The sequence below is a fragment of the Salvelinus fontinalis genome, chromosome 13 (genome assembly GCF_029448725.1).
Source record: "Salvelinus fontinalis isolate EN_2023a chromosome 13, ASM2944872v1, whole genome shotgun sequence".
Classification (NCBI taxonomy): domain Eukaryota; kingdom Metazoa; phylum Chordata; class Actinopteri; order Salmoniformes; family Salmonidae; genus Salvelinus; species Salvelinus fontinalis.
Window position 1 is genome coordinate 50,876,916 of NC_074677.1, and position 59,755 is coordinate 50,936,670.

At 41.7% G+C, this 59,755-nt stretch overlaps 3 protein-coding genes and 1 pseudogene across 3 annotated transcripts; 1 reads left to right on the forward strand and 3 right to left on the reverse strand.

The window, feature by feature from the left end:
- Window positions 1–4,047: 4,047 nt before the first annotated feature.
- On the forward strand, window positions 4,048–4,902 carry LOC129867865 (protein RD3-like; the record flags this gene model as incomplete). The annotated part of the gene is made up of 2 exons (XM_055941344.1): window positions 4,048–4,130; window positions 4,250–4,902. Coding segments are annotated over 2 exons (276 nt in total), but the record flags the coding sequence as incomplete, so codon positions are not given.
- Window positions 4,903–6,238: 1,336 nt separating this feature from the next.
- On the reverse strand, window positions 6,239–15,767 carry LOC129868912 (syntaxin-5-like; annotated as a pseudogene).
- A 10,437-nt stretch (window positions 15,768–26,204) lies between these two features.
- Window positions 26,205–31,965, reverse strand: LOC129868915 (adenylosuccinate synthetase isozyme 2-like). The gene is made up of 13 exons (XM_055943256.1): window positions 31,646–31,965; window positions 30,924–31,026; window positions 30,758–30,826; window positions 30,603–30,653; window positions 30,439–30,505; window positions 29,079–29,186; window positions 28,892–28,973; window positions 28,491–28,617; window positions 28,236–28,390; window positions 27,952–28,076; window positions 27,694–27,791; window positions 27,416–27,565; window positions 26,205–27,313 (listed from the first exon to the last, which is right to left on the reverse strand). The coding sequence occupies exons 1-13, from the start codon at window positions 31,934–31,936 to the stop codon at window positions 27,261–27,263; spliced, it is 1,479 nt and encodes a 492-aa protein (XP_055799231.1). The 5' UTR covers window positions 31,937–31,965; the 3' UTR covers window positions 26,205–27,260.
- A 68-nt stretch (window positions 31,966–32,033) lies between these two features.
- Window positions 32,034–54,836, reverse strand: LOC129868913 (EH domain-containing protein 1-like). The gene is made up of 5 exons (XM_055943255.1): window positions 54,124–54,836; window positions 40,733–40,830; window positions 34,510–34,922; window positions 34,207–34,371; window positions 32,034–33,824 (listed from the first exon to the last, which is right to left on the reverse strand). Exons 1-5 carry the CDS (start codon window positions 54,510–54,512, stop codon window positions 33,303–33,305), a joined length of 1,587 nt encoding a protein of 528 aa, XP_055799230.1. The 5' UTR covers window positions 54,513–54,836; the 3' UTR covers window positions 32,034–33,302.
- Window positions 54,837–59,755: the final 4,919 nt, after the last annotated feature.

A 59,755-nucleotide genomic window follows, 5' to 3' on the forward strand; every position in this document is an offset into this window, starting at 1 on the left:
TCTCTCTCTCTCTCTCTCTCTCTCTCAATGTCAGTGACCTGATGATTGAATAAACTAAATAAATGTTAGTAATGATATGTATAAGCATTGAATTTGTATAAATCTTTTGAGGGGAGGAGAATTCTGTACTGTGTTCTCATAGGATTCAAATCCTACATTCTCTAATAGACTCTTAGCTAGGTCTCACTAACCAAAAATACCACTTTGTTGAACCCTGGATGAAGCATGAGACACCTTCAGAGACTGTGGACTGTGTCCCCCAGAGTGGCCCTGGTTGTCGGAGGAGTCTCTAAGATTAAAAAGTCAAATTTGCAATTAACTGATGTACCTCCATGTTGTTAACTCTGGGCCCATTGCCATCATTGTCAGTGAGTATGAAATATATTAGTCGCTTACTCAGTTAAACAAGGCTTTGACAGCAAAACACAAACTTTCTCCCTCTATCTCTCACTGGCCAGATCATCTTCCCAGGGCGGTCTCTCCCTTTGTCACTGCATATACTGTAGTCATCAATGTACGCTATGTTAAAATGCAACCCAGTTTTAAGCAGAATAAGCACAAATATAATGCTTGCATGCAAATGGTAAGACTTTTTATCAAGAAAATGCTTGGAAGTTATATTAATCTTGAGAAGCACTTTATTCTATACTGTACTGCTGGTATGGTACACTGGCAGACAATGAGAATTTGATTAGTTACAGTACAAATACCCACCAAAGTAACTTTAATGCACATTTAGCTTTGTCAATTCAATCTGTGAGAGCTTGCAGATCCCCTTTGCTCACCAAAAAAACTGAACTGAGTCCAACTGCTATGAAACAGGAGTCTTATTACTCAGAGGGCTGGGAGCCTGTAAATCAGGGCCAAGCACAGACAGAGGCATAGAGGAGATATACTGCATATACTGACAATCTTGAAGTAAACATAAAAGAGAAACTGATTATTCAGAGAAAGAACAGGAATATACAATAATCCATATACCACTGACAAGAATCAGAATATCTGGTCTGAGTGGAGACTGGACATTTGAATATAAAAGTACAGAAGAGGGAAGGAGGGAAATAAAAGTGCAGTGGTATGCCTTGAGCCAATCAGGGACCAGTTGGCCACCCAATCAAAACACCCTACCCTGTATTAAACTCTAGATATTTGATGGGGTAAAATAGTGATGTATTTCTGACAGAATATCAAGGGTCAAAGATTTCTGTTGGATTTGAAACATCCCCTGATTAATTTCAAGAGATCAGCATGAAAATCAGAACTGAATTGGAAGAGAAAACCATTTTATTTAAAAAAAACTGAAGTATCGTGTCAATACTGTCAAACACGGTTGTTGTAAAGGCATCAAGACCATCGCAACTTATCTTATAATTTATACAAGGACAATATCAGAACATGTAAGAGTCCTTCCTTCTGTTCCCTCAGAGATGACAGCATGTACTCAAATTCCCAATTACTCTTCTCCTAATTGATATCTTATTATTCTCTGTCTCTGCAAGATGTTTACCTAAACAAAGAGAAGCGAGACAAAGCAGAGAGAGTTGAAGAGAGAGAGGGGCAGATTTACAAGGGATGGGCAATAGATGGAGTGAAAAACTTGACCAGCAATTACATGTGAAAAGGAGAGAGTGGGTGGTGGTGATGGGAGAAAAGGAGGAAAGGGAGGGAGTATAAGAGAAGTAAAGAAGAGGTGGATGATGACTTGACTTCCATCATGAGCACTGTTTTCAATTAGGGCCTTTTTGCATCTAAGCCCCCTTTATCCCATTTCTGATGATGCATGGACTTCTGGGTCTGGAAATGGATTTGTTTGCAAACGTCTGCAATTTTGTCCCATTTGGTCGAAGATGAGCTTGCCACACTGAAAATCAGAGGTGAAATATAACCACAGATAGAACAATGAGACAGATATTTCACCCGGGTATTTAAATGTGAAACATCCCCTTGGTGTTTCCGCTCACTACCAAATATGGTACTGAGAGGAATTCCAGTGGCCGGCAGTGATAAGGGAATGAGAAGGAGGGAGAGAGAAGATGGAATGAGATGTATTTTGGCCAACTTTCTGATAATTTACTCATCGATTAAACATTTCATCTCAATATAAATTTCTGTTCCCAAAACTACAATCTGTTACGAATAGAGTGGACAAAGTTTTGTAAGACTTTACTCTTTGCCAAAGTTTAAAAAAATTGCCTTGTTTAGAAGGCATGCAAAGGCGAATTGAGTTTTTGCACATGCACACATCACAGAGCAGGTGTTCCCCCAACAGAAATATGCTAATTATTTCTAGAACGCACCAATAGGATCTCGCTAGCTCCTGCTTGGCTCTGCCCACTATGGATCATGTGTTCCTATTTTAAACTACAGGCTGTGGTCTCTCTTGGTTTAGTTATAAAAATCATTCATATTATTTAAAGGCAGCTTAGTAAAAAAGGAACAGAGTAACTGTACGTTGGTTGGTAGCCTCTTTGTTAATGAAGTAGCCTGTGATAATGTGGTTACAATTATAAACTCAGACTTCATTTCACCATTTCTATCAAATGAAGCTTGCCAAATGGCAAACATTTATTCAGTATCAACTACATTTCAGAATGTTTTTTCTCAAACTACTCCAGTCTGTCAAGTGTTCAGTGGATGGCCTAATGAAATTGTGGCTGAACTGAGTTCTGTTGTTATCAGTGCACATTTACCATTTAATCAGGTTAAAGTTTTTTTTACCAGGTTTCGCGGGGTCCAGCATGCCAGTCAACCTGCTGTCTGGCAATCAAAGGAATGTCTGGTGTGATTGGTGGAGACGCGGGGGGCTAGGCAGGGGGGCTGGGCACAGTAGCTTCTGTAATATGACAATGCTGTTTATTGTTCTGCCTCTTTACGTCCTGAAAAAGTGAGCGTCGGAATACAGTAGCCTGTGTGAGAATAAACAGTTTAATTTCGAGAACTCAATCCTCTGTTCTGGACATCCTTTCATGTATTACTTACTTAGGTAATTACAATAATAAGCATTTTTATTCACAGTAATTATTTCTGTAAAACCGTAATTGGATTAAAGTAGTCACAGAAAGAGGTGCCTCCCCATATGAGAGATGTAGTACTCAGGAGGATATATTGCTTGGTAGTGACAGCAGTCAGAGCCTATGTAGTAACCATCTGGCTTTAACCATATGCACCTACTGTTTTGGCTACTTTAACATTCATTCTTTCTACTCTAAAATCCCCCTAATAAATAGACTGGAGATGGCGACTGTGATTCTGCTCAGATGACGGCAGTTATTTCCAATCTAAATCAAGGCATGTTAACCTGTCACTGGCTGGGGAAATGCTGGTCCAATCAATAAGGGTCTCACACAGACTTGTATTAATAGCAGATTAGAATTTAGACATCCGCCTTTCTACTCACTTGGCACAGAAGCTATTACAGGGCAAAATAATGTACATTGTTTCGCATTGGATCTTTCATTGTAATGATTAGATTCCTAATTATTCATGATGTATTATGTTCATTGGATATTTTTAAGATAAGAACTCTCCCTTTAATTGACACTGTAGTGGTTTTCCAACAGCAAGGCTCAGATAAACATGGCAGTTGCAATTGTTTATAAAAGTTTTTCTTTATAAATGTTGAAATAAACTGTTTATACCCCCATATGATACACTTCCAAACTGAAAACGTGTGTGTAAAATTAATTGGTTAATAGAGAGCGGTCCCAAATATCACCTTCATTTGTATCCCCTGTAGCTTCAGAATCACAGCAAAGTTGGTTCCTGTTTCAAATGTCTTTGTCCATGTTTGCGTGGGCTAAAACCCCCACTAATGATTGGTTGACGTACAGTGCCTCCCACAATGCAGGTGATGGCTGCATGGTGCAGTTGGTGAGAAGTAACTGCAGCATGACCTTTGATCACATGATTTTTGTAAAAGTTCATGCAGTCGACATGCAGTCTCAAGTCGGACAAATGTTCTACCCATAACGCAACACACTGAAAGGCGATGGTCACCAATGATGGTCACCGACTTGACAATACTGATCCGCTCGAACGCGCCCATACACTCTCACCCCTGGGGAACTAATGGAGCTCCAGGACGTTTGTGCCAAAATCCCTTCCTACAAGTGTGGCCCTGTCATACTGAGGTAGCAGGAGGTTCTAAACAGTCCTGACAGACAATGTCAGTTCAAGTCATCAAAGCCATGAACTATAAAACTCACCATTCTCTCTCTTTTTCTCCATACATAATCTTTGTCATGTCTAGGACAAGGAAGCTGGTGACAGAGTTGGAGCCGAAGGTGGGCGAGTTGTCTCGTATCTTCCGCTCAGTGCTGTGTGACTGCCTGGACAAGGTAGAGGGAGACAAGGACATGAGAGTTAGGGGCCGCCGGCTGGAGTCTGAAACGCAGCAGGTCCTCTCCTCCATCACCTTCCAGACCTGCATCAACCCCAAGTGACGCAGGACAGCAGGCCAGGGGAACACAGGACAGGAAGGGTGGTCCAGAGATGAGAGAGAAGAGGCAGCCATAGAGGTCAACAGGAGGTCTAGGAGCATGCCTGAGAAACCTGGACTCAGGGGTAGACATAACATAGTAAAGGTAAATCTGGTTCCCTCCAATTAGTTTGATATGTTATGTTTCGTATTGGTATGTATTGATTTGTGGATGTCCATCATCCATTTTGTATGATATGTTACAAATTACAATTTGTTACAAATGACAAAATGTTGCACATTTTCAGATCGTATGATATCTTCCGAATTCCAATTTGTTGTGGTTAACATTAGCTGGGTGGCTAAAGTTAGCTAGGCTAGGGGTTACGGTTTAAGGTTAGGAGTATGGTAAAAGGGTTAATGTTATGGGAATGGTTAGCTAACATGCTATGTACTGTAGTTGCAAAGTAGCAAAAAAAAAAAGGTAAGTTGCAAAATTGGTAATGAACTAAAATGCTAAAGTTGTCCGTGATGGGATTCGAACACGAACTTTTCAGTTGCTATATGTTCGCGTTATATGCCCTACCAAGCACATTACTTTAGTTTTTTTCCCTTAAGTAACCTTCTATCTTTTGTAACCATACCAAACGTAACATATCATACTAATTTGAGTGTCCCGAGGTTTACATTTACTATGTTACGTCTAGTTTATGAGACCAGGCTGGCCTGAGACATGTCCTGTGGAGATGGGCGAAAGCTAGGGAGGGACAGATGGAGAAATAACAGGAGAGAGAAGACAAGAAGTCAAACTGGGAGCAAACCTCATTATCAGAGCTACAAGACAAATTTCACTCAACTTATAATAATGCCAATATACAACAGTTACATATTCTGTTTCCTAATGGAAGATTTCATTATTCTGAAATAGATGCCTATGCAAATAAATCAGAAATGTAAATAAACTATTCAGCTTCCAAAGGATGCAAACAAACTGTTTCTGACTCATTTAGAATTAACCCTAAACCTGATAACGCTAAACCTACAGGTAACTGCCAAAATATAGGAAACACTAACATAAAGTGTCTTAATAGGGTGTTGGGCCATAATGAGCCAGAACAGCTTCAACGCACTTTGGTACTCCCTGACGAAGGCCATGCAGCCGAAACGCGTCAGATTTTAAAACGTTGTTTGTATTGAACGTGCCATACAAATAAAGGCATTTTAGTTAATTATATGAAGAGTGCCTTGGTTCTCCTTTCTTTTTGATGACCAATTCACCCCTTTTACCAAAGAGCACCTTCTGTCTACCAAAATGTACTACTGTGTACCTTAGTAGCGCTTCCCTTGCACCTCTTGCACCTTGGCATGGATTCAAATGTCTGGAACTTTATTGGAGGGATGTGACACCATTTTTCCATGAGAAATTCCATAATTTTGTGTTTTGTTGATGGTGTTGGAAAACGCTGTCTCTTGCACTGCTGCAGAATCTCCATAAGTGTTCAATTGGGTTGAGATCTGGTGACTGAGACGGCCATGGAATATGGCTTACATAGTTTTCATGCGCATCAAACCATTCAGTGACCACTTGTGCCCTGTGGATGGAGGTATTGTCATCCTATTGGTCATAGCCATAGTAGCCAGAATAATGGCCTGCCCAGCATTTTTATACATGACCCTAAGCATGATGGGATGTTAACTGCTTAATTAACTCAGGAACCAAACCTGTCTGGAAGCACCTTCTTTCAAAATACTTCTTATCCATCATTTAATCAAGTGTTTCCATTATTTTTGGCAGTTACCATTGACAATGAAAAAAACAACTTTAAAATAGTTACTTTTTATTTTCACTTTTACATTACTCATTATTTGCAACAAAAGCATCAGACAAAATACAGAAATGAGAGGTATCAATAACATTTGCTATGACCTACAATACTTCCTCCAAGATGTCCAAAGATAGAGCAAATGGGTAAAACAGTAACTGAAAAGTGGTACAATGAGTGCAGGCTAAATACATTGGGTTGGAAAAATCCAGAAAATTTCCATTCCAACATTTCTTGGCTCCAGAATTTGAGCTAAGCAGATGAGTTTGTATATTAGAATATTTTGTCATTGCCTTGAACAAAAAGGACTCTAGAGCAGTGGAGGCTGTTGGGAGGCTATAGGAGGACGGGCTCATTGTAATGTCTGGAATGGAATGTGATTTCCATATGTTTGATACTGCTCCATTTTTTCCTATTCCATTACAATGAGCCCGTTCTCCTATAGCTCCTCCCACCAGCATCCTCTGCTCTGGAAACATAACAAATCAGATTTTTTTCAAGCGTTTCAACAATTCATTTCATTTTACAGATACCTCAGGGGCACAGATACAACCAAGATTTAAAAACGTTCATGTGAAAGTTTGTTTACTGAACATCTATAAATAATGTATATATTTTTTCTCTTTAAGAGATGTGCGGGAGGGGTAGAAAATGGAGAACAAGGTCTGTAAAATATCCCTCATCAGGTGTTATGTGCAGACCATGATTTAACATCATTTAAATAACCGGTAGAGCTGCAACGGTCATGGAATTTTGGATGACGTTATTGGTCAGCCAAATGACCGAGGTCACCGTTCTATTTTATTTTTTAAAAAGACACATTTTCTCCTCACCTAACTGCATGTTCTGCACATACAGAATCTGACTACAGAAAATAAAAGCATCGTCAGAAATACTGGCAATGCTTCAATTACACAGTACATTCATTTATCTCAGGTCAACCACGTCAAGATGACTGTCATGATGGATGTCCTTTTATGTGCATGATAGCATTGTGCAACACAACGCATGTACAGTTTAAGTTATGTGTTGCCAAAACATTTCCCATCAGCTTTTCTAACCATCAAAGAAAAGGGCATTCACATGGCCTTGCCAATCAGCCCTAAACTCCTAGAGTAGGTATTACTGTCCGGACCGCTGGCAGTCTCTATGGGGTGCCACAGGGTTCAATTCTTGGGCCGACTGTTTTCTCTGTATATATCAATGATGTCGCTCTTGCTGCTGGTGATTCTCTGATCCACCTCTATGCAGACGACACCATCCTGTATACATCTGGCCCTTCTTTGGACACTTTGCTAATAAACCTCCAAACGAGCTTCAATGCCATACAACACTCCTTCCGAGGCCTCCAACTGCAAGTAAAACTAAGTGCATGCTCTTCAACCGATTGCTGCCCGCACCCTTCCGCCCGACTAGCATCCCTACTCTGGACGATTCTGACTTAGAATATGTGGACAACTACAAATACCTAGGTGTCTGGTTAGACTGTAATCTCTCCTTCCAGACTCACATTAAGCATCTCCAATCCAAAATTAAATCTAGAATCGGCTTCCTATTTCTCAACAAAGCCTCCTTCACTCATGCTGCCAAACATATCCTCGTAAAACTGACTATCCTACCAATCCTTAACTTTGGCAATGTCATTTACAAAATAGCCTCCAACACTCTACTCAGCAAACTGGATGTAGTCTATAACATTTGTTTTGTCACCAAAGTCCCTTATACTACCCACCACTGCGACCTGTATGCTCTTGTTTGCTGGCCCTCACTACATATTTGTCGCCAAACCTACTGGCTCCAGGTCATCTATAAGTCTATCTTAGGTAAAGCCCCGCCTTACCTCAGCTCACTGGTCACCATAGCAACACCCACCCGTAGCACACGCTCCAGCAAGTATATTTCACTGGTCACCACCAAAGCCAACACTTCCTTTGGCCACCTTTCCTTCCAGTTCTCTACTGCCAATGACTGGAACGAATTGCAAAAATCACTGAAGCTGGAGTCTTAGATCTCACACTCTAACTTTAAGCATCAGCTGTCAGAGCAGCTTACCGATCACTGCACCTGTACACAGCCAATCTGTAAATAGCACACCCAACTACCTCATCCCCATATTGTTATTTATTCTCTTGCTCTTTTGCACCCCAGTATCTCTACTTGGACATCATCATCTGCACATCTATCACTCCAGAGTTAATGCTAAATTGTAATTATTTTGCCTCTATGGCCTATTTATTGCCTTACCTCCCTACTCTTCTACATTTGCACACACTGTACATAGACTTTTCTATTGTAATATTGACTGTAAGTTTGTTTATGTGTAACTCTGTGTTGTTGTTTTTGTCGCACTGCTTTGCTTTATCTTGGCCAGGTTGCAGTTGTAAATGAGAACTTGTTCTCAACGGGCATACCTGGTTAAATAAGTGGTGAAATAAAAATAAAATACATTTTGGATTTTGATTTGAAAACAAAAAGAGTTTTGATCCAACTGCAATAGTCTTCTTTCCTCCCATCATCATCATCATCTTCATCTATTTACTCCATACAATGGAGGATAATAATAATATTTTCATCTCCTTTCTACCTACCATACAGCTATTATTAATATAACTGCATCCTGACACACATATAATTGTTTGTTAGTAGTGGTCTTTTCTTTAAACCACAAGAAGAGGAAGTCTGAAAAACAAAGAGGGAACACACCACCCATCCAGCTACTCCTCTGTTCCCCACACATCCTCTCTATTTCATCTCTTTCCTCCCCACTCTACTCTCCTCCAGCACAATTCCTCCCTTTCTCATCCTCCTTTCTATCATTCTTAGCCAAGTGCCTCCTGGTCATCAGGCAAAGAAGACCACAAAGATGATGAAGAATACTATGGAGGATGAGGAAGATTTTGATCACGAGCCAGCGGTTGGATGAGACAGACTGAAAGTACATGAGGATCTCTGAATGTGCCATATCTACGTTGAGCTGGCTGTCCCCCACGTGGGCATCAATTCTGCAGGAAATAGGATGGCAAAAGGGGAGAACAATGAGTGTCAGAGGTTCCACTAGCCTGCTTACCACTGCTTACCACACTGTCTGATCACAGTTAAGATATGTAATCTCAACAAAACACTGGAACAACTATGTCATATCAGGGACAAAGCATCTCTACCAGCAGCTTGATAATCTCTGTCTATCTTTCCATTTCTCCCTCACCTCTGCACAGTCTCTTCCTGCTCCTTCACCATGTGGGCCAGCTGCTGGAAGATGGAGCCCAGCTCTACGATGGTGCTCTCTATGTTCTGCATGGTGTCCGCGTGGCTCTGGATGTACGACTCCTGTACAACACACGCCACAAGAGTTAGACCACTTAGCATGAATGCCAATTATTTAGAAACAACCAGTATTATTGATTTACAAATGAATCCAGAAACAAGTCAATAAAAGTGTTTGTATTTGAAGAGGACAGTGTGTCAAGCTTCAAATGTAATTGTTATTATTGTCACCATCCCTTTAACGCCACATAGTCAAGAGGAGCTGAGGTAATACCTGTTCATTGATGAGCTGCAGCTGTTGACTGGCGCGGAATTCCATATCTACAGAGACTTCAGCTGTCTTTTTAGAGTCGTCCTGCATTAACAATGAGTTACCTACAAGAGAGAGTAAGTAGTAAGTCAGGCTGTACTGTTTACTGTTGTTTTGTACATTAGAGCTGATACGAGTTTTTCCTCACTGAAGTTGCTGGCGTGGATGGGAGGAGGAAGCTGGAGCTTGAGAAAACTGATCTCTTCTAGTTTTCTGCTCTTTGAGGTTCTACAAAGGGAAAAGAGTGTGGGGGCGAGAAGAAAATCAATGTTTAAACCGTTTATGAACCAACAAATATACTGTGGGGTCCAAAAGTATTGACATCCTTGATAAAACAAGCTGTTTAACAGCTAATGTGTTTTCTCAAAAAGGTAGGGGTTTTCATTTCAATGTCAAATCCACCGCTGGTGTACGTGGCCAAACAGCTCTATTTTCATGTCATCTGACCAAAGCACCAGTTCCAATCCTTGTGCCGTTTAGAAAACTCCAGACATTTACATTTGTTTAATGACATGAAAATAGAGCTGTTTGGCGTGGGGTTATTATTCTCCATTTTCTGCTCATGAATTCTCATTTAAACGCCAAATAACCCCATATCTACTGTGAGATATGGTGGGGGATCTTTGATGTTATGGGGCTATTTTATTTCCACTGGTCCTGGGCCCTTTGTTAAGGTCAACGGCATCATGAACTTTACCCAGTTCCAGGACATTTTAGTCAGAAACCTGATTGCATCTGTTAGGAGGCTGAAACTTGGCTGCAAGTAGATCTTCCAGCAAGACATTGACCCCAAGCACACATCAAAATCTACATTTTGCAATGGCCATCTCAGTCGCCGAACTTGAACCCCATTGAAAACGTGTGGATTGAATTGATGAGGGCAGTCCATAAGTGCAGACGAAGGATATCAAGGATCTGGAAAGAATCTGTACGGAGGAACGGTCTAAAATCCCTCCCAATGTGTTCTCCAATCTCATAAAGCATTTAAGAAAAAGTATCAGTGCCATTATCCTCGCAAGGTGAGGTATTGAAAGGTATTGAAAACAGGGGTGTCAATCATTTTGACCCCTTCCTTTTTGAGATAAAAATTCTTACGTCTTTCTCTGAGCAATTGTATTAGTTTACAATAATATAATTCCCCCCTTTTTTTTGCTTACAAAATACAGGTAACTGCAAAAACTAAAGTAAACTCCAACATAGTGTCTTAATAGGGTGTTGGGCCACCACGAGCCAGAACAGCTTCAATGCACCCAGGCATAAATTCTACAAGTGTCTGGAACTCTATAGGAGGGAGGCGCCATAAATTCCATCATGTGGTGTTTTGTGATGGTGTTGTAAAATGCTGTCTCAGGCATTTCACCAGAATCTCCCATAAGTGTTTAATTGGGTTGAGACCTGGCTACTGAGACGACTACAGAATATGGTGTACATTGTTTTCATGCTCAGCAAACCATACAGTGACCACTCATGCCCTGTGGATGGGTCATTTTCATTCTATGGGGGCATAGCCATAGTAGTCAAAATAATGGCCTGCACAGCATTATTATACACGACCCTAAGCATGATGGGATGTTCATTGCTTAATTAACTTAACACCTGTGTGTTTCCTTTATTTTGGCAGTTAACTGTAGCTCAGTATTTTATACAGTCATTTTCACTGACCTTTCTCAAGGGTATAAATCATTTCGTACCCCACTGTAAATGGAACAAAAAAATCGAAACTAGTCTGGTCAAAAGATTTACTGTGAAAAGAGGTGTGTGTGTCAGCATGCCTTACCTCAGTCGGACTTAAAGTCGTTTGACATTGATGCCAGTTTTGACTAGAACAGAAAAAGGCTGTTATAAAATGAACGCAACATGTAAAAGTCTACATTGGATAAAACCAGTGGCCTATCAGAATGCCAGAGCATGGAAGTTACCTGGAGGGAGACAACGATGGTGTTGGAATGTGTCTGTAGATGTTTGCCATTCTGACTTTGTCTGGAGCGCACAAGGCCCTGCCTGCAGCTGTGCTATCTGTTTATTCAAACTGTTTATGTCCTGTACAAAGAAAACAAAAAAGACAGTTTACTTTTACATCTCAAAAGGCATCTAATAAAGTGTGCCTGAAGTGTGCGTGAATAGCATTCTGTAAATACAGTGCCTTCGGGAAGTATTCAGACCCCTTGATTTTCCCACATTTTGTTACGTTACAGCCTTATACTAAAATGGATTAAATGAAAAAAAAAATCCTCATCAATCTACACACAATACCCAATAATGACAAAGCGAAAATAGGTTTTTAGAAATGTAACCAAATGTATTGAACATAAAAACAGAAACACCTTATTTACATAAGTATTCAGTACCTTTGCTATGAGACTCGAAATTGAGCTCAGGTGCATCCTGTTTCCATCCTTGAGATGTTTCTACAACTTGATTGGAGTCCACCTGTGGTAAATTCAATTGATTAGACAAGAATTGGAAAGGCACAAACCTGTCTATATAAGGTCCCACAGTTTACAGTGCACGTCAGAGCAAAAACCAAGACGTGAGGTCGAAGGAATTGTCCATAGAGCTTCGAGACAGGATTGTGTCGAAGCACAGATCTGGGGAAGAGTACCAAAAAATGTCTGCAGCATTGAAGGTCCCCAAGAACACAGTGGCCTCCATCATGCTTAAATGGAAGAAGTTTGGAACCACCAAGACTCTTCCTATAGCCCGGCGAAACTGAACTATCGGGGGGAGAAGGGCCTTGGTCAGAGAGGAGACCAAGAACCCGGTGGTCACTGACAGAGCTCCAGTTCCTCTGTGGAGATGGGAGAGCCAGAAGGACAACCATCTCTGCAGCTTTCCACCAATCAGGCCTTTATGGTAGAGTGGCCTGACAGAAGCCACTCCTCAGTAAAACATGACAGCCAGCTTGGAGTGTGCCAAAAGACACCAAAAGGACTCTCAGATCATGAGAAACAAGATTCTCTGGTCTGATGAAACCAAGATTGAACTCTTTGGCATGAATGCCAAGCGTCACGTCTGGAGGAAACCTGGCACCATCCCTACCGTGAAGCATGGTGGTGGCAGCATGATGCTGTGGGGATGTTTTTCAGCAGCAGGAACTGGCAGACTAGTCAGGATTGATGGGAAAGATGAACGGAGCAAAGTACAGAAAGATCCTTGATGAAAACCAGCTCCAAAGCACTCATGACCTCAGACTGGGGCAAAGTTTCACCTCGCAACAGGATGACGACCCTAAGCACACACCCAAGACAACACAGGAGTGGCTTCGGGACAAGTCTCTGAATGTCCTTGAGTGGTGCAGCCAGAGCCCGGACTTGAACCCGATCTAACATCTCTGGAGAGACCTGAAAATAGCTGTCCAGCGACACTCCCCATCAAACCTGACAGACATGAGAGGATCTGCAGAGAAGAATGGGAGAAACTCTCCAAATACAGGTGTGCCAAGCTTGTAGCGTCATACTCAAGAAGACTTGAGGCTGTAATCACTGTCAAAGGTGCTTCGACAAAGTACTGAGTAAAGGGTCTTAATACTTATGATAGTTTTTTATTTATAATACATTTTCAAAAATGTCGATCTGTTTTTGCTTTGTCATTATGGGGTATCGTGTGTAGATTGATGAGGGGGAAAAAACAATTAAATACATTTTAGAATAAGGCTGTAACGTAACAAAATGTGGAAAAAGTGAAGGGTTCTGAATACTTTCTGAATGCACTGTATAAACACTGTAGCATAACGACGGAATCTAATACAGGCCTATGTCTCCCCTCACCTGTTTAACAATGTAGGTTAACTCCTCAATCTCCACAGCTTTGTCATCAAAGAGGGATTTCCTTTTGGCAACTAGGAAAGATAAGAACCAGCAAGTTACATATCCATTACCATATTGTGGACACTAATTACGTTCAACAAAAACAAAAAATCCCTTTAAAAAGATTGATTCCTTATGTATTGTGAGTTTTTCTAGTTTGGCAAAAGTGTTACTCAAGTCCTTCCCAATCCTCCTGTTAAATAGAAATAAACAAACAGTTGAGTAGGCTATATGGATTCTGATAGAGGGGCTATATATAAAAAGATGTATCTGTTCTCATAATTAATGAGTGTTTATAACACAGTGTAATGCTACTAGCTTTCCCATGAGAGTAAAGTCACTGTGTTGTCGGATTGCCCTGAGGGCTGGCTTACTGGAATAGACCCCATCCTGGAGAAACAGGAACCTCAATCAACATTGATCAGTGAAATTAAAATGGGTGGTATGCAATTGTAAAGTACATCCGAACCCATTGTAGGGAAGCTAGAGAATATTTTGATTCTCGACATTTGATAGTAGTTCCGAACGACATACAGTCGTGGCCAAAACTTTTGAGAATGACACGTTAATTTTCACAAAGTCTGCTGCCTCAGTTTGTTTGATGGCATTTTGCATATACTCGAGAATGTTATGAAGAGTGATAAGATGAATTGCATTTAATTGCAAAGTCCCTCTTTGCCATGCAAATGAACTGAACCCCAAAAAAACATTTCCACTGCATTTCAGCCCTGCCACAATAGGACCAGCTGACATGTCAGTGATTCTCTCGTTGACACAGGTGTGTGTTCACGAGGACAAGGCTGGAGATCACTCTGTCATTCTGATCGAGTTCGAATAACAGACTGGAAGCTTCAAAAGGAAAGTGGTGCTTGGAATCATTGTTCTTCCACGGTCAACCATGGTTACCTGCAAGGAAACACATGCCGTCATCATTGCTTTGCACAAAAAGGGCTTCACAGGCATGGATATTGCTGCCAGTAAGATTGCACCTAAATCAACCATTTATCGGATCATAACGAACTTAAAGGAGAGCGGTTCAATTGTTGTGAAGAAGGCTTCAGGGCGCCCAAGAAAGTCCAGCAAGCGCCACGACGTCTCCTAAAGTTGATTCAGCTGCGGGATCGGGGCACCACCAGTACAGAGCTTGCTCAGGAATGGCAGCAGGCAGGTGTGAGTGCATCTGCACGCACAGTGAGGCGAAGACTTTTGGAGGATGGCCTAGTGTCAGGAAGGGCAGCAAAGAAGCCACTTCTCTCCAGGAAAAACATCAGGGACAGACTGATATTCTGCAAAAGGTACAGGGATTGGACTGCTGAGAACTGGGGTAAAGTCATTTTCTCTGATGAATCCCCTTTCCGATTGTCCGGAAAAAAGCTTGTCCGGAGAAGACAAGGTGAGCGCTACCATCAGTCCTGTGTCATGCCAACAGTAAAGCATCCTGAGACCATTCATGTGTGGGTTTGCTTCTCAGCCAAGGGAGTGGGCTCACTCACAATTTTGCCTAAGAACACAGCCATGAATAAAGGATGGTACCAACACATCCTCTGAGAGCAACTTCTCCCAACCACCCAGGAACAGTTTGGTGACGAACAATGCCTTTTCCAGCATGATGGAGCACCTTGCCATAAGGCAAAGGTGATAACTAAGTGGCTAGGGGAACAAAACATTGATATTTTGGGTCCATGGCCAGGAAACTCCCCAGACCTTAATCCCATTGAGAACTTGTGGTCAACCCTCAAGAGGTGGATGGACAAACAAAAACCCACAAGTTCTGACAAACTCCAAGCATTGATTATGCAAGAATGGGCTGCCATCAGTCAGGATGTGGCCCAGAAGTTAATTGACAGCATGCCAGGGTGGATTGCAAAGGTCTTGAAAAAGAAGGGTCAACACTGCAAATATTGACTCTTTGCATCAACTTCATGTAATTGTCAATAAAAGCCTTTGACACTTATGAAATGCTTGTAATTATACTTCAGTATTCCATAGTAACATCTGACAAAAAAATCAAAAGACACTGAAGCAGCAAACTCTGTGAAAATTAATATTTGTGTCATTCTCAAAACTTTTACAGTCATGGCCTTTCTATGTTGCTCATTTGACTCACCTGTCTCCCCTGTAGTGACCTGCAGACTAACTGCCACCCAAGTCATAGACTTTTCTATCTGCTAACTCACAACAAGCGATACCGGAGCGCCAAGTCTGTGACCAAAAGGCTCCTGAACAGCTTCTACCGCCAAGCCATTAGGCTGCTGAACAGTTAATCAAATGGCTACCCGGACTATTTACATTGACCACCTTTATTATTTATTTATTTTAATGATTTTGCACTGACTCTCTTGCAATGGGTCTATGCACACCCACTAGACTCTACCCAAACCCTCACACATACTAAACTGACTCCAACACACACACACCGCTGGTGCCACTCTATTTATTATATATCCTGACTGCCTACTCACTTTTACCCCTAGCCATAGGTACATACTGTATTACCTCAACTTCCTTGTACCCATGAATATTGACTCTGTACTGGTACTCTTTGTATATAGCCTCATTGTTTTGTGTTACCATTTCCTTTTTTTATTTAGCAAATATGTCTTCATTTTTAACTCTACACTGTTATAAATGGGCCTGTGAGTAAGCATTTCACTGTACTTCAAGTCAACATCTGTTGTACTTGACGCAAGTGATCGATACAATTTTATTTTGGTTTGATTCACCTGATGCCAGTAAGAATTGTGTTAAACGTTTCCATCAAAAAGACTTGTAGAACCAAGATGACAAGTACATCAAACTGTCCCAGGAAGCATCTGCATCTGAAATGAGACAGTAGCTGCTAGCTAGGCTATCAACAAGTTGACCGGTTCACTTGTGTTGTTGAGGATAGGATAAAGCCACCCCGAACAACTATATACAGACACTCAGCAAATAAATTATAATGAATGTTCTTCTTTAAGAACTTTCTGTGTTTGAGTGTTACAATCAATACATGATAGACTGGCCTACAACAGTGTTTCCAAACCCTGGTCCTGGAGTACCCCCACAACAGTACACATTTTTATTGTAACCCTGGACAAGCACACCTGATTCCACTTGTAAACTAATCACCAAGCCCTCAATGAGTTGAATGAGGTGTGTTTGTCAAGTGCTACTACGATACTGTGTACTGTTGGGTGTACTCAAGGATCAAGGTTGGGCAACACTGATCCTTGATCCTGTCTACAAGACTATTCTCAAAGAGTGACTTATTTCCCCTTGCTTACTAAAGGATAAAAGAACAGAGTAGTCAATGGAAAAGTGAGAACCAATGTGTGAGGTAAGTGACCGTTAGGTAAAATAGTTTTCCAGGCCCCCACCAAATCCTGATTTCCAGAATAAGGATACAGTTCTGTTACATAATGTGCCTGACATGCAAATAGCTCGAATGTCCCATAGCTTTATACAATCATTAGGGTCAGGGTTATTAACCAAGTCAACCAAGAATGGAAACCAGATATCCTGAGGCTGCATTCATTGTAGCTGGGGATTTTAACAAGGCCAATCTGAAAACAAGACTCCCTAAATTCTATCAGCATATTGATTGTGCAACCAGGGCTGGTAAAACCCTAGATCATTGTTATTCTAACTTCCGCGACGCATATAAGGCCCTCCCCTGCCCTCCCTTTGGAAAAGTTGACCACGACTCCATTTAGTTGCTTCCAGCCTATAGACAGAAACTAAAACAGGAAGCTCCCGCGCTCAGGTCTGTTCAACGCTGGTCCGACCAATCTAATTCCACTCTTCACGATTGCTTCGATCACGTGGACTGGGATATGCTCCGCATTGCGTCAAACAACAACATTGACAAATACGCTGTTTCGGTGAGCGAGTTTATTAGCAAGTGCATCGGCGATGTCGTACCCACAGCAACTATTAAAACATTCCCAAACCAGAAACCATGGATTGATGGCAGCATTCACGCGAAACTGAAAGCGCGAACCACTGCTTTTAAATCAGGGCAAGGTGACCGAAAACATGACCGAATACAAACAGTGTAGCTATTCCCTCCGCAAGGCAATCAAACTAGCTAAGCGTCAGTATAGAGACAAAGTAGAGTCGCAATTCAAGATGTATGTGGCAGGGTCTACAGTCAATCACAGATTACAAAAAGAAAACCAGCCCCGTCGCGGACCAGGATGTCTTGCTCCCAGACAGACTAAACAACTTCTTTGCCCGCTTTAAGGACAATACAGTGCTACTGACACGGCCCGCTACCAAAACCTGCGGACTCTCCTTCACTGCAGCCAACATGAGTAAAACATTTAAACGTGTTAACCCTCGCAAGGCTGCAGGCCCAGACGGCATCCCCAGCCGCGTCCTCAAAGCATGCGCAGACCAGCTGGCTGGTGTGTTTACGGACATATTCAATCAATCCTTATCCCAGTCTGCTGTCCCCACATGCTTCAAGAGGGCCACCATTGTTCCTGTTCCCAAGAAAGTTAAGGTAACTTAGCTAAACGACTACAGCCCCGTAGCACTCACTTCCGTCATCATGAAGTGCTTTGAGAGACTAGTCAAGGACCATATCACCTCCACCCTACCTGACACCCTAGACCCACTCCAATTTGCTTACCGCCCCAATAGGTCCACAGACGACGCAATCGCAACCACACTGCACACTGCCCTAACCCATCTAGACTTGAGGAATACCTATGTGAGAATCCTGTTCATCGACTACAGCTCAGCATTTAACACCATAGTACCCTCCAAACTCGTCATCAAGCGGGAGACCCTGGGTCTCGACCCCGCGCTGTGCAACTGGGTACTGGACTTCCTGACGGGCCGCCCTCAGGTGGTGAGGGTAGGTAACAACATCTCCACTCCACTGATCCTCAACACTGGGGCCCCACAAGGGTGCGTTCTGAGCCCTCTCCTGTACTCCCTGTTCACCCATGACTGCGTGGCCATGCACGCCTCCAACTGAATCATCAAGTTTGCAGACGACACTACAGTGGTAGGCTTGATTACCAACAACGACGAAATGGCCTACAGGGAGGAGGTGAGGGCCCTCGGAGTGTGGTGTCAGGAAAATAACCTCACACTCAACGTCAACAAAACAAAGGAGATGATCGTGGACTTCAGGAAACAGCAGAGGGAGCACCCCCCTATCCACATCGACTGGACAGTAGTGGAGAGGGTAGTAAGTTTTAAGTTCCTCGGCGTACACATCACGGACAAACTGAAATGGTCCACCGACACAGACAGCATGGTGAAGAAGGCGCAACAGTGCCTCAGGAGACTGAAGAAATTCGGCTTGTCACCAAAAGCACTCACAAACTTTTACAGATGCACAATCCTGTCGGGCTCTATCACCGCCTGGTACGGCAACTGCTCCGCCCACAACCGTAAGGCTCTCCAGAGGGTAGTGAGGTCTGCACAACGCATCACCGGGGGCAAACTACCTGCCCTCCAGGACACCTACACCACCCGATGTCACAGGAAGGCCATAAAGATCAAGGACCATAACCACCCGAGCCACTGCCTGTTCACCCCGCTATCATCCAGAAGGCGTGGTCAGTACAGGTGCATCAAAGCAGGGACCGAGAGACTGAAAAACAGCTTCTATCTCAAGGCCATCAGACTGTTAAACAGCCACCACTAACATTGAGTGGCTGCTGCCAACATACTGATTTAACTCCAGCCACTTTAACAATGTAAAAATGTATGATTTTTTTTTGCACTAGTCACTTTAAACAATGCCACTTCATATAATGTTTGCATACCTTACATTACTCATCTCATATGTACAGTGGGGAGAAGAAGTATTTGATACACTGCCGATTTTGCAGGTTTTCCTACTTACAGGGGTCTGTAATTTTTATCATAGGTACACTTCAAGTGTGAGAGACGGAATCTAAAACAAAAATCCAGAAAATCACATTGTATGATTTTTAAGTAATTAATTAGCATTTTATTGCATGACGTAAGTATTTGATACATCAGAAAAGCAGAACTTAATATTTGGTACAGAAACCTTTGTTTGCAATTACAGAGATCATACGTTTCCTGTAGTTCTTGAGCAGGTTTGCACACACTGCAGCAGGGATTTTGGCCCACTCCTCCATACAGACCTCCAGATCCTTCAGGTTTCGGGGCTGTCGCTGGGCAATACGGACTTTCAGCTCCCTCCAAAGATTTTCTATTGGGTTCAGGTCTGGAGACTGGCTAGGCCACTCCAGGACCTTGAGATGCTTCTTACGGAGCCACTCCTTAGTTGCCCTGGCTGTGTGTTTCGGGTCGTTGTCATGCTGGAAGACCCAGCCACGACCCATCTTCAATGCTCTTACTGAGGGAAGGAGGTTGTTGGCCAAGATCTCTCGATACATGGCCCCATCCATCCTCCCCTCAATACGGTGCAGTCGTCCTGTCCCCTTTGCAGAAAAGCATCCCCAAAGAATGATGTTTCCACCTCCATGCTTCACGGTTGGGATGGTGTTCTTGGGGTTGTACTCATCCTTCTTCTTCCTCCAAACACGGCGAGTGGAGTTTAGACCAAAAAGCTATATTTTTGTCTCATCAGACCACATGACCTTCTCCCATTCCTCCTCTGGATCATCCAGATGGTCATTGGCAAACTTCAGACAGGCCTGGACATGCGCTGGCTTGAGCAGGGGGACCTTGCGTGCGCTGCAGGATTTTAATCCATGACGGTGTAGTGTGTTACTAATGGTTTTCTTTGAGACTGTGGTCCCAGCTCTCTTCAGGTCATTGACCAGGTCCTGCCGTGTAGTTCTGGGCTAATCCCTCACCTTCATCATGATCATTGATGCCCCACGAGGTGAGATCTTGCATGGAGCCCCAGACCGAGGATGATTGACCGTCATTTTGAACTTCTTCCATTTTCTAATAATTGCGCCAACAGTTGTTGCCTTCTCACCAAGCTGCTTGCCTATTGTCCTGTAGCCCATCCCAGCCTTGTGCAGGTCTACAATTTAACCCTCATGTCCTTACACAGCTCTCTGGTCTTGGCCATTGTGGAGAGGTTGGAGTCTGTTTGATTGAGTGTGTGGACAGGTGTCTTTTATACAGGTAATGAGTTCAAACAGGTGCAGTTAATACAGGTAATGAGTGGAGAACAGGAGGGCCTCTTAAAGAAAAACTAACAGGTCTGTGAGAGCCGGAATTCTTACTGGTTGGTAGGTGATCAAATACTTACGTCATGCAATAAAATGCAAATGAATTACTTAAAAATCATACAATGTGATTTTCTGGATTTTTGTTTTAGATTCCGTCTCTCACAGTTGAAGTGTACCTATGATAAAAATTACAGACCTCTACATGCTTTGTAAGTAGGAAAACCTGCAAAATCAGCAGTGTATCAAATACTTGTTTTCCCCACTGTATATACTGTACTCTATACCATCTACTGCATCTTGCCATAATACCTGTATCACTAGCCACTTTAAACAATGCCACTTTTATATGTTTATATACCCTACATTACTCATCTCATATGTATATACTGTACTCGATACCATCTACTGCATCTTGCCTATGACGTTCTGTACCATCACTCATTCATATATTTTTATGTACACATTCTTCATTCCTTTACACTTGTGTGTATAAGGTAGTTGTTGTGAAATTGTTAGGTTAGATTACTCGTTGGTTATTACTGCATTGTCGGAACTAGAAGCACAAGCATTTCACTACACTCGCATTAACATCTGCTAACCATGTATATGTGACAAATAAAATTTGATTTGAATCTGCTGTTAAAAATAAGTCTAAAAATATCTACAAAGCCCAGTAATGCAAAACAGAACAATCCAATGATGTAAAATCCAGATTACAATTTGTTGATTGACCTAATATTAGTTGAGGTACTAGCGGTCTATCCATTGAAGGCAGAGCACATGCTTGTTAGTTCATATAATGATTGGGGGCGTCAAGTAGCCTAGAGCGTTGGACTAGTAACCGAAAAGTTGCTAGATCGAATCCCCGAGCTGACAAGGTACAAGTCTGTCATTCTGCCCCTGAACAAGGCTGTTAAACCACTAGGCCGTCATTGTAAATAAGAATTTGGCCGTCATTGTAAATAAGAGTTTGTTCTTAACTGATGACCTAGTTAAATAAAAAATAAATTGGCCTAACAGTAACAGTCGAATTATGGTCAGAATAGCAAACAAGTATTAACTTAAGAAGCTACTTTGTTCGTTAACTTTAGCTGGTGTAAGAAATTGTAATAGAGACTGGAAACTAGTAATAACTACATTTCAACATAAGCCATATTTTATACAAAAATACACATACTCCTCATTTCTCTTGGACATATGCTGGACTTATTAAGACACCAACTACAGACACACCTAATTCCCCTCCCCCATAATAACCACAGAACACACCCAACACACCAACACATGGTTGGAGCTCAAGACAAAGAACTATCTCAGGAACCAATGGAACGTGGACACCAGGCCTGTTCAGGACTACCCAAGACCCAGATCGACCAATCGGAAGGCCAGACTCGCAGATCTACCTACTTTGCTTGTTGTCTATATAATACTGTACAATTCTTGAAACTAGCGCTTTTTCCCGACGATTCTATACGAATCAGACAGAAGGAGCCTTGCTGCAAGATTTTACTGAGATATCTTTACATGTGATTAAACGGCCTTATTATAAAATGATCCACCTCGTCCTATTGTCTCCTCTTGTTCTCCTGTCAACAGTAAACGTTTTACTAACACTGGCTAGCTAGGTACTTCATTACACACAGCCGGGCGGCTAATATTAACTCTCAGAATCCACAAACTATAATCTAGGACCAACGGCATCAATATTCATAAATGTTATATTCTCCTAGATGTATCTAGCTAACAGAAGATGGAATGACTGTGGGTGGTGAGTGAATGGCAATATTCTCAAACAAGCCTGCTGCTAGTTAGCATTCTGGTTACCAAAACTGAATTAGCCTAGCTAGTTGGCTAGCTACTACTAGGTTAGGTAACAATTTAACGTTAGATACTGTAGTAGGTCGTGTTACAGTAAAGTAAAAACATTGGCACAACAAAAACAGTCTGGATACATAACTAAGCATGTGTTATAAGGGTATCTTTTCGACCCATAGTGAGGTTTCAATACCAACAATATCTTACCGGTAAGTATATGGCTCGCTACTTATTTATCATTTTTATTTGATCACTCCACCAAATACAGTATAATACGAAGATAGGCTAAAACTGCTTCTCCAATATAATACCACGTTCAAAACAAATGGGAACTCGGAAATCACCGACTTCAGTGCGTTCAAAACAACTAGAAACTGCGAAAAAAAGCTATTTCCGACTGGGAAAATCGATTTGAACCGTCATCCAACTCGGAATTCCAACTCAGGAACTCTATCTAGAGCCACGACCTGAAGATCACTGATGTCATGATTTTACCTCGTATCTTTCCGAGTACCCAGTTGTTTTGAAGGCGACATTTTACCACAGATGGCACAATGAGACAGATATTTCACCGGATGTATAAATGTGAAGCATCCGCTTGGCGTTTCCACTCACTATCAAATATGGCAGTGAGAGGAAGCCCAGTGGTTGGCAGTGGGAGAAGATGGATTTTGGCCGACATTCTGCACATTTTCTCATCGATGAAACATTTGCTCTCAATACAGTTCTGTTCTTAAAACTAAAATATGTTATTAACAGAGTGGATTAGGTTTTGAAAACTTTACTATTTGCCAAAGTTTTAAAAAATCGCGTAGTTTAGAAGGATTGCAAAGGCGAAGTTAGGTAATGCATACGCGCACTTCAGAGTAGGCGTTCCTTAACGGAAACATGCAAATACTTGCTAGAATATGCCAATAAGATCTTGCTAGCTCGTGTTTGGCTCTGCCCACTGTGACTAATTTGTTCCCATTGGAAACGACAGGCTAAAATTTGTCTTGGATTAGTTATAAAAATATTTGTCATTACTAAGGCTATGGGTTCTTCATCTATACCCCGAGTTCAGCGTCACGTCGACTTTATTAATTTACGGGGTATGGAAACCCAGTAGGACCAATTCCAACCTGTCCATTCATACATGGTTTCTGTAGAGCCCAAACACAGTGCAGAGAATAGTCATGTGAATTCAGCCTAAATATATACAAGGGATCAAATAATCTAAAAGAAAGGAGGACCAAGGCACTCTTCATATAATTAATTTAAATGCCTTTATTAGTATGGCATGTTCAATAGAAACAAAGTTGTTTAAAAACCGACGTGTTTCGGCTGCATGGCCTTAGTCAGGGAGGATCAAATAATCTGTTCTGGATATTTTTTCACATTGTCAAATGGTAGATCTAACCAGGACAGTGCAAGCAAAAACAATTCTAAGACTGTCAAAGACTGCACATGGTGCACATGTAAAGTGTTGGTCCCATGTTTTATGAGCTGAAATAAAAGATCCCAGAAATGTTCCATATGCAGATGCTTATTTCTCTCAAATGATGTGCACAAATGTGTTTACATCCCTGTTTGTGAGCATTTCTCCATTGCCAAGATAATACATCCACCTGACAGGTGTGGCATATCTAGAAGCTGATTAAACAGCATGATCATTACACAGGTGCACCTTGTGCTGGGGACAATAAAAGGCCACTCTAAAATATGCAGTTTTGTCACACAACACCACAGGTGTCAAGTTGAGGGAGCATGGAATTGGCATGCTGACTGCAGGAATGTCCACCAGAATCGTTGCCAGAGAATTGAATGTTAATTTCTCTACCATAAGCCGCCTCTAACGTTATTTTAGAGGTGTGCATATTCACCAGACATGTCATCCATTGAGCATGTTTGGGATGCTCTGGATTGACGTGTACGACAGCGTGTTCCAGTTCCCTACCTTTACACAGCCATTGAAGAGGAGTGGGAAAACATTCCACAGGCCACAATCAACAGCCTGTTCAACTCTGCGAAGGAGATGTGTCACGATGCATGAGGCAAACGGTCACACCAGATACTGACTGTTTTTCTGATCCACGCCACTACTGATTTTTCCCAAGGTATCTGTGACCAACAATTACATATCTGTATTCCCAGTCATGTGAAATCCATAGATTAGGGCCTAATGAATTCATTTCAGTGAACTGATTTTCTTATATCAACTGTAACTCAGTAAAATCTTTGAAGTTGTTGCATGTTCCGTTTATAGTTTTGTTCAGTGTAGTTAACCAAATAGCTACCCGAACTATCTGCATTGATCCTTTTTGCACTAACTCTAACACATATTCTGCTGCTAGTTTATTAGCGTTCCTGTTGACTAGTCACATGTACATATCTACCTCAATTACCCGTACCCATGCACATCGACTCAGTACTGGTACCCCATGAATATAGCCAAGTTATTGTTACTCATTGTGTATTTATTATTACTTTTATTATTATTCCATTTTCTTTCTCTGCATTGTTGGGAACGGCCCGTAAGTAAGCGTTTCACTGTTAATCTACACCTGTTGTTTACGAAGCAAGTGACAAATAAAATGACATTTGAAGCTTGAATGGCTCAGCTCAGTAGTGCGATATGTCAGTGTATGGACTGGTCACGGATCGTAGTGGTGTTTACCACCAGAGAAAAGGTATAGAAATAGTGCTTGTTCAACATTGCAGCTGACAAGGCAGGTGACTGACTGATCTACAAATCACCTTGCATCATAATGAACTACTCATTATTATTTGTAGTCAATCACCATTAATTCAAAGTGCATTATGGATTTAATGTTGAACAAGCCCTATTTCTGTACCTTTTCTCTGGTGGTAATCACCTCTACGATCCGTGACCAGTTAGGCATGGGTCCTCAGATCCTCAAAAGGGTTTACAGCTGCACCATCGAGAGTATCCTGACGGGTTGCATCACTGCCTGGTATGGCAACTGCTCGGCCTCCGACCGCAAGGCACTACAGAGAGTAGTGCGTATGGCCCAGTACATCACCGGCGCCAAGCTTCCTGCCATCCAGGACCTCTACACCAGGTGGTGTCAGAGGAAGGCCCTAAAAATGGTCAGACTCCAGCCACCCGTGTCATAGACTGTTCTCTCTGCTACCGCACAGCGCCAAGTCTAGGTCCAAGAGGCTTCTAAACAGCTTCTGCCCCCAAGCCATAAGACTCCTGAACAGGTAATCAAATGGCTACCCAGACTATTTACATTGCGCCCCCCCCCCCCCCCCCCCCCCCTTACGCTGCTGCTACTCTTATTATCTATGCATAGTCACTTTAACTCTACCTACATGTGCATATTACCTCAACACCGGTACCCCCTGTATATAGCCCCGCTATTGTTATTTACTGCTGCTCTTTAATTATTTGTTATTCTTATAACTGCACTGTTGGTTAAGGGCTTGTAAGTGTTTCACTGTAAGTTCTACACCTGTTGTATTCAACGCATGTGATAAATAAAATGTGATTTGAATGCTCTGGAACACAGCCATAGTCTTGAAAATGTACTTATTTATAAAGAAGCATATCATTGACTTGGATAGCAGACCAATTACTCCACATACATTGAAAAGTAAACAAATACACATGATAGATACTATCAATAACAAAAAACTCAAACAGAATAGCAATGACACTTATTTTATTGATAATTTTAGGGTTGTAACAGGTGAGAAGAAGCATACCGTTTCCTTTTTGAATTACACTGAATGAAATGTTATGGAAAATATTTGTAGTTTGTATATACATTATTAATGTGGAATTCCATGGTTTTCTACATTTTCTAAATACCAACCAGTGTGTTCGAGTGCAATCCCAAGTTCTTGATCTTAATGATTAATATGAAACTAAGGCTTTCAGACAGCATCTCTTTGCATCTCAAATCATGCCTATAATTAATTTATACAACATGCCAGCTCATGGAAAGACCTAATTACGAGGCCTCTAAACACTGGTCTAGTATCAAGACCCTTAAAAGGGATACTTAGGGATTTTGGCAATGAGGCCCGTTATCTACTTCCCCAGAGTCAAATGAAGCAGATACCCATAGACTTCCTGTCATTGCGCTAATGCTAGTTAGCATTGGCTCGTGAAACTACCTCTAACTTCCTTCATACCGGACACAGAGACATACAAATGGTATCCACTAGTTCATCGGACTCTGGGAAACTAGATAAAGGCCAAAATTCAGAAGTATAACTTTAAGCAAAGATTGTGCAAAACATTTTCTACAAGGTGGGGTCATTTTAAAATTGAAAAGAAACTGAAAAATATATATTACGAACTCCTACAGGGTTGTAAAAACGTGTATTACTACAATAGTTCAATGAAATGGAATGAAAAGGTTGATGGAAGCCTGGGATGGTTACTAGCTACGGAGGATAAACACCATAATACACCAATAATGTCTTTCATATCAGAACTAAAGAAAGCTATGGAATGTAAGTTATGTATTACTGTTCAGAAGTGTCGATGTGAAAGTGAACCTCAAAAGGTTACTTCACGTTTCACTAACAACGTTGCTGGTGATGTTTTTATTTTCTGCAGAACAGACTTTGGGACTTTAACCCAAGGTTTATAGTCATCTAAGTATTCATCAACAAAACATCATTATGGTCCAAAGCAGCTATTGTGCTGGCGAGAAACCCAAATGGACCATCAGTTACCAATCCCCCAACTGATCAGAACAGCTTGATCATACTCTCTCTGGATTTCCCAACTCCAACCCATTTCACTGAAAAGTGAAACAAAATTCACAGTGAATATATGATCAATTATGAAAATAAGACTGTTTTAGTAAGGCTGCTTAATCCCCATACTTGTTTTCTTGACTAACCTGGCACTTGCAAGAAGTCCTCGATGAAGCGGATGTAGCTTTGTGCCTGAGGGGGCAGCTCCTCAAAGCACCTCACATCCTCAGTGCTGCAGCACCATCCAGGTAACGTCTCATACTTCACGGACACCCGTGTCAGCACGTCCATATTGGCTACAGAGGGAGAGAGAGAATGAGATGGGAGTCTACCAAGCACACAGGTCAAGCCAAATCAAGTGTGTCTAATAGTAAAGTGAAAGGAACAAGACAAGATTAGTCCTCCCAGACAGGGAGAAATTTACCAGGAAAACTGGGAAGAGGCTCATCATCAACAGAGTAGGCTACACCGACTTTGATCTCTGGCAGCGTGTCCAGGATGTCAAGCTTGGTCAGAGCGATGCTGTGGGAGAGGAACAGTCGTGTCAAACATGATTATGGAATATGTGGACAGCAAATGAACATAGTGGAGGGTGAACACTGTGCTCCAATAATTACAATGCATACAGTATGGAACACATCCAGAAAGAAGAACACAAGCAGGAGGCGAGACTGAGCCTTACGCAGTGAAGCCGTTGACCATGTGGGCGTATCGGACCAGAATCAGGTCCAGCCAGCCACAGCGGCGCTGCCGGTCCGTCGTCACACCAAACTCCCTCCCTCTGGACTGCAACAAGTTGCCAACCTCCTGGACCACAACAATAGCAGTCAGATCTGGGATTCACTATAAAAAACTGAATGCAAATATGAAGTACTGGAAGAGACAGTATGTTTATGCAACAACAAATTCATACTGCAAGACTTAGCACACATCATTGATTCTGCACAACAAATTCTATCCACTCACATTGTCCTGCTCAGTGGGGAAAGCTCCTACGCCTACCCGGGTGGTATAGGCCTTGACCACACCATACACCCGCCCCACATAGGACGGGGGCACACCCAGGCCAGTGCACACTCCCCCAACAGTGCAGTTAGAGGACGTCACAAATGGGTAGGTACCTGACAAATACAAATGATTCCACTTCCTTCAAATGATATTCCAATGGCAAACAGCAGAGTAGCATAATAATTTTACCCTCTCAACCCCTTCTGTTCTCACCAAAGTCAATATCCAGGAGGGCTGCATTGGCTCCCTCCACCAGGATCTTCTTACTGGGCCCAGTGAGGGCCTTGTGCATGAAGTACACCCCATCTGTTACAAGTGGACGCAACCTCTCAGCATACTCCTGGAAAAGAAAGAAAATCAGTGACTAAACACATAATGGAGCACAGAGAAGCCTCTCAGCATCTTTTTACATTTTCTGTTCAATCCTGGAAGACTAACAAGAGCTGTGCTGCAAGGAATCAGCTCAATTGAGACGGTACCAACCTGCATAAAGAGACCCCTCAAAAACAAGACATAACTGGACTAGCATCCCTGACTGCATCCTGGGCAGGTGATGGATAAGTCCAACGTTTTATTTAAGTAAAGATATGTCATTCAAGCAATATTCTTTTTACCTTCAGTTGCTGCAGCTCATTGTCAATGTCAACATTGAGGTTGGGGTACATAGTCAGGAAATGCTCTGCCAACACACGGAACCTGTGGAAGAAAAGGACATCCACTACCAATCAACATCAATGACTTAAATACAGTTAAGGCTTGAAAGTATCACCATGCATTCTTAAAAACAATTTTTGTACTGACTTCTCCTCAAAGACGGTAAAATCAGACACAAGGTCACAGACTCTCAGTCCATTACGAGCAGCTTTGGAAGAATAGGCAGGTCCAATGCCCTTTTTGGTGGTTCCCAAACTGGAAAACAAACAAAAACAGACAGTGGACGTTCAGGAGTGCCACAGAAGGAATATACAATACTGCCTTGGCAGTAGCCCAGAAAGGCTACCATGACTTCATTTTTTAATAGCTGCAATCACAGACCATATTTATTTATTTGACATTTTGTAGGATCTCGTTTTCAAGTGTCCAACTGAAAAATAAAGAAAATAAACAATACTTTGTAACAAGAAAAACATACATTAACAGCATAAAACATTTGCTGGACATCTACTAATAGGCCTACAACTAATAAAAATGACCTACTTCTACAACTAATAAAGTACGCGGACACACCTTCAAACGAGTGGATTTGGCTATTTCAGTCACACCCGTTGCTGACAGGTGTATAAATTGAGCACACAGCCATGCAATCTCCATAGACAAACATTGGCAGTAGAATGGCCTTACTGAAGCCTCAGTGACTTTCAACATGGCACCATCATAGGATGCCACATTTCCAAGTCAGTTTGAGATACCCCAGTCAACTGTAAGTGCTGTTATTGTGAAGTGGAAACATCTAGGAGCAAAAATGGCTCAGCCGCAAAGTGGTAGACCACACAAGCTCAATGAACAGGACCACAGAGTGCTGAAGCCGAGCAGCCGCACACAAGCCTAAGATCACCATGCGCAATGCCAAGCGTCAGCTGGAGTGGTGTAAAGCTTGACGCCATTGGTCTCTGGAAACGTGTTCACTGTAGTGATGAATCACGCTTCACCATTTGGCAGTGCGACAGACAAATCAGGGTTTGGCGGATTCCAGGAGAACGCTACTGACTGTAAAGTTTGGTGGAGAAATAATGGTTTGGGCTAGGCCCCTTAGTTCCAGCGAAGGGAAATCTTAACACTACAGCATATAATGACATTCTAGATGATTCTGAGCTTCCAACTTTGTGACAACAGTTTGGGGAATGTCCTTTCATGTTTCAGCCCAACAATGCCCGCATGCACAAAGCGAGGTCCATGGAGGCTGTTATAGCAGCAAAGGAGGGAGGGGGGCAGCTCCTTATTAATGTCCATGATTTTGGAATGAGATGTTTGATGAGCGGGTGTTTTGGTTATGTAGTGTATTTAAAAAACTCCACATGGTGATGTTTTTAATAGTATAGTAAAATTAAGAGGGCTCGTCTTCACACAAAGTCTCATAGATCAGCACTCATACTCGGACATGCTTTATTAATATGAGCCCAGATACTCATTATCACTTTCTCATACAGTAAAACCCACGCACTTCTTTCCCGCCTGTAGCTGTCTCTGTTGCTCCTGGATCCCATCAACAGCTTGGTGGAAGTTGAACACTATGAACAGATGAGGCAAAGAAAGAGTAAATTAATGGAATTGCAAAACACTAAACCATAGGTTTGCAAAACATACAACCGAGTCATACAGACTTACCAATGTGTGCACGGTCAGAAATCTTTAACCGTTCCTCCCATCCTTCCAGTCCTGGACAAAGACAACAAATTGCAGGTCTTGTTCCACTTTATTCATCCATCACCCTTTAATCCCTCTCATCGTTCCTGCAAGCCTCTTATTTTGCAAATACTTACCTTTGCCTTTCTGCAGGTTATTTTCAGCCTCCTCAAAGAGCCCAGGCAGGTGTATCACAACCCCGTTCCCTGTGAATAACCAGTTCAGTTAGGGATGACTTGAATAGCAATCCAAATAAGTGAAAGCAGCTTGGAGGCTGAAGTGCCAGTGAGAGGGTCAACCCACCAATAAACGAGACAGCCGTCTTGTTGAGCACTCCGCTGGGCAGCAGGTGAAAGTCATACTCCACAGAGTCCACCACCACTGTGTGGCCTGCGTTGTTGCCTCCCTGGATGAGACAATATTTACATGAAAACCAAGAGGCGGCGAACAGCACAGTTCTGTTGCTAATCAGCAGCCAACTGGTAGGGCATTATTTGAACGGCAACTAAACGGAAATGTAGTACAACATATGGACACGTTGCACACTAGCACGGGACATCCAACACATTCTAATGCCTTGGGCTTCTCTGTGTTGCAGCAGCCAGTGCCATTATCTATCTTGACTGCAAATAGGACACTGATCACAAGGTCAAAGTTAGTCGAATGAAACCAATGTAGGTAGTGTTTTACCACGGAAAACGAGAAGGATATCTCGATAACTCCAGTTCGTAACTACTATAGCTAGTAATCTCTAGATAACACATTTGTTGGGGGTCGTTATCAGCTACCACACTAGATAGCAAGTTTAGCTATAGCGATCCACGGTACGGTTAGTTTGTAGACTTGCATGATAATAGTGGCTAATAAGTAGATTACTAAATATTGTTATACACTAGTTAGTATTGGTTTTGTTTAGGCCTTGCTAACGCAGCCGAAAGACTTCCGTATTTTTGCGAAGTTCAAATGCCTTGTGTTTGCTGGGTTAGCGAACATTAGGTTGCTAGTCAGAATAGCTAGCTACGTACCTGACACCTGCATACTAGGTCTGCGTCCATTGCTAGCAGGTCAACCACTTTCCCCTTTCCCTCGTCTCCCCATTGCGCACCGAGGACCACGGTTACTTTATTCCGAGGTTCCTTCGGAGTCCGCAGGGACTCGACCTGTCCATTCTCCCGAGGTCGCTTGAAAGCAGGCTCTCCGTTCAAGGAGGCCGTTTCTTGGCCATTAGGCATTGTGCTGTCTGCTGCCATGCTGCTCTGTGCGTTGCCGGAAGATGAAATTAGCGGGTTTATCCTAAAGGAAGTGTGCTTTTTCATACTGATCGTACTTCAGTTGAAGCAGAAAGCTACTGAACTACGAATTTGGGCTTTTACTGGGCAATGTTTGATCCAGTCTTATCAGAGCAGACAAATGTACTTGAATAAACATTTTATTTCAAAAGAGACAAAAAAACAATGTACATATTAACATTTGAGGGCTAGAGCCACTTCTACATACAATACTTAAGCGACTTTGGCATTGAAGGCTAGATGTGACCGCCAGGGATCAAACAGGATTTTTAAACTGGTACTGTCCCCCAAATCGTTAATTGATTTTCCATAAATATATTTGATCAAATATCTTGACAACGCATACTGTATGCCCAGCCCACCACATTCCCTGGTACCAGTGAGTGGAAAGACAATATTTTGTTGTTGCAATCAAAAGCCCTCTGAGTATGGGCTGGAAAGCTGAGGTAAAAAAAAAAAAACTGCACAAAAGTTTAGCGTAAGCTAGATCACATGCGTCTTTTTTTTTTTTTACATAATGCATGGTTTACTGGAGCGTTTTCAGACAGATGTTCAAAAAGACACCAGGTAGTAGCTAGTCAAGGTCATCCAAGACACTAGTTTGTCAGTGTTAAATACATGACATATGAATGCATCTATATTCCCCCTTCAAAAACTCTTGTTTTCAGACTAAGAATACTTTGCTTTACAATGGCGTTAGGAAAAGATAAGATATAAATGGTTGATTAGAAATTATATCATGATTATAAATCTGTAAGTAGAATAAACAACTGACTACAATGACACAAATCGAACTTAATGGAAGACTAGGTTTAAATAGAGTATTTATGAGTTACCCTTATTTCTTTGTAATCGTTTGATTTGTTGAGTGACCTGTGACATGAGAAAAAAATGAAAAGGAATTGAAGCACAATAAATTCAGCAGGTCCCAAAGTGGAGATTGAACTTGATAACTACAACAAAGGCCTTTTGATAAAGATAATGGTAAGACAAATAAGTACTAAGGAAGATAAGTGATTCAGGTGAAGAAGTTAGAGAATTTTTTAAATATTTTTTACTTTGAATGGACTATGCTAATTATCATATAGTCAGTCTAACATTAATTTCACCCCAACACCCCATTCTCATAGCCCTACCTAGATCTCCACCCCCTCCTTCATTGTCTCACATCAGATGAAATCATTGTAACACGACATGCAGTTATGCAGACGGCTGTTGCGCCATTTGACATAAGACAACACCCTAACCAGAATGATTCTTCTCAAAACACTCACCAACTGTCACATTTACTTTGGCCAAAAATACTACACCTTTCTCTTTTAACTCATCCCACTCACTCCGAAAAACCTCTATTTATTCAGGCCCATCCCATATATATGAAAGATTTCCAATTCTACAGTCCCCTTTTGGAGGGAGGGATAAGGTGATCTGGCAGATCAGTGGGAAGCTCGTGCCCCTCAAGCTTCACCTTGATCAAGTGATTGGCAAGGGCAAACTCTTCATCGTCCAGGTATCCGTCCTTGTCTACATCGGCCAGCTTCCAGATCTTTCCCAGCACTGTGTTGGGCAGCTTGGACTTTACCATTTCCTTCTTGGCCAAGGCTCCTGACACTTTCCCGTTGACAGGAGACAGGGAGTAGAAGATCTCGTCGTAGGTGGGTTTGTCTCGTGCCACCACCCACTCCAGCTCATCAATGCCCTCACCTGCACCCTCGCCATAGCCATGGCCGAAAGGCCCATTCATGGTGCCCTCAAAGGCGCCACCCTGGACTGACTGGCTGGGTATGGCTGCCTCCTCCTGGCGGACGAGGGTCATGAGTTTGGCAATGTCATTGGCTAGCATGTCTTCAACAGCCTCCAGCAGCTTGGGCTTCACCGCCTGGAACTTACTGAAGTCCTGGTTAGCCAAGATATCCTGTGTGTTTATAAAGGTGAAATGAGGTCAGGGGAGTTCTAGTCAAGGAAAGGTATCTGCAATGCTCATCACCACAACTACTGATATCACTACTTTGGTTAAAGGGATACTTCAAGATTGAACTCATGGACATTTTTATGCCTCTGCATCCAATATGAAGGAAGTTAGAGGAAGTTTTGCAAGCCAAAGCTAACTAGCATTGGTGCAATGACTAAGTCTACGATATCTACTAGCATGCTAGCAGTTACCATAGACTTCCAGTCATTGCACTAACACTAGTAAGCAACTTCTTTCAAACTGCACGCAGAGACATGAAAAAAAAGGTATCCACGAGTTCAGCTTACGCTGAAGTTCTCCTTTAACATAATTACTATTTGTGTACCTGCATCTTAGCTAGTTTGGGGAAGTCACCGGGTGAGATCTGGTGCTCTTTCTCAATCCTCGTGTAGATCTCCCCCAGGTTGGCAATCAGCTCCTTCTTCTTATTCTCCTTCCCAAACATGTTGGGCATCTCCTTCTTTAGAGAGCTGATAATGTAGGCGTGGACCTGGAGGGAGGAAGACTAAATTAATCATATCTGGACCTAAACACTGATACATTTTTGGCACAATGAGGGTTATACAATACAGTAATTGTTTCCAGAGATAAATATTAATAAACCCAACATTAAAGACCCAGGTCGCACCTTGGCGAGGCGAGCCCGCTTGATGAGGTCATTGAGCTTCCTCAGAGCAGCATTCCGAGGTAGCCCCTGGATGTCCTTGAAAAGGTCCTGTTCCTCTGCCTCAAAAAGCTTCCGGTTGTCTGCGACCAGGAGTGGCTGAGCCCAAAAAGAACCAATGTACACCCGGATCACCTCTGGCGTACCGACAATTTTACCAAGAGACCACATGAGGGCGCCATAGACCCTCATCAGCTGCTGTGTGCCAATCTGATCAGCCTTGTTCAGAACCACCCGCATCTTGTCCTCATGGTTCTTCAGGGAGCGGATCACCTCAGAGAACTCATCCGAGATGTCTAGCTTGTGGGCGTCGAAGAGCAGAATGATGCGGTCAACACGCTCTGCAAACCACTCCAGCACTGCAGCAAAGTCATAGCCTGACGAGAAGAAAGAGGAAAATGGTTTGTTTGTTTTGTCATAAGGGGTATGAAATCTTCAAGACATCCATAGGAATTAAACCCTTTTATCAGAAGTTTAACATTTAAATCAAATGAAAATGGTACGAGATGTGGTCAACAAATTACAGTCCAACAAGTTTATTGGATCTGTGATTATGTAAGGAGTGAAAACATGCAGATAAATCCACACCAACTTGATTTAGAATGAAGTGAGTCGCTCCTAGTAAGAGTGTGTTTGTTTCTCTATGCATATCAATCAGCTCAGAATCCAGTGGCACTCCAGCTTATCCGGTCTCTATGGTCCCGCTCCACACAGCAACAGACACACAGACCCAGCTAGATACCAAAACAGGTATTTTTCACAATGAGAGACAAAATGTGTTATTCCTCTGCCAGGAAAACCTTGACTTCCTTCTCCTCACAGTGTGACACCAACACTGCCCAGAGCAGAGCTTTGCTCTTTACCCATGACCGACAGAACATAGAAATGGATAAAGTGGAGTCCATTTCATGTCACCTGACACACCTAGTAAAGCCTTATGAAATGGATGTGATGATGCAAGCAAGTTTAGGCCTCAAATTTCATCCTCATGTTCTAAAAAGATAAGCGTCGGGACTGATTCAGTTATTTTCTGGAGCACAATTTGCTGAACACTAAGCCTAGCTTATATTTCAGTTCAGAATAGTACAGGATTCATGTTTTCAAGCATGCAAAAGAAAATCAAGACTGAATGAGATCAAATGCTTTATGCATGACATTTGTCCCATCAAACAAGACATTTAGTAATGTTTTAAATGTATTAGGCTGGGTCCATTCTAGCCATTCTATTTCTAGAGGATGTCTTCTACCCACCTCCACACGTGGACATATCCCCCCTGAATGACAAACAGGAAAGAGCCTTTAGAGCATAAATTTTGCAGTGGAGACACTGGGACCACAAAGAGACCTCTTCCTCACCTTAGAACAGTGATTTGTTCATTCTGAATTGTACTAGAGGGCAGCAGGGCACCACTGCCTTGGCAAGTTGTGCTGGAGGTGGAGACAAAACACTGATACTAGTCATACTGAAGTAGTTGTAGTTTCTAATAAAGGGATTGGCCACAACGGCCAGTTTTAATTTAAAAAAATAAAAAATAAAAATGGGATGTACAAGGCAGAGAAGAGTCTGACTCAGCATTCTATTTAAACAGCGAGAAACAAAAATGTCCATCTCACCGGCTCTTCCCCTCTCACACATACATTAGAGCTCCATTGGGAATGTTGCAGAGCTATTCCTTTATATGCAATACCTAAGTTAGGTGTACCAACTCATTGATTTATGATCTAACTTCTGCTGATTAAACCAGAAGAGAAGCCCTATAAAGCCATCCACCTGTGTGTGTAAAACCTGACCTTCCTCCTTTTTCCTGTCTGTCCCAGGATTAGTGCTCAACTAATCATTAGCAACTGGGGAAAGTCCAGAGACAAGATTCAACAATGTGTCAATTAAACAGTACAGTAGTTGGTTAGAATCATGTTATTCACAAGGATAATAAGCACAGAGTGTCCTAATATGTTGGCTGTAGTTTAGATTATTAGGATCCCCATTAGCTACTGCAAATGCAGCAGCTGCTCTAACTGGGGCCCACATAAAACATACAAATACGTGACAAAGCACAGAACAGTTATAGACAAGAACTAGTAGTGAATCTAGTCCCAGTGAAAGACTGAAAAGGTATTCTTCCATCAGTCTGGTTTTGTGTCGATGTTGGCAGGATGTGTGATCTCTGCACCGATCCAATGAATGAGTGCGTGACCTGGCAAAGTCAAGAGTCCACGAGAACAGCTCCTCATTATCTCTACTCACTTTAAAAGAGGTATATGCTGGTAATAAAGAGGTAATAAAAGACCGGGATATCAAATCTACATGGAGGCGAGAAAAAACAGCACTGCCTGTCACAATTCCTCCCATTCCATCTGAAGGTTAAATGTTACCACACCATATTTTAACCTAGTAACCAATCTCTGGTGAAATAAAGGCTAACTTGACTTAAAAAGGTGAGCGCAATCACAAGGGGGATGAAGGGACATACCACCCAATCAACTGTGTCAGCCCTACCCAAAATAAAAAAGGCATTATCATCTTAGTCAGTGATCCACCTGATACAGACAAGGTCAAGGGTCAATGCTGTTTCAAGTCAAAGGGATTCATAAAATGTATTCTCTTCTACTCCACTTCTCACAGCTTCCATGAACTAAAGAGTGGAATTGCCCCCAACCCTGATGGAAGCTAATTGGTTGAAGTGAAAGTGCATCTAAATGGAAGGTATTTTTCCGTTTCGCTTTCTCGGCACAGCATACCTTCACGTTTCCAAAAAGAAAATATCCGCTAGGAACGCACGCATGGAATTGACATTGGACACCAAACCTACAAAAATGATTTCTAATTTCAATGTAATGATAGAAAAATGGGGAAGTACCTAGGGTGAGAATGAACACTGCATGCTGATCTGGCAGAGAATGTCAGTGTTATACTCAGGCGCCTATGAAGCATACAGCAGAATAGGAATTTGAGACCATCCTTGCAGGGCTCAGAAATAAGACATGCTTAGCTGCCTGTCCAAAAACAACAGGCCTGTTTGTATGCATCTGGGCACGTACACGTGCACTGTTTCCAAAGACTGACTGAGGGGGTGGTTCACTGTCATCACCTCCTACAATGTGGTCCTCTTCCTGATTTATACTAGTTGGTCAGAGGTCATGAACCCCACTGCCTGGCCTTGTTTCATGAGAGTTACATTACTGGTTATTTTGGTACATGGTAGTGCCACAAACTCAACTCTTTCCCCCCTGCCACTAGGGAGAAACATTAGTAATGTCCTGGTTGATCGAACTGGAGCCTGGGCAGTATGACACACGTCTCAAAACTATCTCCTCTGTATCACTATGGGAAATAGTTAGCTTTCCACACCAACGGCCCATTCACACGGTATTCCCCTCTCCAGTTAATGGAAAGGCTTAGAACAGAGGAAGGATCTAGGAACATGTTCACGGAATGGGCATTTGAATTCCACAATTCAATGGCTAATGACCTATTTGTTTGCAAAGGGCCTGCTTTTGCAACATTTTGGAATCCTATATGGCCTCAGGTTAAACGGTTCATTGTGTGTATGTACGTACGTGTAAACTAAACTTTATACGTTTCTGAAATAAAAACAGGCATAAAGCGCCAATGACATGACCACTCCTTCTCCTTTAAGGTTAAGGAACCAGCCACGTTGCATAAGCTGTCTTTTGTCACCGGTTAACCACATGGGTTCAAATCTCTTCCAGCCCACTTGCTGACAGCAGACACAGCAACCCCTTTAATTACCAGCCTTAAAGTTGCCAAGAATTGTCTGAGTGTGAGGGAATGCTATTGACACCCGACACCCGGGAGAAAGCTTGGAGTCACCGAGGACCTTCAGCATGTATACAGTAAATAATGAACGGTCTGTCTAACTGAACCTTGCAAGATACGCTAGAGTGACAAGGACATCGCCTCATTCACCTGCCTTCCCTTCACAGATGTAGTAGCCTCGACTCACTGCTGTAACCCTCCTGGGGGAAAACAGCAGTGTCCTTATAAGGAAAAGTCCAACAAACACCCCAAAAGGCAGCTAAATAGCGTACTCCCCCCCCCCCCCCCCCCCCCCCATATTGTGAAGCAGGCCACAGTATTATGATGAACAGAAATGTAAAGCAGCCGTGGAGCAGACAGATAGAGTCAGAAGACTTGAGATTATTAACCGCCCTTGCAAGGTCTGAGCCAGGGCAAATGGAGACAAGTATCACTTTGAGGCTGATAAAACACTACGATGGCCAACAAAGACATTCTGTTGACAGACACTATTAGATGAATTCATAAATGAAAAAAAAAATGGTGGGAAATGAAGGAAGTTTGGAGTGGGATGAGAGAATTTGTGATCCAGTCATAGGGACAATGGGGAAGTATATTGCAGTGACCCTACATTGACTCTGGTGTGGGTTTCCTGTGTGTGAACTCTCGTGTGTGTGTGTGTGTGTGTGTGTGTGTGTGTGTGTGTGTGTGTGTGTGTGTGTGTGTGTGTGTGTGTGTGTGTGTGTAGTAGTGGTAGTACGTGTGTTCTAGAGAGATAACCCAAACTGAGTTAACTACAACCAACCACCTCATTTTCCATCATTGAGTAACGACTGTAGCAGGGCTTCCCCTTTGTAATAAACGGCACTGAATTCTAACCACAATAAGTACTCTACAAAATGTTGTAACCTCAGTACTGCATCTGTATCATGGTTCAATACACTGTGTAGGAATGTCAATTCAAATCTTCCCCATTTCAGTGGTCATGTGAGCATGCATGTGATTTACTATAGCCCACAGTGGGTTATGAGAAGTGTTCAATCCTCTCCAGTAAGTGCATGAAAGCCCAGCGTAACGTCCCAGTCCCTGACTCCCATCTACAGTTAAGTGCTTTGTAAGTACGGTACAGCACACCATCTTTCGATTCTCATTAATTCCCCTGGACTTCAAACACTCATTTGATATCCTGCCTTCAGCACTCAAACATCAAAGAGTTCTAAACATGCCAAGTCTACTTTCATTTCGCCACGGTTGTAGTAAAAAAACAAACACAAAAAAAACACTAAGTTCTCACTTTCTCCCTACCATCATCTCTCTTATGTTCCCAGGAAGTGTTTTTTCACCTTGAGGTGACCCAGTGGCAGTTTGGCGAGCCTAACTATTCACCCAGGACACTCGCACCAGGGTAAAACAAATGAAGCGTAAACGCCTATGATTAGTGTAAATAACAACCTATGTTTTGTTCTTCAGATAACGCCATTGTCTGGCTTGCTGTGGCTCATCTTTATAGACACTGCGCAGCTGATGGTCAGAGGCACACACACATCCCATCACGCTCTCTCTCTCTCTCATTCACAACCACACTGGGGTGAAGGTTAGAGGGCAAAGAGTAAGACTCTCACTGACTTCAAAAAGTTTTTCAAACCTTGCCCTAGAGCTCAATGTATGCTTCGGATGAATTCAAAGGTTCCAGGCTCAACATTGAGTTGAACTAGCAACCCTTCCCTAATGGGCAGCCACACTGCTGCACAGGAGTCAGCGGGGTTTTTTCTTACCCTCCATCTTCCACCCCTGTCCCTCTCCGAGGCCCCCACCGTTTCCTGGCGGCCTTCCTCTCTGTCAGGTCATTTCTCTCAGAGTGGGACGGCACTCACACCCATTCTGTCGTTATGGTGTATGGCAGGGGGAGGTTCTGACATTCTCTCTTCACAGTACTCGCCAATACACTTGCTCTAGAACCATGCATGAGAGGCAGTGGTCTGACGCAGATCACGCAGGAATTCTGAATGTCAGAGGCAGTTCAGCAGTAATATAAAACGGGACGGCTATAAACATAGGCCTTGTAATGCAGATCATTCACTGCCATTCCCCTGCTTCACTAGGATGTGTCAAACACAGGCCTTGTAATGCAGATCATTCACTGCTTCACTAGGATGTACCAAATGTCTACAGCATTTATCTGCATTCTCAGGGACACAAAAACGTGCTAAATGAAATTGACCACATTACATGATCATTGGATCGGCCAACCTTAAAGTAGAACTGTAGTCCTTTTTTCAGTAAAAAAGAATAATCATGAGACAGAATCAAGGATCAAGATGGAGGAAGAGGGCAAAAGAGGGGAGGGGAAAGAAGGATGCAGAAAGAGAAGAGATGGGGAAGTCAACAGGACCTTAATGGTACGATGAATATAGGCTGTTAACTACCAACCTCTGCTGATCCTCTGCTTCTCTCCAGACAGGATTCCTGGGGTGTCAATGATACTGATGCTCTCCAATACAGCGTTGGGCATCTGAGCACACACAAACCTGGGAGAAAGATACAGTGATGATGATGATGCCTAACTACACAATAACCACAGTAATTAACCACAAAAGTGCCTTCAGAAAGTATTCATACCCCTTGACTTATTCCACATTGTTACAGCCTGAATTCAAAATGGATAAGGGTAAATCGATTTTAATACATCTACACACAATTCCCCATAATGACAAAGTGAAAACCTGTTTAGATATTTTTGTAAATTTATTGAAAATGAAATACAAAAATATCAAAATGTACATATGTATTCACACCCCTGAGTCAATACATGTTAGAATCACATTTGGCAGCGATTACAGCTGTGAGTCTTTCTTGGTAGGTCTCAAAGAGCTTTAAACACCTGGATTGTACAATATTTGCACATAATTCTTATTCAAATTCTTCAAGCGCTATTAAGTTGGTTGTTGATCATTGCTAGACAGCCATTTAAGTCTTGCCATAGATTTTAAAGTCGATTTAAGTCAAAACTAACTAGGCCACCCAGGAACATTCAATGTCGTCTTGGTAAGCAACTCCAGTGTATATTTGGCCTTGTGTTTTCGGTTATTGTCCTGCTGAAAGGTGAATGTTTCCCAGATGTCTGTTGGAAAGCAGACTGCCAGGTTTTCCTCGAGGATTTTGCCGGTGCTTAGCTTAGTTTGTATCCTAAAAAACTCCCTAGTCCATGCCGCTGATAAGCATACCCATTACATGATGCAGCCACCACCGTGCTTGAAAATATGAAGTGGTACTCCGTGATGTAATGGATTTGGCCCTAACATTACGCTTTGTATTCAGGGCTAAAGTTTATTTCTCTGCCACATTTTCTGCAGTTTAACTTTAGTGCCTTATTGCAAACAGGATGCATGTTTTGGAATATTTTTATTCTGTACAAGCTTCCTTTTCACTCAGTTATTCTGCTTTCTGGCACACAGATGAGAGTGCTCTGAAATTGGAATTGATAGCCAGAGTGAATTTATGAACGCACCCCTAATGACTGCAATGTGTGACTGCGGCCCGCATCGAGGCATTCCTGCATGTGGGTATTCCTGCATCTGCATGAAAGCTCCATCCCCACTCTCTACCTGACAGCTGATATGAAAATATGTTTCTTATCAAGTACACTGAAACTCTGACTGGTAAATCACAGATTCTTGCATTCACATTTACTACAACCTTGAACAAATGAAATGGAAGCAGTATGGCCTAAAATATGGAAGGTATATAATGACAAACGGTGAATTAATTCATGAAATGTTTCCTCCCCCCCAAAAATAGTTAGGAATTATTTAGGCTAATTTGAAGTGTTTCCAAAGATAATGTGTGCGTGTTCTTATTATCCACTCACCACTTAGTTTTGTTATTGTGTGCCTTACATAGTCAGTCACCTTTCTTCATGGAGTATACTGAGGTCCAAATATTGACATTGTGTGTCAGAGTGAAACTATACGTTTGATGTGGAAAATCTGACAACTGATATGAAAATATGTTTCTTATCAAGTACACTGAAACTCTGACTGGTAACATCACTGATATTCCTGCAATGAAAAGGAGGAGGCTGATTCATGGTGACTCATCCAGGGACTGGATTGTGAAAATGAAAGTAAATTCATTGAGTTCTTGGGTGTTTTCCTGGTACACCAGGAATTTCTTATAAACCGTAGGAAAATTAGTGGAGCTAAGACATCGGATAAGAGTGGGTAAAGGGGTGTGTGAGGGGGAGAGTCTAATGGTAGTAAATCTGGGACTCTTTTTGCATTCACATTTTAATAGCGCCTCCCTGGCAGGTTTATGTTGAAACATCTCCACCCTGTGGTAGCACTCAAAATACTAAGCTTTTACCAGACTAGACACCCTGTCTAAAATCCTTGAATTTATAGTTGATTTTTCCTCACTAACACTCATGCACTTATAACAGGTATCATTATTTCAATAGATTTTTCCCCCTTACCCATTTACACACAATTCCCCAAATTGACAAAGTGAAAACCTGTTGAGATAGTTTTGCTAATTAATTGAAAATTAAATACAGGGATATCACATTTACATAAGTAGTCACACCCCTGAGTCAATATACACTACCGGTCAAAAGTTTGGGGTTACTTAGAAATTCCCTTGTTTTTGAAAGAAAAACACATTTGTCCATTAAAATATCATAAAATTGATCAGTAATACAGCGTAGACATGGTTAATGTTGTAAAGGACTATTGTAGCTGGAAACGGCGGATTTTTAATGGAATATCTATATAGGCCCGTTATCAGCAATCACTCCTGTGTTCCAATGGCACGTTGTGTTAGAATCCAAGTTTATCATTTTAAAAAGGCTAATTGATCATTAGAGAACCCTTCTGCAATTATGTTAGCATAGCTGAAAACATCTGTGCTGATTTAAAGCAATAAAACTGGACTTCTTTAGACTAGTTGAGTATCTGGAGCATCAGCATTTGTGGGTTCGATTACAGACTAAAAATGTCCAGAAACAAATACCTTTCTTCTAAAACTCATCAGTTCATTATTTTTCTGAGAAATGAAGGCTATTCCATGCGAGTAATTGCCAAAAGACTGAAGATCTCATACAACGCTGTGTACTACTCCCTTCACAGAACAGCGCAAACTGGCTATAACCAGAATAGAAAGAGCAGTGGGAGGCCCCGGTGCACAACTGAGCAAGAGGACAGTACATTAGTGTGTAGTTTGAGAAACAGACACCTCACAAGTCCTCAACTGGCAGCTTAATTAAATAGTACCTGCAAAACACCAGTCTCAACGTCAACAGTGAAGAGGCGACTCCCAGATGCTGGCCTTCTAGGCAGAATTGCAAAGAAAAAGCCCTCAGACTGGCCAATAAAAAGGGGAAAAAAAAGATTAAGAGGGGCAAAAGAACAGACACTGGACAGAGGAACTCTGCCTAGAAGGCCAGCATCCCGGAGTCGCCTCTTCACTGTTGACGTTGAGACTAGAGGTCGACCGATTAAATCGGAATGGCCGATTAATCAGGGCCGATTTCAAGTATTTTACAATCGGAAAATCTGTATTTTTTTTTACACCTTTATTTAACTAGGCAAGTCAGTTAAGAACACATTCTTATTTTCAATGACGGCCTAGGGTTAACTGCCTCGTTCAGAGGCAGAACGACAGATTTTTACCTTGTCAGCTCGGGGGATTCAATCTTGCAACCTTACAGTTAACTAGTCCAACGCTCTAACCACCTGATTACATTGCACTCCACGAGGAGCCTGCCTGTTACACGAATGCAGTAAGCCAAGGTAAGTTGCTAGCTAGCATTAAACTTATCTTGTAAAAAAAATCAATCATAATCACTAGTTAACTACACATGGTTGATGATATTACTAGTTTATCTAGCGTGTCCTGCGTTGCGTATAATCGATGCGGTGCGTATCGTTGCGCCAATGTGTACCTAACCATAAACATCAATGCCTTTCTTAAAATCAATACACAGAAGTATATATTTTTAAACCTGCATATTCAGCTAAAAGAAATCCAGGTTAGCAGGCAATATTAACCAGGTGAAATTGTGTCACTTCTCTTGCGTTCATTGCACGCAGAGGTAGTGTATATGCAACAGTTTGGGCCGCCTAATTTGCCAGAATTTTACGTAATTATGACATAACACTGAAGGCTGTGCAATGTAACAGGAATATTTAGACTTATGGATGCCACCCGTTAGATAAAATACGGAACGGTTCTGTATTTCACTGAAAGAATAAACATTTATTTTCGAGATGATAGTTTCCGGATTCGACCATATTAATGACCTAAGGCTCGTATTTCTGTGTGTTATTATGTTATAACTAAGTCTATGATTTGATAGAGCAGTCTGACTGAGCGATGTAGGCAGCAGCAGGCTCGTAAGCATTCATTCAAACAGCACTTTCGTGCGTTTTGCCAGCAGCTCTTCTTTGTGCTTCAAGCATTGCGCTGTTTATGACTTCAAGCCTATCAACTCCCGAGATTAGGCTGGTGTAACCAATGTGAAATGGCTAGCTAGTTAGCGGGGTGCGCGCTAATAGCGTTTCAAACGTCACTCGCTCTGAGACTTGGAGTGGTTATTCCCCTTGCTCTGCATGGGTAACTGTTGTCGATGTGTTCCTGGTTCGAGCCCAGGTAGGAGTGAGGAGAGGGACGGAAGCTATACTGTTACACTGGCAATACTAAAGTGCCTATAAGAACATCCAATAGTCAAAGGTTAATGAAATACAAATGGAGAGAAATAGTCCTATAATTCCTATAATAACTACAACCTAAAACTTCTTACCTGTGAATACTGAAGACTCATGTTAAAAAGGTTTCATATGTTCTGAGCAAGGAACTTATACATTAGCCTTTTTTTTTTTTTTTTTATTTTTTTTTTTACATGGCACATATTGCACTTTTACTTTGTTTTTGCAATATTTAAACCAAATTGAACATGTTTCATTATTTATTTGAGGCTAAATTGATTTGATTGATGTATTATATTAAGTGAAAAGTGTTAATTCAGTATTGTTGTAATTGTCATTACTTCAAATAAATAACATATATATATATATCAGTGCCTCTTCAACCTCAGGAGGCTGAAGAAATTCGACTTGTCACCAAAAGCACACAAACTTCTACAGATGCACAATCGAGAGCATCCTGTCGGGCTGCATCACCGCCTGGTATGGCAACTGCTCCGCCCACAACCGTAAGGCTCTCCAGAGGGTAGTGAGGTCTGCACAACGCATCACCGGGGGCAAACTACCTGCCCTCCAGGACACCTACACCACCCGATGTCACAGGAAGGCCATAAAGATCATCAAGGACAACAACCACCCGAGCCACTGCCTGTTCACCCCGCTATCATCCAGAAGGCGAGGTCAGTACAGGTGCATCAAAGCAGGGACCGAGAGACTGAAAAACAGCTTCTATCTCAAGGCCATCAGACTGTTAAACAGCCACCACTAACATTTAGTGGCCGCTGCCAACATACTGACTCAACTCCAGCCACTTTAATAATGGGAATTGATGGAAATTATGTAAAAATGTACCACTAGCCACTTTAAACAATGCTACTTAATGTTTACATACCCTACATTACTCATCTCATATGTATATACTGTACTCGATACTATCTACTGCATCTTGCCTATGCCATTCTGTACCATCACTCATTCATATATCTTTATGTACATATTCTTCATTCCTTTACACTTGTGTGTATAAGGTAGTAGTTGTGGAATTGTTAGGTTACTTGTTGGTTATTACTGCATTGTCGGAACTAGAAGCACAAGCATTTCACTACACTCGCATTAACATCTGCTAACCATGTGTATGTGACAAATAAAATTGATTTGATTTAAAAAAAATAAAAAAAAATAGGGTGATTAATCGGTATCGGCTTTTTTGGGTCCTCTATTAATCGGTAATAATCGGTCGACCTCTAGTTGAGACTGGTGCTTTGCGGGTACTATTTAATGAAGCTGCCAGTTGACTTGAGGCGTCTGTTTTGTCTTTGTTTCTGGCCATTTTGAGCCTGTAATCAAACCCACAAATGCTGATGCTCCAGATACTCAACTAGTCTAAAGAAGGCCAGTTTTATTGCTTCTTTAAATCAGCACAACAGTTTTCAGCTGTGCTAACACCATTGCAAAAGGTATTCTAATGATCAATTAGCCTTTTAAAATTATAAACCTGGATTAGCTAACAACGTGCCATTGGAACACAGGAGTGATGATTGCTGATAACAGGTCTCTGTACACCTACGTAGATATTCCATTTACAAAAATAAAACGCAGTTTCCAGCTACAATAGTCATTTACAACATTGTCTACACTGTATTTCTAATAAATTTGATGTAATTTAAAAAAAAAAGGGACAAAACATATGCTTTTCTTTCAAAAACAAGGATATTTATTTCTAAGTGACCCCAAACTTTTGAACGCCAGTATGTTATAATCACATTTGGCAGCGATTACGCCTGTGAGTCTTTCTTCGTAGGGCTCCAAGAGCTTTAAACACCTGGATTGTACAATATTTGCAAATAATTCTATTAAGTTGGTTGTTGATAATTGTTTGGCAGCCATTTTCAAGTCTTGCCATGGATTTAAGTCAATTTAAGTCAAAACTAGGCCACTCAGGAACATCCAATGTCATCTTGGTAAGCAACTCCAGTGCATATTTGGCCTTGTATTTTAGGTTATTGTCCTGCTGAAAGGGGAATTTGTCTGCCCAGTGTGTTGGAAAGCAGTCCTGAGGGAAAACCTGGCTCAAGCATTTTGCATGTGGTTAGCGAGTTTTTTTTGGAATAAAAATAAACTAGTCCTTGCCGATGACAAGCATACCCATAACATGATGCAGCCACCACCATGCTTGAAAATATGAAGCATTGTACTCAGCGATGTGTTGGATTTGCCTCAAACATAACACTTTATATTCAGGACTAAAGTTAATTTCTTTGCCACATTTTCTGCAGTTTAACTTCAGTGCCTTATTGCAAACAGGATGCATGTTTTGGAATATTTTTATTCTGTACAGGCTTCCTTCTTTTCACTCTGTCATTTAGGTTTGTATTATGGAGTAACTAAAATGTTGATCCATCCTCAGTGTACTCCTATCACAGCCATTAAACTCAAACTATTTTAAAGTCACCATTGGCCTCAAGGTGTAATCCCTGAGGGGTTTCCTTCCTCTCCGGCAACAGAGTCAGGAAGGACGCTTGTATCTTTGTATTGACTGGGTATATTGACACACCATCCAAAGCGTAATTAATAACTTCACCATGCTCAAACAGATATTCAATGTCTACTTTGTTTACACATCTCAAATACACAAATTTGTTTACATCCCTGTTAGTGAGCATTTGACATTTGCTGAAATAATCCTTCCACCTGACTGGTGTGGTATATCAAGAAGCTGATTAACACAGGTTCACCTTGTGTTGGGGACAATATAAAAGGCCACTATAAAATGTGCAGTTGTCACAACACAATGCCACAGATGTCTCAAGTTGAGGGAGCGTGCAATTGGCATGCTGACCGCAGGAATGTCCACTAGAGTTGTTGCCAGAGAATTTAATGTTAATTCGTTTTAGAGAATTTGGAAGTATGTCCAACCTGCCTCACAACCGCAGACCAGGTGTATGGCGTCGTGTGGTCGAGCAATTTGCTGATGTCAATGCTGTGAACAGAGCGCCTGGTATGGGCAGGCATAAGCTACGGACAATTGCATTTTATCAACGGCAATTTGAATGCACAAAAATACTCCAACCAGATCCTGAAACCCATTTCGAGGCCCATTTTATTTTTAGGTATCTGTGACCAACAGATTCATATCTGTATTCCCAGTCATGTGAAATCCATAGATCAGGGTCTAATGAATTTATTTAAATTGACTGATTTCCTCATAATTATTATTATGTATTTTAATTTAAACCTTTAAATCTATGAAATGGTTGCACGTTGCATTTATATCTTTGTTCAGTATAGAATTGTTTATATATATTTTCGGTTTGGAAGACAAGTAATTACTGGAAGCTTTGACGCAAACCTACATTCTCCAACACCATACGTCTTGCAAGAATAAGTAGTAAGTATGTGATCTTTCCAGCTCCTCTAGAAATAGACTGTTTTTGGAGACCCTCCAATCGAGGAACAAAACCATATGCTACACTCAAGACAACGAGCATACCCAAATCGTTTCTGTCCATTCTAAGCTAGAAAATAATTTAGAGAGCTCAAAATCACATGTAGAAATGTTGGGCAGTTAACTAGTCCTTAACACCAGACGCTGAACACATGATTCCTCTATGATCACCAGCATATACTTGAACATGCTTTCATTTTCACCTCCACCATCAGTACACTTGGTAGAGACATTGGTCGAGACCGACTTACAGATCTGCTGTCAGGCAATGAAAACGTAGCAGTCTTGTGTGAAGGGCCTTCAGTGGAGTGATATAATACAACTGTACATGATCTCACCACTCCGTTTTTCTTAGATTCAAATTAAGCGAATGGAAAAAGGCAGAGCATGATGGGAATCTCTTTTTTCCTTTCCTCTGTTCAATTTGTTTTTCCTTCCCTCTCCCCTCAATGTGACTGAGGGGCAGGAATGTCCTTATTTTTTGGCAGAGCTCTTATCTTTCTAAATCCTTAACTCACCTTTCCCATGATCTGATTCCCTCAGCGTATCTGGATGCATGTGCATAACTCATGACTAAACCCCTCCGTGTCACTCACACAGCTATCATTCCCCAATCCTGAAACATACTTGCCAGTTGCAGTCATACAAAAACACATTAACGCCGCAATTTCAAACCTCCACATATCACACAGCCAGAGGCACACCCTGCTTGGATGTTTCCCTCCGATTCTCCCCAGCCCCATCTATGTTGAGTCTCATCTGAGTCTACACTCTTTTTACCACATTTACTCTCACCCAGAATTCCTGGCATTCCCTTGGTCCGATTGCCAATGTGTTCTGTTTGTCAACGCGTTCTGATTGTGTGAGCTGCAAACTCAAAACTGAGAAATGGCCTCGAGTAGGCACAGACATACAGTAGCATACACCACCCTGAAAGGTTCATCATGCATCTGGAGTAATGTTAGGAGGTTAAAGGTTAGAGAGATGCAGAGCGGGGCTGGATAAAATGGCAAGGTTATGGATGACAAGTGCATGATTGCCAAGAGTGAAAGGAAACACGTTATGGTCACAATGAGCTGCCTGCTGTTTGAAGGAAAAAGAAAGAAACAGCTGAGTCAGTATGAGTTCTTTCTGCCAAGGCAGAGTTGGAGTAAAGAACTGACTCAGGTCTTTCCGCTCTGAAAGCCTGACCAGTCGACCCACCTCACACAAAAGGTGGGTTTGTAATCTTTGGGTAAATATATTTTCATGATGGAAAAATGCTTTAGGTGTAAATTTAAAACAATTGAAACCAGATAAAGTGTGTAGAAAAGATAATGGACCTTCATTTTTAAATATAATCTGAGAATTAAACATCAGCCAAATAATAGCTAGACATTCAGGAAGAATTTAAAATTCCAAAAACCATGAATTTAGCATTATTGACTTCATGTTTGAGCAAAAGATCATTAGCCATGGCAAAAGGCATAGAATTGCAGGAAATTAGTTTTAAAATTGCAATATTTTCTCTCAGCTGCATGCCAATCTGTAGAATTTCAAGACATTTTCTTTAAAAACTGCAAAAATGTCTCAGCTCAATGGAGAAATTTGTAGAATTTCAGGAAATTGGATTAAAAAAAGCAACAAAAAAAATAAGTCTCTACACTGCCAAGATGGGGGACTCAAATTCTCTAAAATGTAGCCGCGTCAACTTTTTATTTTATTTAACTAGGCAAGTCAGTTAAGAAAAAAGTTATTTACAATGACGACCTATCCCATCCAAACCCTAACCCAGACGACGCTGGGCTAATTGTGTGCCGCCCTATGGGACTCCCGATCATGGCCAGTTGTGATACAGTCTGGAAACTAACCAAGGTCTGTAGTGACGCCTCTAGCCCTAAGGCAGTGCCTTAGACCGCTGCGCCACTCGGGAGCCAACTTGCCACGACCTCTGCAACGCCCCCTACCACACCCACGCCCCCTTTTGACCCAGGAAAAAACCCTGAAACACTATTGGTTAACCAGTCAGCACAATCTACCACAAACACACATTTATACATTACAACTTACTGTGTATTGGCAAGACAATATTTACTGGGTATTGTCCTAACTTTTCATTTTCATGATTTAGAAAACAAATCTGGACAGCCCAAAAGCAGCGCGTTAGCCTATACACTGAAATTGTGAATTAACCGGGTGAAATGTTTCAGGCAGGGTGGTAACAGCCTCACACAGCCAAGTATAAACACAGCTGGTCAGAACTATTGTAGCCTTTCATCATTGCTTCCCCAGGAGAGCATTACCACTCCCTCCACACTAAGTCAGTCATGGTGGATGACATTCAATACAGAGGATCCCATTCCTGGAGTGGCTGTCAAATTGACCCCTTCAAAAAGGCAGGCTAGTGTCAGCTTAGTTCACACCAAAGGGAAACGCACAACTGATTGAAAATAGGTGTGCAGAACAGTGCTACAAATGCGGGTGTGACACACCCACAATATTGAGCAGAAAAGTCATACTATTTCACACGAGATCAGCATTATAACATATACAGCATCTGCTTTTCATCCGACACCCAAACACTTTATTTTCCATATGCACTACTGGAATGCAGGATAAAGTGACTGCACAGTCTGAGTAGTCAAAATGTAGCTACAATAGCACAGCTCAATGTTTAACTAGTTTTACTTGTTCAAAGTGTAGGAAATAAATCCTGAACGGTTACTATAAAACAGCTTGGTGTGGTGTTTGTCAGAGCAGTGGAGAAGGCTGGAATTTAATACTGAACATTGCACTGTCAAACTGTAGACTGCTGCAAGTAAAATGATTCAGCAGAGCAATGGTTATGATCAAGCATGGTTTTGGTGAAGCAAAGGTTCACACCACAGACAACCACTACATATTTATGAGTGTATGTTTCTGGCATCAGTTAAACATGATATAAAACCCAATAGTTGGTCAGGAAACACTGTAGAATCTCTGTCCAGGTATTCTCCATTAAATGTGGGAATCAATGTAGCTATGAGAGCAATGTCAGTTAATAATTGATTGAACCAGACAGCCACTTCTGCAGTTTGTACCAGGAGAGAGGATGCACTGCTCCTTGGTTTCTATGGGACCTCTGAGGGGAGGTGAGATTCTACAATAAAAGTACTCTACTTACATACAGTGTAATGAATAGAATACATATTTTCTGAGGGTCAGCGCAAGGTTCAGGCTAGACCGTTCTTTCATACATAGGTCTGTATGGGAGCATTATAAAAGCATAGGCGATAGAAAAGTGTGTTTGGTCAAACTAACAAGTTTACTGCATGAACAATCTCAGTCAAAGAACATGGGCAGACCAAAGTTCAACACAAAATGAAAGCCACTCCCCTCCCATACTGTCACACACTGAACATCTGATCCAAAGACAAACAATTCATAAAAAATACAAATATGAATATACTGAGAGAGAGAGAAAAAAAAAAGAGTTCATGGATCACTGATGATCCTCCGACAAATAAGATATGATTATCCTTGGACTAGGGATGTGCACAATTTTTCTTAACGTTTAAACTGCCATTTGTTATCTTTTAGCGATAAAAATTAAATGACATGAATTCACAGTTCAGATATGTTCTGGCATATAACCGCTAGGGGGCAGTGCAGTTCAATTTACCAAAGTCCTGGCTACTTTTCAGTCAGCGCTCACCTTACTGCTGACCCCACCCACTCAGCAACGATGGTAGTTAATGCCATTTTAGGTTCTCTGCGGTGTCCCTCTCCATGTTCTCAGTACATGGGACTGTCCCACCCATCATGTCCCACCTCTCAATGTGATGGCTTAGTGCAGTGATGCATGACAGCGTGTTGATACGTCCAACAATCTGTTAACGCGTTGTACTCGCAAAACAATCATTGTACAATTTCTCCATCCAGGCGTCACGTTTGAATTTTTTTTCGACATGGCATCTTGTAGTCTGGTTCTAGATATGCCATCAGGGCAGTGAAGACATCAGGGTTGGAAATTAACGCCAGCCAAATGCGGGTAGATTTTGTCATTGGCGGGTCAGAATGTATATACTGTTTAAATTCTTTTTTTAATCCAAAGCCCACATGTAGAAAGAAGTTGGTTGAATTGACAATAAAGGCTAACAGTGTGACTGTCCTCATATTTCTTGGACAGTTACATCGTTTTGTTCACATGCTAGGTTGTGCTTCAATGTTTGGTTGCAGAAAACTCAAACTTCTGCTGCTAGGAAGACAACCATAACTGATTGCGGATTTCATCACAGAAAAGGGAGTGCCCAGTTACCCCGGTAACAGCCCATTCTTTAAAGAATCTCTGACTCTCTGAGGTCATTAAAGATCCCATGGCACTTATCGTAAGAGTAGGGGTGTTAACCCCGGTGTCCTGGCTAAATTCCCAATCTGGCCCTCAAACCATCATGGCCACCTAATCATCCCCAGCTTACAATTGGCTCATTCATCCCCCTCCTCTCCCCTGTAACTATTCCCCAGGTCGTTGCTGCAAATGAGAACGTGTTCTCAGTCAACTTACCTGGTAAAATAACGGTAAAATAATTAAAAAAAAAAAAAAAAAAAGGGCCTGCTGAAAATGTGTGACTCTCCTAGGGTGTGTTCATTCACGGTGGGCGAGGGCTTTGGGCGTTAGTAAATTCTGAGCGTTGTCAGATTGTCTTTTCATAAATTTAGAGCGTTTCACTCTTGGAGCATTCAGAGAGTGGAACTGGAAGCTCTGGCCAGGTGTAGGGTTGATCCAAGTGTTCTGACCTCACAACAGCAGTCAAGCACCCAAGCTAACTGGCTAAAGTTGGCTAACTTGCTGGCTACTTCCAGACATAAATGAGAGAATACCTCACTGACTGTTTAACTTGACCTAGCAGAGCTGGTTAGGCTGTTTATGTTATCTAAAGCGTTGCTGACTAACTGTGCTGATGGCAACAATTTACTTACTTTTTTTTGCAGATGTTTACTGACACCGGTCATTCAACGGGTGTTGCCCGTTCGTAAATTCATCAGTTATTTCAGCACACAGACGAGAGTGCTCTGAAAATCGGATTAGATAGCCAGAATGAATTTATATACACCCCCTAATGAATGCAATAATGTGTAATTGCGGCTCGCAATTCGGGGCGTTCCTGCATGTGGGTATTCCTGCATCTGCATGAGCAAACCTCCTTGAGCATCCCATTGATTCCTGCATGGACGCCCCACCCGCACTACCATTTTTCCAACTATTAACAAGGATGACGTGCGGAGCGCTTTATATCCGTGGAAAATTATTTGAAAGATGCAGTTCTCCTCATACTAACGTTAAAACATTGTTGCATTAGGTACTTGTTTAACTTTATTTTTCATTTTATGATGACCAGTTAGTGGTAGTTGTGATAAAATGACAGTGCAGTTAATTTTGTTAAAATATTATTAATTTAATTGATTATTAATTAATGAATTTAATATTATTTTTAACATAGTTATTGATTCCAATGTTGTTCACACCTCTACTTGACCTCCATTACAGAGGAGCTTGCTAACTAAGATAGCTAGCTATCCTCTAACAGTGCTAGCTCAGTAGCGACAATGAATGGTTAACAGCCCATCCTTTTAATTCCCTGGGGGATTCATTAAAACATCCCCAGTTATCCTAGTTAGATAGCTTGCCATCTAGCTGGTTACACGGGACTGGGACTCACCTGTTAAGAAAGGCGTTGCCAAAAGCGTTGAGTTTTCTGAAGGGTTTCTTGGGGTCAACTACTAGAGCGTTGCCTGGGATCAGCCCGTCCTGCTCTCCATGCATGACCGCTATGAAGGAGTCGGTGGTCGGTTCGGGCCCTATCCGCATGCCGGGGAAATCTTGTTCCATAAGATGCCGGATAAATGTGGTTTTACCCGTGGAGTATTGGCCAACCAAGAGCACCATAGGCTTGTTGTCGAAGTCGGCATCTTCCAAAGCCGGTGAATGGAAATCGTGGAAGTGGTAGGTATCTTCCAAAGGAAAGAGTTTGGTCTTATACAGTTTTTTCAGCCCCTCCGACACATTTTGGATTAGTTCTGGGTCCTTCTTGCCATTCCGTTTGAACATGGTGCACGAATTCACAACTATTGTAGATTTACTTGTCGTTTCAATGTAGTTGTTCAATGTAGTAAAGTTGATGATATCGCTGGCTAACGACTCCGTGGCTGTCCCGGGTGCGGTAATAAGTTTGAATGAGTAAATTTGTTAGCCAGGCAAGTTAGCCTTCTACCCTTGTTTAGCTAACTAACACTCGAACTGAAACTTCAAGGCTGGCTGGCTAGCAGCAGACCAAGAAACTCCCTTGTCAGACACCCTCTCCTCCGTGCTTCTACAATCACAAATTTGGTGTCGAGCATTCCATGTGGAACGTCAGAAGGCTAGTAAATTTATGGGGGAAATGCAAAAGGGGGTGGTTTCAAATTAAAAGCCCCCTCTCTACAAGTCTGATGAGCACATGCTTTATGAATTCGAAAGGGAAACCCCAACCATTCTGGTCTGACCTGTTAGTGACATTTGATAAACTGTTATCGTTCACATTTATTACACCCTTGATTTTGAGTAAATTACATTGAAGCAATGTAGCCTAATAATTCCCGATTTTTTTTTTTCCTGGTGGGAAAAACGGCTATGGATTTTTTTTGTGTTACATTTTCACAAGGAGAATGTGTATTTTTTGCATTACCCACTTATGTTCTTGTGTGTATCCATTCTCAGTCAGTCATCTTTCTTCATGGAGTTTACTGTTGAGGTCAAAATATTGACATTGTTCACACACACACACACACACACACACACACACACACACACACACACACACACACACACACACACACACACACACACACACACACACACACACACACACTAGCAGACAGTGATAAACTATTAAGTTTGAGGTGGAAAATCTGACAGCTGATATGAAAATATATGTTGCTTATCAAGTACACTGTGAAACTCCTCTGACTGGTAATATCACTGATATTCCTGCAATGAAAAGGAGGGGGCTGATTCATGAAGGTGACTCATCCAGGGACTGGATTGACTCATCAGGGACTGGATTGTGAAAATGAAAGTAAATTCATTGAGTTCTTGGGTGTTTTCCTGGTACACCAGGAATTTCTTATAAACCGTAGGAAAATTTGTGGAACTAAAACATTGGATAAGACTGGGTAAAGGGGTGTGTGAGGTGGAGAGTCTAATGATAGTAAATCTGGGACTATTTTTGCGTTCACATTTTAATAGCGCCTCCCAGGCAGGTTTATGTTGAAACACCTCCACCCTGTGGTAGCACTCAATAAATACTAAGCTTTTACCAGACAAGACACCCTGTCTAAAATCCTTGAATTTATAGTTGATTTTTCCCCACTAACAGTCATGCACTTATAACAGGTATCATATTATTTCAATAATTAGAGAGTGATGTTTTCAATATTTATTTCCAAGGTTTGCAACAAACAAAAACGTATTGGCTTCAAATAACTTACACATGTATTCTATACAGGATATTATCAGTGGTCTCATAAATACGTAATAGTTTTCTGATAATTTATCAAACATATCAATGAGCAAATTTTCTCTATCTTAACCTGTGTGTGCTCAGTAGGACAGACACGGCAGTGGCCTACATAACTGACAGGCAGTCGTGTTGCAAACACTGGCTGTCAATTCATAGGTCATCACCATGCGTCCCATTCTTCTCTTAGCCTGACTGCATTCTAACCAACGTTTGGAGTGCATAAATACCTTCACCTGATGTTGTTATAGAGAACAAGGAGCTGATATCTGTCGAATGATCTAGAGACTGTTCTTAACAATAAATCTCATTACAAAATGCATCACAATGTGGGTAGAGTAAATGTAAATTAGTTCAACCAAAAGAGGAGAAACATCATAACGGGAATGAAATGGCCATTAACAAGGACAGTGATATTCTTCACATTGATTTTATGTCAGAGCTGGATGGGGGTAACTCTCTGCAGGCAACAGCATCTCCACTGGAACACAGGCAACTTCCACATGGAGTTGCTGTTACAGCCAGCAAGCACCAGTTTTGTCCACAAGCTGTCCGTAGCACACTGCCTCCTACAGGATAGAGATAATACTTCATTGCTACAAAGCTAATGTAGCTAGGCCCATAGATTGAGGTCGCACCTTCAGTTGTTTCTGGTTTGTGTATGATGACTCACTTGGAAACACCTGAAACAGAAGTACATATAAGGTAAATGACAGGGAATGGTGTGATTAAGTTACATGTGAGAAGTCTTCGATAGCAACTGACTTTAACCCCCCCATGTTTATGACCGGCTATACACGCCATCATAGCACACAATGCTCTAATAGACCTTGGCCCTTTGGCCATTCTGTCTAGATAACAGGGTTTTTATGGTGGCTCTCAATATAAGGGTGGATTGTGGATTGTGAACACAAGCTGAGCATAACGGGTGTCTGCCTTCTCAACTATGTTCTCTTTTTCTCATATTATTTCACCATAAAATGTATCTAGTGTTTGGTATACTGGTAATTTATCCCAGATGAAAGATTGTTACTCATTTCTTTATTTTATTTCTGACCCCTATCATGCTTAGCAGTCCCTCTCCTCCTTTGATATCTCTGTAGACTTTGCCACGCAGTAAACCTCTATCTTGGGAAAAACAAAACAATAAAGCAATTAAAAATGGGTGGCACTGACCCTGTTGCCCCGTGTCTGACACAGTTGCCCTTGTTGTCAGGCACACTCTCAAACACTGCCTTTTTCATATTTTCTATCTGATCAATTTAATTGTTTTGTGTTGGCTGTGTGACTCAGTTGGTAGAACATGGTGCTTACAATGCCAAAGGTCATGGGTTTGATTCTCTCTGAGGACACTCACGTAAAATGTATGCACGCATGACCCTGGGTCACTTTGGATAAAAGTGTCTGATAAACGGTGTATTATTATTTCATATTAACAACTTTGGCAGGTAGTCTTCATGTTTTAACTCTGGCCACTATGAAACAGCAGACTGTATAAACAGTCACAAACACAATGGGCCTGTTCTTGTTATGCTAAACAATACAAGTTTCCCTAATAATGAATTATTTAAATGATATGTGAAGTTTTGCAAAGTACCCAAGCACGCTTATTTGAATTCAAACACTGCTCATCTACTTTTTTTCACCTTGGTTAACTAAAACTCTGAGCAAAAGCCAAACATGCTTGAGTTAGGGTTAGTTCAAATTCTTTGAAATACATCATTTAGAATGTATTGCATGCCATTCTCCTGCCCTCTGTCACACACACATACAGACATTGAATGATGGAAATGTAATTAAATCTGTTAAATATTTGTCTCAAAATACTATCTTTGTATGGAGCGGATTTTAAGCCGTATGTGTTCCCTAAAACGCTGATCTACTCCAGCTGTCACTGCATATAACAGTGGAATGTCAAATCATTTTGATTATGTTTGTAGGCTTATGTGGCGAAACTTGTCCCCTTATTTAAACAGCCTCTTGTTAGGACAGCAGTTGAAACATGCCTTTGAAATTGGAACCAGAAAAGTCAAGTATTGAGGTTTGTAAGATAATGTTATGTTTTCCCTTTTAAAGCAAAGCGATAGTCTTCCCCACTGATGCTCAGAGTTTATCTCAGGAACAATGGTTGACATGGCATGGGACTAATGGATCGCCACCTTACATGCTTTTGTGCATGGAAACGTGAGATTCTCAGTTTCATGTTTTTAAGATTATTCTCCCTAAATAACAGGTCTTATGAATGTACAGCGTAGGAAGTTTGTCTTGAATATGCGCTAACACATTCAGACAGACAAACATACCACAGAGCAGTAGAGGGGAGTGAGTAAATTGAGCCAAAGGGGTAAGTTGAGGCAACCTTGTTTCTAGGAAACACAAAATGTATAATTTCAGTAAATATTTAGGAAGAAGTCATCATAAGTTGAGCCAATGGCAAGTTGAGCAAATGTTTTCTTCCCAAGGCATTACCGCTGGAATATGAGGTAACAACAGGGCCTGGCCTATGTTAAAAGTGTTGTTTTTTTAAAGTACAAATTGTTTGTTAGGTGTTAAGCTTGTGTTAAAAGATGCTTCAAATGATTAAAATACAAAAAAGTGTTTGGGGAATAAAGATAGAAATGGTTTTAATAAGGTAGTGGTTGTATTTCATTCAGTACAGACATTTGTAGGCGGGTTAACTTACCCTGTCCCGCGCTCTACTTACCCCATACCGTATTGTTTACATGAAATCTGATTATTTCCAGGGCTACACCTGAAATATATGTAGATATCTTTGATAGAGAGAATACTATATTTCCCTTGACATAGTGATGCTGAATGTAATAAAATTCTCAACTTACCCCATTCTCGCCTACTCACCTGCAGCCAACCCAGTGGCCTTCACAGGACAAGGCCGAAGGTTTGGGAGCGGAAGGTTTTGGGGGGTGCGAGGATAGAAAGACAGAAATAATGGAAGACCAGTCGGATGTAGCAGAAAAGTCTGAAAAGTTAGAAGACAGAACAGCGATGAGCGAAGACAAAGGCAGACTCACTCGGTGAGAGGAGACTAACAAAGGAGAAGGAGTTTTTAAGGGTGCATTTGTCAGCAATGCAATGGCAGAGAGAGTGGCCAGTTTAATAAAGATCAGGAGTTGGAGCCAGGTTAATTATTACACTCTCAGTCAATATTTAACAGGCTTGACGTCCTGCCCCTCAATCCAACATCCTGATTCCACAGACTCACACTCAAGGTAGGGCTATAGTGAAACACGCTCTTAATTCTCCTTTGTTCCACTCACAAACACACAGTCAACACACACCAACAGCTGAACGTGCCAATGACAGCATAGCACACATTGTAAAATGCATTTGTAAATCCACCACTCCATTTTTCATCACCACTAATTGTATGATGATTTTACCTCAACATGACTTCCCATGAATGCACTTGACCTCATTGGCTCATCAGTGTGATCTCCATGTTATGTGGCAGCACTGATGTAGGTCATACAAGCAAATATAGTGAGTAGGTGCTGCACCTTTATCCATATCAGATTTCTCTACCAACTGAAACATTGCTCTAAGTGAAAGTATTCATGTTTAAATGAAAACCACTGGTATAGTTGGCTAACGTTGGCGGGGATTGTGTGGTTGGATTGGGCACATAGACTGGATAAAAATATACATTTTTCTTTCGTTTTTTAACATGGAATCACTAGACTGGAGTACAAAAAACATCACAAACTACATAGTGGGTGACAGCCGGTGGCCTTTTTGACAGATAATTGATGCATGCTGTGAAAAAAAAAGGCAAAGG

What these genes read in the sequence shown, in the direction of transcription:
- LOC129868915 (XM_055943256.1), bottom strand. Translation starts at nt 31,936, where the DNA reads ATGAAAAAGCACACTTCCTTTAGGATAAACCCGCTAATTTCATCTTCC. An exon ending in ACCTAGTATGCAGGTGTCAG is followed by an intron (nt 31,027 to 31,645) that starts GTACGTAGCTAG and finishes TGTCTCATCCAG; the next exon opens with GGAGGCAACAACGCAGGCCA. An exon ending in TAACCTGCAGAAAGGCAAAG is followed by an intron (nt 30,654 to 30,757) that starts GTAAGTATTTGC and finishes GTCTTTGTCCAG; the next exon opens with GACTGGAAGGATGGGAGGAA.
- LOC129868913 (XM_055943255.1), bottom strand. Translation starts at nt 54,512, where the DNA reads ATGTTCAAACGGAATGGCAAGAAGGACCCAGAACTAATCCAAAATGTG. An exon ending in GGCAACGCCTTTCTTAACAG is followed by an intron (nt 40,831 to 54,123) that starts GTGAGTCCCAGT and finishes TCTTTCTCCCAG; the next exon opens with GTTTGTGTGTGCTCAGATGC. An exon ending in CCAAACTAGCTAAGATGCAG is followed by an intron (nt 33,825 to 34,206) that starts GTACACAAATAG and finishes ATAAACACACAG; the next exon opens with GATATCTTGGCTAACCAGGA.